Consider the following 72,089-nt stretch of genomic DNA (forward strand, 5'->3'; position numbering starts at 1 on the left):
TTCTGTCAATGATCATGGATGTATTTTATGGAATTGATTTTGATTAAGGCTACGAGAGTTAATTGAGGAATTTGAGTTTTAATTCGTGGTTTTTGGAAATGGAGTTTTTTTCTACCAAGATGTGATAAGAGTTTTTGGTCAATAGGAATGGAGCTACCTTGTACTCGATGGTGTTAGTTTCTTGAGGACATAAGTTTTATGCATGTTGCGAATATCAGAGTGCGCAGCAGGAGCGTGGTATTTTTGGTTGTAGTCAGGAGCTCAGATTGTGCTGATTTTGGGGAATTAGTGGTGACTTGAATTTTGACAAGATACTTGTAATTGGAGATTAATAATTTAGTTGTGCAATTTGTTATTGATGGTTAGCTTTGGAAGTGGCTATTAGGTTACCAAAAGTAGAATTCAATGGAGGTTTAGAAGTTGTAGCATAGGTGTTGATTTGGAGTTGGCGGCAATAGTTTTTGCTCTTAAGATTTGGCGGCATTATCTGTATGGTGAAGCCTGTGAAGTTTTTTCTGACCACAAGAGCTTGAAGCATCTGTTTACTCAGGAGAATCTCAATATGAGACAGAGGGTGGTTAGAGCTGATTAGCGACTATCAATGTGAGATTAAGTATCATCCAGGAAAGGCAAATCTAGTCGCTGATGCTTTGAGTAGAAAGTCTCAACAAGTGGATGAAGCAGAGTCATCAGATCTGGACTCTCTCCTTTGTGGAATGAGGAGGCTTCTTATCGAGAGTTCACAGCAAGAGGAATTCTTATCGTCAGTCTTGGATGTCCGAGTAGTGGATTTTGAAGAATTGAAGACTCTTCAAAGAAGAGATCCTGAATTGTTAGCTATCAGGAAAAGAGTCAGGAAGTCTAGAGGACCCTTGAATTACAGCTTGGATAAGGATGGTATTCTTCGGTTTCGGGATCGTAGAGTGATTCCCCGAGATTCTGAATTTAAAGAGCGGATTTTGGCAGAAGCCCATGCGGCTCCTTATTCAGTTCATCCAGGAAGCACGAAGATGTATCGAGATTTAAAGAGGAATTTCTGGTGGGGAGGAATGAAGTTGGACATCGCTTTGTTTATTGAGAAATATGACACGTGTCGTCGAGTAAAGGCTGAGCATCAAAGACCTGCTGGTAGACTTCAACCTCTCCCTATTCCTGAGTGGAAGTGGGATGATATTTCTATGGATTTTGTTGTGGGTTTGCCGAGGACTCCTAGTGGGAAGAACTCAATTTGGGTGATTGTTGATCGGTTGACCAAGAGTGCCCATTTCTTGCCTGTTAATAATACTGACTCTTTGGGTAAGTTGACTCGGTTATATGTCAAGGAGATAGTGCGTTTGCATGGAGTACCCAAGAGTATCGTGTCAGATCGGGACCCGCGGTTTACGTCCCATTTTTGGAAGAGCTTGCAGGCGGCTTTAGGCACTAAGTTGAAGTTTAGTAGTGCATATCACCCTCAAACAGACGGTCAATTAGAGCGTACTATTCAGACTTTAGAGGATATGTTGCGGTCTTGTGTCACAGAATTTCAAGGAAGTTGGGAGAATCATCTACCGCTTATTGAATTCTCTTATAATAACAGTTTCCATTCTTCCATCCAGATGGCCCCGTATGAAGCTTTGTATGGAAGGAAGTGTAGATCGCCCTTGTGTTGGGATGAAGTCGGCGAGAGTAAAGTAATTGGGCCTGAGATAATTCAAGAAATGAAGGATCAAGTTCAGTTCATAAGGACTAAAATGGCAGAAGCGCAAAGTCGCCAGAAGAGTTACGCAGATACAAGAAGAATAGACTTATCCTTTGAAGAAGGTGATTGGGTTTATCTTAAAGTCTCTCCTATGAAAGGCGTTAAGCGCTTTGGTAAGAAAGGAAAGCTTAGTCCAAGATATGTTGGCCCTTTTCAGATCGTAGAGAAAGTTGGGCTTGTTGCTTATAGAGTTGCCTTGCCGGATTATTTTGGGGATGTTCATGATGTGTTCCATGTGTCTTCATTGAAGAAGAGTTTTGGACAGCAAGAGCCACGTTTTGTTGACCCTGAACGCATTCAACTTCAGCCTAACCTTACTTATGAAGTTGCCCCGACGCAGATTGTAGATTGGAAAGAGCAAAGATTAAGGTTCAAGACAATACCTATGGTGAAAGTGTCATGGGGTGATCCGTTGGCTCAAGATTTCTCTTGGGAAAGAGAAGCCGACATGAGAGAGCATTATCCTTACTTGTTTGTTTGATTTTGACGGTATGTTCTAAGTATGCTCTCGGTTGAATCTTGTTCCTGTCTTAGTTTAATGTTTGACCTTGCTAATTTCGAGGACGAAATTTTTTTTAAGGGGGGGAGGATGTAACATCCCGTATTTTAGTGTATTTTTATTGAAGGATTATTTTTATGTTATTCAAAAAATTATTCTTTTGTTTTAAAATTACTGGATTTTAATTGGGTTATTTTTAGGATTTTTAATTTGATGAAAATTATTTTTATGTGCTTTTTAATATTTATTTATTGTTATGCATTTAAATTGCTTTTAATATTTAAATTAATTACTGGGTGATTTAATTATTTCAAATTGACTTTACCATTACGTTTAAATTATTTTATTTAATTTGTGGTTTTAAAATCGTTTCCGTTGGATCATTTTCGTGACCCAAGTTATGAGGATTGGACCTCATTTCTTTTCCCCTATTTTTCTTTTCCTCCTTTTCTTTTCTTTCTTTTCTTTTTCTTCTCCCAGTATTTTCCTTTCCCGCGCGCGAAGCCCAGCCCCCTCCCTCTCTCTTCCGTCCGTTTCTTTCTCTTCCACCCAGCGCCGCCGTGCGCCTCCCGTGACCAACACCGCCCCTTCCGTTCCCCTCCCCATCGGCCGGCGACCCTTCCCCGTGAATCTCAGCCCCTATCTCGCCGCCATTAGCCTCCACGCGCAACACCCTGCCGTGGCTTCATTTCCTTCGCGCGCCGCCGTCGCGCCACCATTGGCCACCATCTTCCTACCACTTCATCCCCGACCTCTTGGCAACCCAATGGACCCAACCCCGGCTCCGATCCATCACCGGTGAAGCACAACCAAGTCCATCTCCGATTTCGGCATTTTTGGCCTTAAACCACCATTTGCGCCGTCATCCACGGCAAACCACCACCACCATTGGCTTCACCGACCTCTCTAGGCCCTACCCTATCATTTTGGGGTCTTCGTTTGTCTCCGTTGAAAAGTGGGTATTTGTGACCCACGGCCACAGTGTATTTTACACTGTGGTGTTGCTCAGACGTCGCCTTTTTCAGCTTCGTGATCCTCCGGAAATTATCATATAGCGCTGTAAGTATTTCTCCAAAGTATTCTCATGAATTTTATGTATTTTTGCACTAACGCATTTCACTGTATTTTTTGGCATGCCGGACTGAGTCCGAGGAGTACGGGGGTCGGATGGATTTATGATTGGAGTTGTTTGGGTTGTTTGATTGGATTGGTTATTGGTTATTGAGGAATGTGGATTTGTGTTGGTACATGTGCATATCATTATTTCATGCATGATCATGTTTGTAAAGGAAAACTGGGTTTTCGTGTATTGCATTCATGTTCATGTGTTTATGAAAACTGGGTTTTCATGTGAGAATGGAATTTGGGTGCGTGCGTATCACGACCCCAAGCCGAGATGGGGCATTATCTCGGTGGAGCTCCTCTGGTTACTCGGGAGCGGAATAAACTGAGTAACGTCCCCTGGATTGTCGCTGGGCGACAATGGGATCGGACGAGAGATTCGTGCCGACTCCGTGGTCCTTCTGCTGGCGGGGACTAGAGGATGTCTGGCCATGTACGCGCTGGGCGCGGAACTGGGCATCGCTCGTTGCGTAGTGAGTGCTCGGCCATGTACGCGCTGGGCGCGGAACTGGGCATCGCTACGAAGCCAGGACGTGCGGATGGTCCCTAGGGGAGGCCATGGTGCATAGGGTATTGACGGATTAAATGGACTATTTTCTGGGAAAATAGTGTGAGTTGGATTTTGTGTAAATCATTTTCTGGGAAAATGTTTTACGGATTATTTTTGGGCCAAATGGGATTTTGGCGTGTGTTGGAAAATTATCATTTTCGGGGAAAATGATGTTTTGAGGAAAAATGCATATTTCATCATATGCATGCATGTTAGTTGTATTAAATGCATTTTATTCCTGAGATTATTTTTGGGTTATACTTACCTGCGGTACCATTTTGTGGTAACGCAGATTTTGTTGCAGATGAGGAGAAGGAGGGCGAGCCTGAGGAGACGGCTCCGCCCGAGGAGTGATCTAGGATCACTGTTTATTGTTATTTTATTTTACCCTTCTGTATTTTCGGGACATGTGTTAACTTATTTTGGATGACTGTATAACTACTTTTAAAACTTTACTGATGTTTACTTGTATTTAAATTCTGGTACTTAGTTGACTAATCCGCTGCGTTGTTGTTGTACATCGTTGCATGTACACACACTTGGCACGTTCGTTGGGATGTGTGACCGTGTTGTCATCATCCCGGCGTCTCGATTCTCGTGTTTTCCTTACATGGGGATCGGGGGCGCCACACTAATTAGGCCCCATTCGCAACCTGTTGACTGTACTTCGTCAACTCAGAAAATTTCACACCTATTTAGATACTTCAGCGTGAACAAAAGAGTTCCACTAGGATATTACCCTATCCTAGCGCTTAGGGTCGTGATTGACATGAATGACTTAACTGGCAAACATGACATTTCGTAACGTGACGTAACATAAACGTGACATAAAAGACAGAAATCTTGACGTAGCGTAACGTGAAATGAACGTAAGACTACAAATATGACATACTTTGAAACATAAATGTAACAAACAATATTTCATAACATGTCATACATGTAACAGGCAACATTTCGTAACATAGCATACCATGTAACAGACAACATTTCTTAACATGGCGTAACATGTGACAGTGAATATTACGTGACATGAAATACATGTAACAGATGGCATACTTAACTTAACATGACATACTTGCAATGTACAGCAATACGTGACAGAATATCTTGTGTAACAGATGAATAATTCATGACAGAATAAATTCTGTGTAACAGATAAATATGTAATGACTTGGCATGGCACATATGATAACATGCATATATACAATTTAGTTCCCTTACTTATCACTCATACACATTAAACTGATAGTAAGTTAAAAGCTAACTTTCCTCGATCTTCGCGCTTCGAGACAAAAATCAAGTGCGATTACGAGAAACTGAAAGTAGTGATTTATAAAAATTAAAACTTAATCACTAACAATTAGGAATATGGAAAAATATCAACTTAGAGTAAAATTATCATTTTACCCTCTACATGTGGGAAAATAACCATTTTACCCCTAATTTAAGGATTTTGCATCCTAACTCCAAAAATCACCAAAATTTACATACCTTATGTAAATTTTGTCCTAAGCTCAAATATCAATTCAAAAAAATCTAAAACTAAACACAACCATTAAAACTCTATAGGGCCGAAACTTACAAAGGCTATTTCCTTTTATTTTTGTTGTAATTCTTTCAAATCTCAAAACTCATGATTAAACTAAAATTTTTCTTCTACTATACTCATAACATATTCCTAAGAATAATCATGTTTTGAATCATGAACAAAAGTCATCAAAATCCCTAAAACCATACTTGAACTTTTTGGTTTTTCTTCTAAGTTCAAAACATAATTTTGTTTCTAACTTGTTTTGATCAACCTCTTGATCCATGACTTGTAAAGATGTGATCTTCAAACCCAAACATCACATGGTTTAAAAAATATGTTCTAACACAGATCCAAGCATCAAACTCAAGATCACATGGTTAAACATCAACCAAAACATAAATTTAGCCAAGAACATCATCACTTTGGCCTAACTGAATACCTCCTTGCATAAAATTTCATAACTTCGAAACTAACATCAAATATCGTCAAAATAACATTCTAACATGTATATAAGATGCTTAGGATCTTCCAATAAAAATATCAAAGCCAATCGAATAAGATTAAACCATAAAAGATTTAAACTTTCTCAAAACAGAAACTGTTTTTCCTCTTCCAGTTTCTAAGTTTCTAGAACTAAGAAAATATTTCACCAAAACTTTTAATCATGCAATAAATCCTCAACCAATAATCATATACACATGTTAACAGTACTCCAGAAAAATTTCGAACCAAGATCTATTCATTAGCTTGGTCAAAAACTCCAAAATATAACACACTCTCCAGTTTATCACCCAGAATGACCTTTCTGGGGTCTAAACAACTTTTTACTAATCAAATGATCTCTAAATGGAACGAATAAGATATCCCCATAAACTAGACTCCAACAGAAACAACTTTCATGAAGGAAACTTTTCGAGAAAAAACTTACAAAAGCTTCAAAACAGGCGTTCAAAAGAGGTACGAAAAACTGTCTGAGAGTGTCTTTTGTGTTCTATGAAGGAAAAGTGTAAAGGAGAGTTGCTTTTCGTGGGAAGTGGACTGGAGAGCCTCTTACACAAGTTATGGAAAGTGATAGGACTGAAAGGAAGGTTGAGTGTTGGCCTTTTCTTCTCATAAAAATCAGTCCAAGATCTTTTCTTAAGGTGGAGTGTAAGAGTTAATGAGTGAGGTGGCCCTTTAGCTATGTATTTCAAGATCCTTCTAGGCCCTTCTTATAAAGATCTGGCCAGCCAAGTGGGGGTACAAAACTTAGCCATGAAGCAATCATATGGTGACCAAATTCGTGGGCCTTAATGGGCCTAAACTGAATAGGTCTAAATTTTGAGGTTTAAAGAGGGTTTGGGTTGTTAACAAGCCCAAATCCAATATCACTTGGCCCAATCAATTTTTCAAGGTTAGCAAGGTTGGATAATGATCTTCTAACACATATTTGAAGGATTAATAGCATGTGGAAGTAATTTAATCAAGTGATTAAATACAATGCTAGAAATCGGATTAGAACAGGTTTAGAGGCCAACTTTAGGGTTTTGGGGAAACCGTTTAGGGTTCAGATTTCAACCATACTTTTGGGCTTTCGATTGGATTCCCACCATTTAGGATTTTACTAGGATTGAAAATCCTCTTTGATCTGGCACAATTTGGTTGAGCAGATGAAATAAAGTTTTGCTTAAGTGGTATGATCACACACCTTGATTCCTTCAAATCCAACAAACATTCCTCATGGTGCCAAGTGTCTAATATTATTCACTAAGTGTGGCTAAGATCTTGCCAAGTGTCCAAATAAAACTTTTCTAATCTAATTTGGACATTCCACACTGTGATTTTGAAACACTGCAATTGGTGCGCTTACCGAGATTACTATTCACTCCAAAAAAAAGAATCATAAACTTAGTACTAAAAATTCCTAAATATTCATATTAACCTATAGTGAAAATCTTTTAAGGAAATTCAACCTCGAAGTGCCCCTAAAAATAATTTCATAATTCTCAACAAACGTTTCATCCGGAATTATGAAAATAGGCTATTGCGCCATAAAATCCTAAATAATCCACTGAGTCTAATGGCGTAGACCATAACGCATTCTAACACTTCTAACCACCTCAAATAAATAAAACTCATATTTCTAGCATCATAGTGAGTGATAACATTGACTATGTTGACAGACTAAAACTTATGCGATTGATTGATTAATAAAAACTTATGGAGTTTTCACGAGATTCCTAAAGTCAATAAAAATACTACTCTATGGTGTCTGGAAAACAATTCCACGGACCGGTTCTTACGTCTAAAAAGAAAAGAAAAGAAGATAAAATAAAATAACATAACATAACATAAAGAAAAAAAAATAAAAAAATAAAATATATACTACCAAAAATATCTTAGGCCCAAACTCTCTTTTAAAAAATTTTTACTCATAATCCCAAATGATTTTAACTAAAACTCAAAAATTTTGTAAAGTGGCTTGGCTGGCCTGGGTGTTACATCCTCCCCCCCTTAAAAAAATTTTGTCCTCAAAATTTGATGCACTCAAAATCATGTCTAATACACCAATCCTTCATATTTTCAACAGTCCTAACTTTCTAACACTCCTCAACTCAGCAATCTCTAAAATCCAAGGGTCGATTTCAAACTCACTTTAGGTCCAAACCTAAAAGTATGAATCTTAACCATAGATTTGCAAGCCCCAAATTAATAACTAAACGAGGACTGAACCTCACTAATAATCAAACCTCACAACTAACTAAAAGGGGAACTCCCAAAATAATATTTAGAACCTCCGAAGATTAATACAATCAAAAGCTCCAAACTTAAGTCCTAAGTAGTTTTAGTTCACAAAATTTCTGGAATCCATAGAATTTTACTATCAACCATACTTTTCCTAAACTTCTCACTTCCAAAACAAAAACTAATCCATCAAATACCTAAAGCTTGAGGAGTCTCGTAGATATAAAATATTGTGTCTACAACCCCTTTGCAAACCTCTTCAACCAAAATTCAATATTCTAAACTATACTACTAGAAAAGTTTCAAGCAAGCATGATTAATCCTAACTCAGCTAAGACATAAAGCTTTCAAGGAGAAAAAGAGTGAGGTACCTGTGATTGCATGGTTGTCTTCCTCCGCACCTTCAGATGTCAAAGCAAACACTCGGGCTGGTCCCATTCTACGTTGATTATTTCCTTGACTTGTTTGTTGGGAAACTAGAGGTGGGTTAGGCTTCCTGTTATCCAACAGAAGCAAAGGACAATCCTTGATAAAATGTCCGGACTTTCCACATCGAAAACACGTCCTCATTTCTTTTCTGCACTCTCCCGTGTGTGCATTATTACAAAAATTGCAGAGGTTATTCGATTGAAATCCTTGCATTCGCTTTTGACCTGAGTTGCTCCCTTCATTTCTCTTCTTCCATGACCCTTGATCCATACCCGAGGATCCTTGTAGAGTAGTTCTCTTTCTTGTTTCTTGCAATTCCACACCCCTCTTAATATTTTGTTCTACTAGAATTGCCTTGTGCACTAACTCCGAAAAACTCTGAATATGCAAGACCATTACCCGTTCATATATTTGGTAATTCAGGCCTTCTTCAAACTTCCTGGCCTTCTTCTCTTCATCCGGGATCAAATATGGGGCGAAGCGTGATAACTCTGCAAATTTTGCAGCATACTGGTGTACCGTCATGGTCCCTTGCACCAAGTTAGCAAACTCTTGGGCTCTAGCTTCCCGGTCTGCCCTCTGAAAGAAACGGTCAAAGAAGTTTTGCTTAAAATGAGGCCAGCTCACAACTTCAGTTCCATCAGCTTCTCTGATGGCTTTCTCAGAGTTCCACCATCTCTTCGCTTCTCCGATTAATTTAAAACTGCAAATCGAACTTTTTGTTGATCGGTGCACTCCAAAACACTGAATATCTCTTCAATGTCCTGCATCCAATCTTCAGCTGCATTGGAATCGCTTCTTCCATCAAAAGTGGGGGGATGGGTAGTATTAAATTGTTTGAAAGTGCATCCTCCTTCACTATTGTTATGTTGACGACTCGAAGGATTCTGTGCGAGATCGTGGTTCTACAGTGGCTGGCTGTGGTCTGTACTGAGGTTGGGGGTGGAAGCTCAGATGAGTTTAAATGGCTGAAAGCATAAAGAGTGGGCCGCGGCGCTGAGGATGCTTAACACATATATATAAGATATATAAATAGTAATGAGATAAGAAACCTAGAGGGGAGGATGGGAACACTGCATGAAAAAGGAAAATGGACACAAACTGAGCGATGGTGTCTGGAAAACAATTCCACGGACCGGTTCTTACGTCTAAAAAGAAAAGAAAAGAAGATAAAATAAAATAACATAACATAACATAAAGAAAAAAAATAAAAAAATAAAATATATACTACCAAAAATATCTTAGGACCAAACTCTCTTCTAAAAAAATTTTACTCATAATCCCAAATGATTTTAACTAAAACTCAAAAATTTTGTAAAGTGGCTTGGCTGGCCTGTGTGTTACACATAGGTGCATTGCATCTTATCTGTAATGTACAAGAGGTATGTAACCTTGTGTTTCATGTGACGACGTTTCTATCACCATCATATCCCAAGCGAGAGCTGAGGATGCTACAATAATGAAATTGTTTGTTAATATAATGAAATAGTTTGAATTAATATATTTTATTAAATTTTGAAAAATGATGGAGAAAAAATGGATTAAAAATATTATAAAGTTAAAAAGTTGTTTGAATATATATTTTTAAAAAATTTTAAAAAGTTATTATTTTTGTATTTTATTTGAAAGTTTGAGAAAATTATAAATATTAGATAATGATTAGATGAAAAAGTAGAATATTTGAAATTAAAAAATATTTTATATTTGAATAATATTTAGGAAGAAAATATATGAGAATACATAATATATTCAGTGTCCTAAGCCATCCTCTTTGCTAAAATTATAACAATGATTCTACTTTTTTAGATGAAGAAACAATAAGGTCCCGTTTGAATATAGAATAATTTCGTTTTATTTCATTATATCTTGTTGTTATAATTTTTTTAAATTTTTATATAAAATATAATAAATAATTCAATCTTTTCAAATTTTAAAATAATAATAATAATAATATTAAAAATTAATATTTTAATAATATTTTATTTATTTTATATAAAATTATCTCTTCTTATCTTATTTCACTGTCGAAAATAACCCTAATTCTATTGAAAAAATTTTATACTACGCACCATCGGCATAGCAAAGGCTGGAAACCCTAGCTATATAAAAAGTGATAGCTCCGCCGTTGGGAATTAATGGGGTACTTTTTGCGAGACGTGCTAGGGAGAAGAGAGGATCCAACTCCAAGAACGAGAGATGAAAAATGCTTGAAGCGGCCAGCCGGAACATGTGGATACGAAAACCAACCTGAGGGGATCATGATTTATCTCACATTCATCCATAGTTTTCAATCTGAATCTCTATATAGCCTGCTGCTGCTGCTCGTATTTTCTTCTCTCTCTCGCTGTCTCTCTCTCTGCATCTCTCTCTTAAATCAACATCCCCCCCCCCCCCGGGCCTTGTGATGACTGATGAGATTGTCTCAGCTCTGAAGGTTCGATCTCTCCCTCTCGCTAATTCAGATTTTAATTTTTCATAATTTTTCTTGATAGAAAGATTGGATTCCGATATTCTGTTTTTTTATTTTTCCATAATTCTTGTGGCTTTAATCTGATTTTCTCTTGGGCTGGTTGAGTTTTGTTTTTGTTCCCTTTTGGTCGGTTTTGTTTTGTTTTGTTTTTTCCTCTATTTATATGAAAGGGAGCGAGTTCTTTTACCAAGCCCTAGAAGGTAGACCGTAGATATTTAACTTCGCTGATGTTAACGTGCCTTAATTCTTGTTTTAATTCACGAATCATCTCCGGGCCTGGTTTGTATTAACAAATTGATTTTATCTAATTATTATAATTTTTTTAAATTTAAAAAAATAATATTATAAAAGTATTTTATTTAACTCTCAACACTAATCTCATCTCAACTATTTAGTCTTATTTGATTACATAAATGAGATTAGATAAGATGAAAAATTTATGAATAGTAATGTGATAATTTGTAAATAGTAACAAAATTATTTGAGTTAAAATGTTTTATGAAATTTTAGAGTGATTAGAGAAAAAATTGAATAAAAAATTATAAAATATAAATAGAGTTAGAATATAAATTTTTAATATTATTTTTATTTTGAGATTTGAAAAAGTTGAATTATTTTTTATGTTTTATTTAAAAATTTGATAAAGTTGTAATGATTATTTGAAAATTTTGAAAATTTGAAAATGAAAAATAGTTGTATTTAAATGGTATTTAGATGTTGAGATGAGAATAGACAGTTTGAAAGGTTTATGAAATCAAATTTGGCCTTAATTAATTGTGACACTCTCAATTTCCCATTTGAGATGGAATGGAGTCTTGGAGCGTCGGGACAATCAAAACAAAGCTATATACTTTTGTTCATGATAATTAATAGGGCTGTAATTGAGCCGAGCCGAGCCGGTTTTGGCTTGCCGAGCTCGGTTCAACTCAAAATACTCAAACTCGAGCTCGAATTCCAGATTTTTTTTTATTCTTTGTTCGATGTCGACTCGATAAGCTAAACACTTAACTCGAGCTCGAGCTCGTCCTTCAAATGAGTTCAAGTCGAGTCAAACTCGGGCTCGAATTGTGGATTTTTTTATTTTTTGAATAAGATTTAATAATTAAAAAATAAATAAAAAATCTAATATTAAATATATATAACTAACAAGTAGAATCTTTATTGAATTATATATTATTATAAAATTTATAAATAATTAATATCTAACTAGTTGATATTTATCCAAAATAATAATATATTATATGCCTACATATATTATTAGTAAATACACTTAATATAATAACATATATCTATTTTATATATGGTTCTCACGTTATAGTATATTAAATTATTAAGTTTTATTAACTAATTATTATACAAATTATAAAATATACTTATGAAGTATATTTACCATATAGACATAAATAATTAGATTACATATTATATATTTAACTATAAAAGTGATTTTTTCTTATATTATTAGTTATTACATATATAAAAAGTGATTTTTTCTTATACTATAAAAGTGTATGTATATATTTATCAATATATGACTGAGTTTTAATCGAGTCGAGCTAACGAGTCAACTCGAGCATAAACGAGCGAGTCTTAACGAGTTTTAGCCGAGTCGAGTCGAGTTTTGTCGGGTATGTGTCATTTACAATTCGAGCGGGTATCTACTTTCACGAGCGAGCTTTTTTTTCCACGAGTCGAGTTTGATTTGAGTTTAACCGAGCGAGTACCGAGTGGGCTATCGAACAGACTAGTTTATTTACAGCCCTAACAATTAATATGAAATGCATCCTAGAATGTAACTAGTAGTATGCAATACGCAGTGGAATAATGGTGAATAATTATAATTGATGTTGAAATAAACTAAAATATTTCAATAGCATTAATATACATCATAAGTTCAAACAATAAGCTAGTATATCTTCAATACAAAATAATTAAATAATAAGTGTTTTAGATCAATTCTTTCATACGCTCTAAGTTACGAATGGTTAGAGTTATGAACATCAAATCTTCGATTAAGACCTAGCTTCTCTTCAATCAGTCGGATCCATTGGTTCATCATGTTCGCCCTCGTCTGGTCCTAATACAAATTCTATCATCCGAGTGGAATGATAATAGGTCCACAACGGGTGAGATTCATTTGAAATCTCAATAACATAAACTATTAACTTGCACAGAAATAAGAAATGTATGATTAATGATAAATATGAAATGCATGTTATGCAGAAAATTAATATTTGTCTCCCATCAAGATTCCTTAACTTTTTCAAAAAAAGTTTTAATGCACATTTTCTTACAGAGAATATTTTTCAATTCAAGTTAAAAAAAATAACATTTCATCATCGTTAAGCATCATTAACAATCATATTAACATTAACATCATTTCTTATGATATCATCACAGTTTCTCATATGCATTGTGAGTACTTGCTGGTGACCGTAATATAACTCATGTTGAAACTACATTGTCTACAAACCTGTTCTCAATGCATTCGTAATATAACATAATATTATCATAACATCATAATATATACACACACCAGCCTTAGTTGTCATAAAATTTTGACTTCGCTACGATATTCTTTAAAAAGAACTCATTTGAAATCCGTTGATTTTTTTCATCCACCCATGGGTTACCATTTCATTTTTACTCACTTTAGAGTAGAAAAATGAGTTCTACTAGGATAAATCTTCATCCTAGCCTTTGGGGTCGTGACAAAAATTAAGTTTATATGCTATACTTGAAAATGTTGTTCATGACATATGTTTATGAGTATGTTTCATGTGAAAATGACAATTTTATAAAAAATGGTTGGAATGATGAAAAGTTGCACCTCATGTAAGTAAGTAGTCATGTACTCAATGTATCATGTAATATGATGTTTCATACTCAAATGACATTTATATCATGAATATGTCATTTATTAATAAATCATAAATAAATTATCAAAGTATAAGCTAGAAGTCAACTTATAAATTGGCCAAATTCGAAAAATTGAAACGGCTGTAAACAAGGTTATACTAAGTTAGGATTTGAGCTTCTAATAGAGATATTCATAATCAAAAGGGTTCAAAAATTTGGTTTACAAAAATGCTCCTAAACTTTCTAAAATTTCAACCAAGGCTTTAAAGTTTTACTATTTGCAAATGAGCCCCAAAATTAACCAAACTTCATAAATCTCATATTTTTTATGTTCTAAAACTATTCCTTAGAATTTTAAGAATCAAAGTGCAATTATGCTAATTACATCCATCCCATGGCTTGCAATCCATGAATGCTAAGTGTAAGAGCATTGGCGGCCTAGTCTAAAGTTTGGCTAAAATCTTAATTTTTGATTATGATATTAACTTTTGGCTAGGTGAATCCACATTTGACTAGCTCATCTTAAAATCAAAATGATAATATAATATTATATATTTTAATAATATTGGACAAAATATTTTTTTATTCAACAATTATTGAAACCAACAAACTAATTTTGTAAGGGAAGTGGGGAAGGAAGCTTTGCTAATTCTCAAATAAACCAACCAAAAATTGAGACGAAAGCTGGGTTTGGATACACAAAACATCTCATCTCATCTCATCTCATTTTGTCATTACAACTTTCTCAAAATTTCATACAAAAGTATAATAAATAATTTAACTTTTTCAAATTTTAAAATAGAAATAATACTAAAAAATTATATTCCAACAATATTTTATTTAACTTTCAACAAAATATTTCATCTTATTTCATCTGTACCATCTATCAAAACCCACCCGAAGTCTTTATTTTAGGCTTGGAATTGTGAAGATATGAAAGGAAATTCTCTTCATAAAGTGGATAAACATAAAAGTAGTAATCCTCTCTGACATGAGTACAATCATGGATCTCCTGTCCATCAATTGTCCATTTCAATTCTTTGTTCAGCCTTTCACATTTTCTATGAGTTGATGCTTGCTTGAATTTCTTCTAGTGTTTTTCCTTTGGTTTATTGGACAAACTTCGCCACAAATAGAACAGTCATAACAGAAAATGCAGAGTAGATGAAAAAAATGCTTGCAAAAGAAGAAGAAGATGAAGAAGAAGAAGAAAAATCAAATAAAGGAGTGATAAAAGCCATTAGTTAAACAATAAGGCAAATTAAGAATGCCTTTTGTTTTGTTCCCTTAATGTTGGGGACTTTATTTTTGTACTTGAAGCATTCCAGCTCATTAGAAAGTTGAATGTATAGGAAATTGCCCAAGCACCCAACCAATTGACCAACACCACCAAGCTCCGAGCAACCCCTTCACATGAATTGGGAAAATTTGCAAGAGAACACGTTTCAGCCCCCTTTGGCCTTTACACATGTTCACTGTGAAGAGAAGTTTTTTCTTCCAACTGAATTGGCAGAAATTCCTCCAACCCAATCAATCAAATTGTCATGCATGATCTTAGCTTTTACATACCCTGTTTCAATTCAGTTTTATCATTTACGAAGACAAGGGAACAAGCCAATTTTTAATAGATATTGATGGATGTAGGAATTAATAATCAGGATGAGCTTTTTCTTTTCGTACATCCAAGAAAACCCTAAAGAAATCGTCGCCACCCACCCTTGCCGGCGAGTGACCCCTCACCGCTGTCACAGACAAAGCCGACAGGCCTCGGCGACTTCATTGATGGTCGTTCGACGTCGGTCCGTAGGAGAGAGAAATCCCCACAAAGTGAGAAAGCCCTAAGGAAACCAGATCTATCGCTACCCACCCTTGCCAGCGAGAGACACCGCACCGTTGTCACAGGTAAAGCCTATGGGACTCGGTGACTTCGTTGAGGGCTATCCGACTTTGGTCCACCCTCTGGCGACCTAGATTTCTCTGTGTCGTCCGTCAGAGTGAGTCCGTCAATCCTCTCAACAACTCCGTTGGTTGTGCTGTAGACACAGAACGAGTCAATGTATTTCGATGAGTCTTCTGGGAGTACTCCAGTGTCAAGCTATGATCTTTGACATCATTAGTCTTCAGCCGTGTCCCTGTCCCTATTGCAGATTTCTGATTTCTTTTTTATCTCTGAGATGATGAATGGTTGCTGATATGGTTTTTGATTTTTTCACGACTGGCTTTTGGGGCTGTCGTGCTCAGTATGGGTTCTTCTATGGAGTTGATCATAGAATTTAAATCCTTTACACTGGTGAAGGAGGGGAGCATGTTGGTCATTACTGAAAGGAGTTGAAAGGTGATATCTAAGTTGGTTCTGGGTTCAACAATAGTACAGTGGCTGGCTAAGGCCATGGATGCGTGCACAAAGGATGAGAAACAAGATTTTTTCTCCACTGTCCAGGAAGGTAGACGCAGTTTCACGAGGCATCGCTGCTTGAATGCTTGAGGACGTTATTTAGCGGTGGAGGAGTATGGTGGTGGTGGGAGGAGGAATTTTATTTTTATTCCTGAGGAGGGGGCAGTGGCTGGAGAAGGATGGGAGAGGTGCTATGTGATTTTTCCTTCGGCAAGAGAGGAAGTGACAACTTGGAAGGATAAGGTGCTGCAGGACATGGCTCTGTCAAGGAGTGGCATCCAACTCAGTGGCAGGGGGGTTGTAGCAGACATGTAGGTGGCGTGGCTTAGGGGAAGAACTTGGATCATAAAGACCCAAGTAGATCCTCAGTGGCGAGGCGATCCTATGCAACAGCTCTAAAGATGGGTTATGTTTCGGGGGTTCAAAGTGGGATCTGCAAATCACGTCTCAGGACCACCTTATTGAGATGCCCAATTCTTTAAAGGAGATGGAAACTCAACTTGTTAAGTTGAAGGCAGCGATAGCTTTCTTGTCTATAAAAATATACATCCTTTCAGTTGGAGGTAACAGGGTTGTAAGAAACAAGATAGGCCCAAATCCTTTAAACTTAGATAAAGGAAAATAAAAAATCGGATTCAGCCCTGTCCCTATAACCAGATCCAGGAGAGCATGGCGGGTCAAAAGGAAATCTGGGTTATTTGAAGCGAGGTCTGCATCGGATATCGGCGTAGAGACATCAGTAATGGAATATCATTTGCCTCATGTAACACATGATAGATCGATAGTCGATCTTACACATTTGGTCCCCGAAGAAACTATGGCTTCCTCGTCAGAGTTGAAGGAAAATGGTGTACTACCGAGGTCTGAAGGAGACATAGGTTCCGCTATCACCCCAGAGATGAAGGGACTTGCTGTCACCCCAGAATCTCCAATGGGAATCCTGATATCATTCGAGAGAACCAATGGAGTTGCTGGAGAACCAATAGGTTTGGCGTTAGTGCCTTGTGTAGAGGAATGTCTAGAGTCGAAAGTTCAATTAGGTATTGTGCCTGGGGATAACGTTGCTCCCCTGGTCTCTCTTCCTCCAATAACGGATTGGATTCTGTCTAAAGTTAACGTGATTCAATAGTTTGTGAGAATTTCACATTGAGAATGTGAAGACCAATTTAAAGAACTAATCACTACGATTAAGGTAAGCCACGTGCTTGAAACCAAATCAAGTTTCAAGAAAAACAGGAAGTTACAACGTCTTTCTTGGACAATAAACTATGATGCTAAGGGTGGTAGCTCAACTATGGGGAAGCCTAAAGGGAGAGCATTGTGAAGACACAAGGGGTTGAGGTTGGGTTTTCGGGTAGAGTTTTAGTTCTACGGCAAATAAGGGGTTGGGGTCGGGTTTGGTGTATTTTGGATTTTTTTTCATGGACTTTATGGGTCATTTTGGGCAAGGTGTTTTCTTGTATACATTCAGTGTACTTGATTTCTCCTTCTGATAAATATAATATTTTTACTTATCAAAAAGAAAAAGATTAATAAGCCAGCCAAAGGGGTCAATACTCATGAAAACTGAGGTTGTAATATCAATTAATTCCTAAATTGATAGTAAGGATCTCAAATTAAAGAACAAATAGTATTCACACAATCGAAACTAAATCAGAAAAATAGTTGTACACAAACAAGAACACACATACCGAGAACTATCGAATGAACCAAATCCTACAAATGCAATTTGAAATTCACACAACTTTGTCAAGTCCACAGTGAAATTAATCATTTTTAATTTTTTATCTATGAAGTGAAATTAAGCTTTTAAACCTAGAATTACCAATCCAGCTAATCATAAGCCAAGCAAATGCTACCTGTGATACATAATCCACTCTCCAATTATAAGCTTTGACATTATAAAATAATTGGAAAAACCAATACACTTCATATATTTTAATAATATTTGACAAAAAATCTACAACAATTTTTGAAACCAACAAACTTATTTTTGCCAACCCTTCTTCTTTTGCCAACTTTTTTAGTTACAATCCATGAAGGAAAAATTCATCCATACTTACACTATCACCTTCATTTCTTCCTCCTCATTTTTCTAAAATGGGTCATAGCGGTTGGTTATCTTCCACAATTTGTATTTAGGTAGGCAAATAAATTCACTCAACCAACATGTACAGCAAGTCAAAGAATGATCTAACAAAATAAAGTTCATTATTCCTTCTCTTTGATACGCAGCAAAATTGTGGTAGGGCATGGTAGCATTGAAAGATAATAGTGCAATTCCAGCTACTCAAATCACTAACATATGAAGTGTCACCATATTGAGAGACACTTGAAATCTTGTCTTCACAACCCAAAGAGAATTTATAGCAATGGTTATTGCAGCTCAAGCAACAGAAGCAGCTACCATATTTGCACCAATTGAAAGATGATGATTCTCATCTACAATGAAACAAAGCTGAAATATGAAGGTACAACACGGTAATAAGTTGAAGGACTAAACTAATATAAATATGCTCCCAAGGAAGAAATTTGAGCATGAATTAATCTTAATTTTATGTAGAGAAGAAATATGCCACAAAATAACCTTCAGAAGAAAGAAAGCTTTTCAGCTGCCCATATAGTGTACAATAAACCTACAAAAGGTACAATATTGGGTCATGCAAAAAATTACAGTTAAATGAACCAATATAATTCTACGAGTAAAGAAGCTGCCCAACACTAAAACAAGCTGCCCAACACTAAAACAAGCTGCCCATGTATGGGTCATCCCTTTTTTTCAAAATGTACAAATAATTTTCTATCCATTGTCTAATTCGGTTCTATCGTTGTATAGAAATTGGACTATAAGAAATTCAGTTCCATCGTCGTAGTAATAACCCCTGCCCCAAAAATCTCACCAACAAATACTTCAGTAACAAAAGAAAACATCAAGATTTTAGTGCTGATAATAATAAGGAAGGAAAGTAAAAACCCAAGCTCTCAGACATTCTGATGAAGCCAAAACAAGTATTTCTACTCTTTCTCTCTCTTTCATTGTTACTTTCATCAATTTTCTCGAGAAAAAAAACCAGAAATGAAAACATCAGAGAAATTGAAAAAAAAACCATCAATATAAACTAATTGAGAAATTTTGAAAGAAAAAAAAAAAAAAGAAATAGGGACCAAATGCTGAAAAGATTACCATCGCTAGAAGGAACGTAGCCTAATTCCCACATTTTCGTCGATTCACGTTCCATCGGAATCTAGAAACCCAAATCTGAGTTGCGAAGGAGGAGAGATTGAGAGAGGAGTCGAATCTGAGCTGCGAAGGTGAGGTTCTGATATGGTCAATGACTACTATTGTAAGCAACTCGTTTGGCCTAGAAGACGACGACAATGCAGACAACCACCTGAGAGAAAGGGATGCTTGCGGGTTAAAGAAGAGCGAGGCAGGTATGTCTGGGTGGCTTTCAGGTTGAAGAAAGAGAAAAGAACGAGGGAAAGATAGAGGGGGAGGTTGATGAAATAATAAAATACTTTGATGCAGTGTGAACAGTAGCTCGCCAACTTTGGAGAACACCCAATAATTATTGTAGCTTATATGTTGAGCTTTGGACCATTGGCTAGTCCAATGTTGAAGTTTTTTGACAAATATAGCCAAATTATAAACTTGCATTGGCATTTGGCTAGACTATTGACAATGCACTAAGTGTGATTTCAACTAATTAACCCCTATGGATGTTGGTGTACTCAAATTCATCAAGTACCATCAATAATTACAACCTTAATGACAAAGTAAAAACTTAAGTTCAGGTCATACAAGTTCATCCCCACACTTAACATGGCTCAAGACCTTAATCATCATTAAATCATTCGTTAAGCATGCATGATGTTTCTAGCTCTATTCACCAAGAGATGTTTTAAAAACTTAATCAAATCATGCATTTTCATTCTTATCCCAATCACAAGACTTTTCTAAATGCACATTATTAGAGCCTAGGTAAATTAATCAAAACTTCTATAAGTTAAGCATAAACTAGTCAAAACCGTGCATGCTTTAGATGATCAACACAAGATAGAATTAAAGCCTATTATGTCATGCTTCCAACTTCAAAATTAAACTTTCAAAATTCATTCTATGTAATTTCTAAATCATATAAAATCATATCAAGTCATGCCATGGCTAAAAATTCAACCCAAAATAATTTATTTCATCAAAACATCAAATTTGACCCTTTTCCCCCGATTTATCCTCATTAACTATATGCCACGATTCCTTTACTAGTTGCACACATGTTCTATTTCTCTTTCTCACACATCCATTTAACGCACGTCAGTGTGACTTTATCTCAAGAACACTAAACGCTTCGTTTCACCATCCTTCACGTAATCGTCTCTAGCCTCCACCAAAAAGAAGGCAGACCCTTTGACCCAAAACTATTACATCTCATCCAAGGTCATTGACAGCCCAACGTCAATCCAAGAGGACACCATTCCATTCTTAAAGAATCTGGAGTGGCTAGAAGAGTTCTACTTGGATAATTCTTCATCCGAGCCTTGGGGTCATGATTTGCTCACCAAAACCCTTTCAGAAAAAGAGTCAATCGTTTATGCACATTCCTATTATGGAAATACCTCGATAAGGAAAAAGTATGGAAATTTATACAAGATATAAAGGGCATAAAAATTTAATATTAATCATTGTAACAAACCAAACAATCCTATAAGTATAGGCAAGAGACAACTGCTGCCTCTTGCCTAGAAATGCTAAATCGAGCAAGGTGTCGTAAAGTTCTTTGTCGAGGATGAAATAGGGCTCAGTTAAACTATACTGTAAGGTGACAACTCAATTGAAGATTGAATCGAGTAAAACAAGAAATAGACCACGACTTTGACATTGCAACTAAACCCTCAAGGAAGGTAAATTCACATTGAGTTCTTGGTTTTGCTTAAATTTTAATTTTTTCCAATTCTTTGTAGACACTGCCTGGTGTCCTAAAACTTCAAGATAAATTCACCTTTGGACCTATTTCTATTTAACACTAGGAAAACCACTATCTTTCCCAATTGGCCAAGACACTCCTTAACCACCACTAGACTAACTTCTGCAAATCTTGAACCCTCCTTAAGAAGCCTTGCTTGCAAGGCATGTCCCATAATCGATCCATTTAATAACATAAATTCTCTCTTACAGGGACTTGCTCCAAACCCCTTACATCAAGGTTCAAAATGACTTCATTTCAAAATCTTAATTTTTGCTTTGTTAAATTAATCCCTTAAAGAAATTTGAAACATTCATTTCTTGTACTAAAAATCCAAAAATCAAGGATTCCAAACAGGATAACCTGATAGCCTCAAGGGCTATTCCATCCGAGTTTTGCAGTTAATGTTATACTAAATCTTAAACAAACGTCACCCTTAACTTATTGGAAGTTTTGTATGACTTGAATCAGACCTAGTCCACTGTGTGATAATCATCAGATGCAAAAGGAAAGGAAGGAAGAGAATGAAAAGATAAAAGCTCAAGGAGGTGAAAATTAATGGAAGTTAAGCCGGACACATAAAGGAGAAATGTGAAAGAGACATAAAGCTAACAAGAGATCAACTACTCCCAAGAGGCCTAGAGAAAAGTGGATTTCCCTATAAAAAAAAGACATCATTTTCTTCAGGCTCCAGAGACGTCTTCTCTCTGAGGAAGAAGAGGGTCTTATTCGACCTCCATTGTACTAAGAGACAGAAGAGTCACGAGAGACTATAAAAATCATCAAGTATAGTGGATTTGCCTCCAAACATCTCGTGGACGTAAACTTTTATGATGAATCACGTAAATATGCGTGTCTCCCTTTTATTCATATTTCTTACATTTTATTTGTTATTTATTTGCACAAATAAACCTTCGAGCATCATATTAGCACCTATGCCACCATCGTGAGTCATTCAATCGCATCGTTGGGCTTTGGCCACGTTGAAAAAATGCATCAACAGAAAACACCCTTAAGGACTCAATAGGACATAAACTGAAACTCATCTCAGTAGTTTTATGTCATTCAACCAATCGCACAAAGGTAATTTTGGATCATAAAGCAACCACGGCTCCACATAAATCAATACACCAATTTCATCCAACTTAATCATGATCCAACTCACATTTCATACATTTAAAAAATAAATAAAGAGCTTCCATCTTAGAATTCCCCTCAAAGGTCTCGGGTTTTCATGGCTTCATAATTAAACACCGAACCCCTTTCTTGGTTACTACATAGACCTCCTTTTTAGCATAAACACATTTTCATCATATTCCAAAATTCCAAAGATGGTCCAAACAAGACTTAGTTTACATACAAATAAACTTATGTGTATATATCTACATATTAAACCCAAGATTGTCATTATCATCATCTCACATCAGGCTCATGATTTTCCCAAAATATCAAAGACTTACTCATATGATGTGCTTAATTTCTATACAAGTTTTGTCATACTTTTACTCTTAATTTTATGCTAGTTTGTGTTTAATTTTCTTATTTATTAGAGTTTTTATTTATTCTATTTATTTATTCCTAAATAAAAATAAATTGAATAAGTCATAAAAATTGAAGGAGTCATTAAGAGAATAGGAAACGTTCCTTTCTCAAATTTCCTGAAATACCCTTCAGTATTTGGAGCATAAAGTTTGCTAGAGAACTCCAATAAGAAGAATCTCTATGTCGAAAGCAATCTAGGAGAAAATCCTACAACTTTCGTGTTGAAGAATTTCCCGAAAACAAACATCTTAAGAGAGAAAAGAGAGTGTCAAGTCAGAGATTGAAAATTTGCCGAATTGATAATCACGTTTTGGGAAACAGGGAAGAGAGGGTTTTGAGAAAGGAAGAAAATGAGAGAAATTTGGAGGACGATCAAAGCCTAGTGAAAAAGGAGCTTTTTTTACAATTGGAGAGGAATTTGAAGTTAGGAAAAAATAGATGATGGAGGCCGAAATGGAGTTTGTAGATGGTTGAAATTCTCAATCTACATACAATTTCCTTCTTAACTCTTTCATCTTCTCTTTGTACAATTTTTATTATGAATTCCAGAGTTATTATGGTTTGTTTTGATTCTATTATGAGCTAATTTATATTGCTAAGATTACGATGTAGCCTATCCATGATAATTCTGAATCTTATTTCTATGTGATTATAATTTCATCATTCCTTTTGAGTATACATCATTGAGTTTAATGTTTTCAATTATCTGGCCAATAGTTGAGTGATTTGTTATACATGTTAATTTGAGAGATGATGCATGTAGTTTAGCTTCGTACGTTGTATGCCATGAATTGAACAAAAGACAGGAATGTGCCAACGTGATTTATGCGGCTTTTATGTTAAATATTATTAGTCTTAATGTGTGCTCAAATGCTTTTAAATTTGCATAGACATATTGCAGGTTATTGTATGTTGGGTAATTCTAATTCTACTTGAGAGGGGTCTTAGATAACTTAGAATATTTACCTGTCAAATAGGAATGATAATTGATTGATTGTATGGTTAGTAGGATTTGGGATCAAATTGGTTAGATGAGTCGAATGCCGTAGCGTTTTCCTTTTGGGTGAAATCTTCTTATTTTTAAGTATTTGGTAAAGTCTTTATTTGTTGACTTAATTTCATTTGTTTTTAAAATTTAAAATCCACCAATTTTCGTAATTTTCAATTAAGTTAGAATTAGAACAATTTTAATAGTTAATAAGTAAATAGTCTTCATGGGTTTGACATCCTTCTTTATCACTATATTACTTGTTACGATTCCATGCACTTGCGAAATTCCACAACATCATACATATAGAAGCTGAAGCCTGACGCTATCAACCAACTAAGACCAACATTAATTTCACAAGTCTATATGCATCACCTTTGAATACAAATCATACATCCAACACAAGGACTCTTTCATTCAAGCCCTTAGTAACTCCAATACACATTCTTGCAATTACACTTATGCATATATATAAATAAACATAGAACCCAATACAATATTATCAACCCAAGAACCCAAGTTTTGATTTGCAAAGTCATAATCTACATAGGACATGATATATACACATAATCCAAATCATGATTTTTATCCATTATATTTCAACCCCTAGCTCATTATTCGAGCCATTATACTAAGCTCTAGAAACCTATACATCAACATAAAGAATTTGAGATTTCGTCTCAACCAAGCAACCATTAAAGCTTTCCCTTTTTAACATAAAAAATTATGAAACACTAAACACATTCCTCAAGAGGATTAGTCCTCATGCAACCCAAACCCGCACTTTGAATCCCAAAACCCCCATGCTCAACCAAAAAGATCTTATTGAAGGCACAACCATTACCAAAAGAAAGAGAGAGTGGCCAGACGAGCTAGAGATGGAGAGAAGGGTTTGAGTGATGTTTGCATCAGTTCTAATTGGGTCTAAAATAGGCACCAATCCAAGTGTACGGTGTGTCTGAGACAAAGATCAATAAACAATGGGGCTACAAATGGATCAGAGGGACATTCGGCTTAAGGAGCTTAGAGACCAAGTGAGATGGTTGGTGCTTAATGCCATGTGTCTCATGCCTGGAGGATTTGGCATGGGGCTAAGTGGTCAGACTTGGCCGACATGGGCATGATCTGCACTGTGTAGTTGTTGGGGACCGCACGACATTGCTGATGTCACAAGTTAGAATAGATAAAGTAGGTGTACAAAACGATCTTCCAGAGCGCAGTCCACAGTATTTTTCAGATGTTGAGTTAGATCGAAGAAATATAGGGTGAGGATGTGGAAGATCTTTTGCATCACAACGTCGAGTTAAATGAGGATATAGAGCTAGAAGAAAGTCTTACCCGAAAATGGTTGGGATAAGATGCCTCGAGAGCCTACTGAGCACATCCAGTTAGATGGATAGGTCAAGATTAGTTAATTCTTAGAAGACAACTTAATGACATAGAAGACAATTAGGCAAATACACATCCGTATAAGGGTGAAGTTCTTAATAGAGGGGAGAATGTAACACCCACTAAGCGTTAATTAGCTTGCTCAGCATTTGTCCACTTTCAACTTCTAATTAATTAATCCTTTTACATTAAATGTGTATGTTAAGGATATAAATGCATGTAATTTAACAACTGAGTATTTTAAGTTTTAATTTTATAAACTGAATTACTTGAATACTACATAGTTAGTAGAGATATAATTAAATTGTTATTATTTGATTTTCAATTAATTTTAAGAAGATTTCAGACTATAAAAAAAAAAAAATTGAATTAGTTCATAAGAAAAGTGTATAACTAATATCAGTAATATTTTCTAAGATAATCATAATCGAACTTTTTCCGACCTGAACATAACCGCAGAACGTGCAAGTGAATTCGTACTAAGCCAATTTGTTTAATATATACAAAATTGATACACAATACAACCGTGAGTCTGTAATAGACAGTTGAGTTTTACATAGATGCAGGTGTGGAGGAGCGATATTTAGATTGCTAGCCCGAAAGTTACTAATAACCTCCACTTTTGTAGTATTAGATATTTTGATAGAACTATAATTTATGCAGTTTATTCTCTTGGCATAGTGAATACAATGCCCATAATTTAGAAGTACGAAATTTCATAGACTAAAAACACCTTTTCTTCCGTCTAAAGCTTCGTTTGTTTTCACAACTCATCTCATCTTAATCATATCATTACAATTTTTCTAAATTTTCACACAATAAAATAAATAATTCAACTTTTTCAAATTCCAAAATAAAAATAATATTCTAATAATATTTTATCAACTTTTAACTTTAATCTCAACTCATCTCATCTGATCTGTAAAAACAAACGAGACATTACATTATTCTTAGATAACATTTAAATGTGAACCAAATCAATGATTTATATCTATAAAATATTCATAAGAATGTTACTCCTAAAGCCACGCGACCAAGTGTTTGATTTGTATCTTCTACAATTTAATTTAATTGCAAAATCTTGGCACCTTGATAGCTCTTCCACACCTCCACACAACGTTTTCTCCAAGAGCCAGAGCTTCCGTCTCTTCCAACATTGCCATCGAGTTCTCCATTTCCGGCCATTGCTATCTGAGACTCCATTATTTGGAAGTTTCTGACTTCTGTCCCACAATATTTTTTGGTTCTCTAATCAGTCACCAAAGTAGCTTTCATCACCTCCAGACCCACATATATAAATGGCAGGACAATCCATAGTCGCCTAAATTAGTATGGAGCTATTACTGGAGCTACCCTAGAAATCTCATCAATGTATTTTACCGTCACCTGTCTGACTCATTGTCAACTTAACTTTTATCAGCTTCTGTCCTTTAAACTTGCAAATTGTTGGCCAGGGGCATGCCCAACCATCTGCGCACCTACATGGTTGGTTTTTCACAACAGAATAACCTTGCCCCGTTTCCATCTATCTCCTAGTTTTTCAATCAACACAGCCTTTATCTGGGACTCCACAACAACATGACAATCCATTTGCTCCAGCCTCACCAACATGGTTTTCCAGGACACCACCATTGGCACAATTGTTATCAGCTCTAGTCCCCACCTCACTAACTGCAATCCCCAAATTTGAGGTGCAAGCCAATCCCTCTGCGCCTACATCGTTGTTCAGAGCACATCTTACTTTTCTTTGTTTCTGACTCCTAGATTTGCCATCAACACTGCTTTTATCCGGGACTCCATTAGATATTTCCAATTCAATTGCTCCAATCTCACGAACATGGTCATTTGGGACAACATTACCAACAGTGTTCTTATCTAGGATTACATCAGTACATGCCAATCTATGTGCTCCTGTCTCACCAACATGTGTATCTGGGACCACATTACAACCAGAAGTTTTATCAGCTTCAAACAAAGGGCAGGCCGATTTCTCTGCACTTACATTGTTATATGGAACAATCACAACCTTACCCTGTTTCTGTTTTCGTTTCCGCTTCCGTGATTTTCTGTCGACAGTGTTCTTATCTGGGATTACATCAGTACATGCCAGTGCATGTCCTCCTGTCTCACCAACATGTGTATCTGGGACTCCATTACAACCAGAAATGTTATCAGCTTCAATCCGCAGCATGCTAGCTGTCGGTTCCAAATTCAAAGGGCAGGCCAATTTCTCTGCACCTACACTGTTATATGGAACAATCACAACCTTACCCTGTTTCTGTTTTCGTTTCCGCTTCCGTGATTTTCTGTCGACAGTGTTCTTATCTGGGATTACATCAGTACATGCCAGTCCATGTCCTCCTGTCTCACCAACATGTGTATCTGGGACTCCATTACAACCAGAAATGTTATCAGCTTCAATCCGCAGCATGCTAGCTGTCGGTTCCAAATTCAAAGGGCAGGCCGATTTCTCTGCACCTACACTGTTATATGGAACAATCACAACCTTACCTTGTTTCTGTTTTCGTTTCCGCTTCCGTGATTTTCTGTCGACAGTGTTCTTATCTGGGATTACATCAGTACATGCCAGTCCATGTCCTCCTGTCTCACCAACATGTGTATCTTCTGGGACTCCATTACAACCAGAAATGTTATCAGCTTCAATCCGCAGCATGCTAGCTGTCGGTTCCAAATTCAAAGGGCAGGCCGATTTCTCTGCACCTACATCATTTTCCAAGGTGTTTCTCACTTTGCTCCGTTTTCGTCTACGTTTTCTAGATCTAGCATTAATGCAAATTTTATCACTTCCAGCCTCGCAAACAGTGACCGTTTCCTCTAAATTTGAACATGTCAATCCAGCATTACCTACACGGTTATCTGCCAGGCCAGGCATACTATCCAAGCAGTTTATATCACCTTCAGTCCTGTGCATACAAACCATTTCTTCCAAGTTCAAATGGCACGCCAATTCATCTCCACCTGAATGGTTTGTTGGGATGCCACCATCAATGCGGTTTTCACTGCCTCCAGTCTCTCCCACATGGAGAGTTTGTTCCAAATTCAAATCGGATGTCAATCCATGTGTATCTATGGGTTCACCCAGTTGCAAGGAGCCCCCAGACTTTTTGCTCTTTAGATGATAACATTTAGACAGGAGTTGATGAGATAATTCTGCTAGACGATGGCCTGAGATTGACTTGTGAATGGATCTGACAAAAGGTTGAACTTAGTTTTATACAACATATTCAAACCAACAAAGATATTTGTCTAACTAAATAGAAAGCATAACAAGCATAAGCAATGATCCTGACATCATTGTTCATCATAAGATAAGATTATGTAGGATTTGTGCAAAATATGAATCTGAATCGTGCTTATGTTTAGGACTTAAGAGTCGAGGTTACTTGGCCACAGATGATCATTTGTTTTAGTAACTTCTTTATTGTCCATGAAGCAGGTAATTGACAGGGTTCCCAATGCTGACACAGACAAATTATATAGTTTATTAAACTTGTGAAAACTGCATGTTCAAATCCATGCGAGCCGTAACTGATAAAAGCAAAGCCTGATTTAGTCAGGTAATGCTTGTTATTTGTGGATATGGGCTGTTACTTACCTTGTAAGGATCATTGTCATCGGGCAACGTTCAGGACAGGCATAGTAGAAAAGATTTAATTAGAGTTGCAATTTTCATAAACGGAAAAAGGGAACTGGTTGAAATACTCACCTTTCAGAAAATATTCGACCAAGGACAGCTGACTTCTCATGCCACAGAATGGGCGAAGGCAAAATGTCCTGCTTCCTGACAGACTGAAATGAAAAAGTACGGGAAATACATTACTAGGAAAAAGAAACCTCAATTTGGCATCTGGAACATCGACAGAGGAACATAATGTTTTGGCTTTTTCTTTTCAAATGGTCAAGTGGATACTCTTTAAATGCAGAAAATAAGTTGATGAAACAAATTTGTAAAACTACATGCATTACCAAAACACACGATAAAGAATTTTCTAAACTTCTAGGACATATTATTCATTAATATAAACAGCCTTCTTGAAAAAGCAATATGAGCAAATGATTTTCTGAACTTATTTTTGCTTAAACTCGATGCGAAGATCGTCTCCAAAAGAAATATATCAAACTAGGAGATAAATATCTATCAATAACCGATACCTTCTTGCACCTAAAATTCCTTCTATTTTTTCAAATCAAATTTGTTGAATGAAGACATCCCACATATGACCCGACCAATGGCATTTAAATAGATAAATAAACTATTCCAAGCATAAACATTAAGCTGCTAAGAAGCAAAGGTAAGGTCCTCTACAACAAAGACTCAGGCCTATTGGGGTTGGCATAAGAAAATGACTGATTAAAAAGTGTGCCGAAAATAAGCAAATCACTAAGTACCTTGAGAGGCAATTTTACTCCATTTAATAGCCTGGGTATGTGAGAATGGAAGGGTGGGCATCTGAACAAAACAGATCTGAAGAAGACAGAAAACCTTACAAGTAAATACGAAAAAAGTGGTACCATATCACTCAAATTATTCTACATATGAAACCAATCTATGAACATACAATACATCATTATTTGCAATCATCTCCATGCCCTCAATTGGTGAATGTATTTCCGCAGGTTGCACAGGTTGTTCAGAAATGTACATATACCCATTCATTCCACCACTGAAAATTACAGAAGATACCTTCTGATTAGCAATAAAACTACAGAAGGCATTAAGCTGGGAACTAAAGAGCAAATATATATTACCGAATGTAACAAGAAGAGAAATAAAAATATTTGGAGTCCATTCAGGATTATATAGGAACTTCTACATTATATTTTTAAAAATGAAAATATTCCCATATAGTACTCATTAATAGAACATATCAATCCATTATTTCTCATCATTATGGAGTCATTTAGCAGAATGATGCCTGCTGTGGTTGGTGGCAGCATTATGTCGGGTTTTTCAGTTGGTGACACTAATTAGGGAACCCATAACATTTCCCATTTGTTGTTTGCAGATGAAACTTCAATTTTTTGTGATGCAGACAAAGTCAGATTCGTTCACTGAGGGCACTCCTACTCTTCGAAGCTGTTTCTGGTTTAAAAGTGAACTTATCAAAGTTGGAATTGGTTCTGGTTGGAAATGTTCCTAAACTCTGGACATTGGCTAACACTTTTTTTTATCGGTGACATTGACTAACACTTTGGAATGCAAGGTATACTCCCTTCCCATGATATACCTTGGCCTTCCTTTGAGTGCCACTTTGTCAAGGCTAAGGGCTTGTTTGGACATACACAGAATTCTCAAAATTCTCAAAATTTCATTCCCAACCATCGCTCAACCATAAATTACTTTTCAATTTCAAATTTTCAACTTTTTCATCTAATCATGGCCTAATCATTATTCAAACAGAAGAATCAATACAGCTTTTACAAACTTCAAAACAAAACACAAAAATCAATACAACTTATACAAACTTCAAACAAAAATAATATTAAAAACTTATATTCAAACATTTTTTAACTCCATAATATTTTTATTCAACCTTTTCTCTCTCATTTACCAAAAACCAATAAAATATCTTCACTCGAAACATTTCACTACCATTCAAAAAATTCTGAGATACTCCAAGTGTCCAAACATGCCCTAAATCTATATAGAATGAAGTAATAGAGAACATAGAGCAGAGGTTGGCAAGGTGGAAGAGAATTTATTTGTCGAAAGGTGGCAGGACCACTTAGATCAAGAGCACTCTGTCCGATTTGCTGACTTATTTTGTCCCATTGTTCCCAATTCCAGATGTGGCAAATCGATTGAGAAATCATGTTTGTGCTTCCTTTAGAGCAGTTTAGATGATAAGAGTTTAAATTTCAATTAATTACGTTGGATAAGGTACTCTCCAATCTCTGCTGGTGGTTTGGGGATCAGAAACTCAAGGGTGTTCAATCCGGCTCTTCTTGCTATCCTACGGTTTTCAGGATAGCGCAAGACCAAGAGGCATCAGTGGCTGACCTAATGGAGATGTCAGATGGCTCACTTCAATGGAATTTGAACTTTAACAGGGCGGCCCAAGATTGGAAGTCAGTACTTCACGAGTTTAAGGCTCAAGGGGGACACAAGATGTGGTGGGATCCCCCTAGAAAAAGTAATATTTTCCGTTCATTCCTTCTATAAGACCCTTAACCAGGACAATGGTAATTTTCCATGGAAAAGCATTAGGAGAAATAAGGCACCTTTGAAGGCTGCATTCTTTGCATGAACAGCTTCAATGGGGAAGATTTTGACCATGCACAACCTCCAGAAACGCCGAATAATTGTTGTTAATTGGTGTTTTATGCAAAGGAAAAGTGGTGAAACTGTGTATCAGTGTTACTCCATTCTGAGGTTGCCAGGCTTTATGGGATGATTTCTTTGTTAGAATGCGTTGCCAAGTCAGCGAGAAGCATTTGTAGGATTCCACAAATTTCAAGTGTGTGGAAGATGGTTCCATTCTTTGGTGCATATGGAAGGAACGAAATGATTGGAATTTGGAAGATAGGGAATGCTCATTGGAGGAGATTATATTATTCTTTTAAAATACATTATTCCTATGGGCTAAAGCTATTGGGTTCAATGGGCTCATTTTCATAACTTCCTTGCATCTATTTCTTCCTCTTAATTAGGTGTCTCTTCTTGTATACTTCCTGTGCACTTGGGCTATGCCTACTTTTCCACTATGATTATAATATTTTACTTGCAAAATGTAAATATTAAGGTCATTTACACTAATGATAGTCATACAGCAACAAAACGAGAGAGAAAAACTTGTCTAGGCAATTAGTATATAAAATAATTTTAAAAGAAAAAAGTTATTTAGTCAACGTTTGTGAGGATTGGTTTACTTCCTCTTTGCTTTGCTCTTGAAAGCCTCCTGTCAAATAAACAAGACAACTAGAGCTCCATGCAGGTTCTATTATTTTTACAGAGAACGACGACAAAACCCAAAATGTATGTCCAGAAAAAAATGGCATGAAAGCTTTGACAAAGTCAAAATATTTCCATCAAAATGTTTTGCTTCTCTAGGAAGAACTCCAGAAACCTTAGCCCAAACATCTAGAAATTTCAATGAAATTTATAATCTAACAGTGTCATTCCCAAAAATGGTAATATTGCAAACATAGCTAATCTCAACTACACTTTGTGACGTTTCAATTACACACCTGAATTTCGGATTAATTTTCCGCTTGACCTTAGCATTAGGCAACTTTGGATGACCCACTTTTCTTTTGCAGAAGGCCAGTATCTCCACCGCCAAAGGATGTGATGTGTGGACAAATAGTGCATCCAGACTAAAACTATTTCTTTGTCTCTCTTCATCCTAAATAAATATACTATGTAAGAAACACTGGAGAAGAGGAAAATTGAAACAGTAATAAATATCTAAAGAAGTCATTGAAATGCATCTTTGATGTCAGAATGCAACAGTCCATAAGTTTCGACTAATCCCATGGGTGCACAAGCCCTTGGCAAGGAGTTTTCCGCAACTGCATTCAGATCATTCAAGAAGAATTCTCTCAATCTAATAGCCCCAAGGGTGAAAAAAATATATAATTATTTGCAACAACTTTAACAAACCACCCAAAAAACAATATCCATCCACCCGAACATATTTTCTACATGCCCAACCACTACTATAAAACCAAAAACCAAAATCATCTAAGAAAATCTTCATAGTGATTTTCTGATAACAAAACTTTCTTAGTGATTGCAGAAATTTTCAAAAAAAAAAAAGAAAATAACATCTTCAATCCACCACTCTGAACACTTACCACATCATCAATGTTGGGTTGTATCATGAATGATTTTCATAAATTAAAGCTGCTGATCCTTGCCAGAGGTTCTTCAATACACAACACTAAATTTAATGATCAAAATCTGAAATTTTGTACACACTTGTGGGCTCTCAAACAACAAAGACTAGGACTTCTACTTTGACTAGTAAACACATTTCCAAAAAAAAAAAAAAGAATTTATAAAAGGCTTCTAATAATGTAGAGATTCTAAAATAATCTAGGCCAAGCAATATAGATGCCAAAATAATTACACAATAAGCACATAAAAATACAGAGCAAAAACTATTGATCAATTAAATCAATACTCTAAAACACTTATAGTCTATGATTTGAAAGCGTATAGATCTTGCTTGAATCAAATGCTGCACCATGATCCCATACATAGAAAGCTCTCAAGTTACAAAAACTGAAAATCACTCTAACTAAATTCCAACTGCATCAGTACCACTCCAAACACTCCAATTAAATTCCATGTAACAAATATTTCAAGCATTACCGTCAATGTGTGCTCCACTTTTGCAATCTCCGAAAGAAGGCGTGACTCCTCAATAAACGGTAACTTGCAGATGGCCTGCCCAAACAGAGAAAGATGGACAAAACACAGAATTCAGAGGTTGTTATCCAAGATACAGAAAGACTGAAATCCAAAAATTTACAGGACACATCGAATTGTTGGGCAAGAGAAATTATGAAAATAATGGAATGTTATAACAATGCCAAAATTCATTCTCACACAAAGCACACTAACACAGGAAATCAAGAATTATAGCATACAAATAAATTATTTACAAAGCAATGGCAGTGAGACCAAGTCATACAAAGTAATGTGCAGTTCAGGACTGATTATGGAATATTGTTCTGCTCCTTTCAGGGTAGAGATCTATGGTTCAATAGAAATAAGATAATAGTTGTAAAGAAAAATGCTAGAAATATTTGTGGCGATCAACATAAGATTTCCTGAGAGATATAAAAACTAAAAGCACAAGGAGTGCAAGTCAAAGAACATTGATAGGACCATAATCTTCATTGATTATGATAAGTGATGGAACTTGCTACCATATCTGAAAGTCGCTGAAAGCACAAGACTCTTTTAACATTTCATTCGGTATCTACAGATTTTGCAGGTCCTCGGGCACTTTGGGGCTTTTTCCTTTTTCTTTTTCTTCTTTTTTTTTTCAAGCAAGGAGAAGTAGTTTCTTTTTCCAGGACGTTTCATATTTTCTTTTGCACAATTCATTTTTTCTTCCAATTCCTTATTAGTTGAAAATTCTATTAGTGAGAGACCAATCACTGAATGATATTATCGATAAACAACTTGTATTTATCTTGTTTAATTGGCAGCTTTCACAGTTTTAACTACTTTTGATAATTGAATTTTGAAACCATTTGACAGGAAAGGTATTCAGAAAGGTCATCATTTTAGGTCTTACATGGTTGATAGATATATTACTTCCAATTTCAAGACATGGCCCTAAGGTTGCTCGCTTTGTTAAATTCACAAAAGGTGTAAATGTAACTATGGAGTTTATCCTACTGTTTGCTTGACAGAAGTAACCAATTGATAAGTTAATGCCAAAAAACTTTTGTTACAAACTATTATGACTTAAGGTTTTCCATGAACAACATACACCAACTTGTTCTCAGGCTTTCATAATCACTAAGATTTAGCTTATACGTCCCTATTTCTTTCTCCTTTTTTTTGGGTTTTGGGAGCGGGGGGTGGGGTGGGAATGAGAGATGGTGGCAGGGGCATGAATTAGCAATATCATTCCAGAAGAAAACAGTGAATAAACACTTATCAAAAATAGAAAATAATGAACAAACGCTAAGGGCTTTGGCAACAAACAAGACAGGACTGGAGGCTGTATCAGTAAAACATCTAAAGCATAAAAAACATTGATTTTTTTTATAAGTAATAAAAACCAAGTGAATACTAATTTTTTTATGGCATAGAAACCATAAAGATATTGCAACAAAAAAAAAAGACAGGAGCATCCAAGACTGCTATTACAATATTTGAGTTAGCATGCAAGATTCTGTTGAATCATAGTGAATAAGTATGCAACTGCCTGTTATCTACACACATCTGATGCTAAATTTTAACTCTAATTTTAAAACAGATTCGTCACTATATGTGTATTACAATCTACATTAGCATTCTTCAAGTGCACCACCAACTTTCAGGATTTTTGCATTTCAAAGGATAGTCCAGTAAAAATCAGTGCCAACGGTCTTGCAGAACCTCACTGCAGCTGCCTGCCCTGGTGGAAAGTCTGCCCTTCACCGCCAACCAGGTCGTGAAACAGTGTTTCAGAATTGAATAAGAGAACTCATTAGTTCTGAATAAACCTCAATAAAGGAACACCCTTTCATGCCAGTTCAATGATTTCAATGATCAGATTTTCTTTCTTTTTCCTCCCTTAGGATGAAGGAAAATTTGGAAATATTTTAACATCTTAATTATATTATGAAATTTTTCACAACAAAACCAAAAACTACAAAAATCTCACCTTTAGATTACTTGCATCAGATTCTAAATCCTATTGACACAATATATCTTTTTCTGATAGGTATATTGACACAATATATATATATATACACTGTATATAAGCCTAACCCATTGTTTCACAGTATGGACCAGATGGCATAAGATGTTGTTCCCTTCCTCTTCATGAACTATTAACTTATTTAAAGCTAGAAAAACTAATCCATAACTTCTGCATGTGTGTGACGTGTACTACCATAAAAAGACAAACAGATATCAATCATTTTGCAAGCTCATACATAATTAACTTTATGGCCAGACTGTAAATACTAAAAATTAAAATGAAGTGTCAAAAATCACCTGCCAAGAGAAACGTTTTCCATTCATGTCAAGCTTGAAATCTGCCCCAAAAAAATATTATTAGATGCCACAAAGCAGTGACTTGGAATCAATAACTTCACAAAAGATAACTACTCAGCAGAAACCTACCAGTAGGGTAAAAATCGAGTAATGGAGATGACATATCTGTCATCAGTTCCCTGTAGAACAAAGGAAGAGCATGTGCACTGCATGTGCACCCCCCCATTGGGGTCACAACATTATTACAAAAACAAAACTAGAGAAAACAATTGAATAAATAAATGTTAAATTGAAAACCTCGCAGCAGGCAGCACACCCAACAACTGGTCAAAGGGCTTCAACGGTTTCCCCAGTGTGAATTCAATGTTTAACTTATCAATACCATGGAAGTCTGAAGCAAATGGAGCATAATGATAAGGATAAAACCTGCAAATTAAGAAATAAAAATCATCAAGCAATCATGACAACATATTTAGAAAGAAATAGGAAAAAAAAAAAAAAAAAAAGACAAACACCCAAGAACTGAAAATGTCTGGAAATATCTAAAATGACCATTGTTCATGATAAATTGAGCATTGGACAAATATATAGTATTTATGGATTGGGATTATCAAGGGCCAGTTTCCTCTGAAATACAAAGTCAGGTTAGTCAATAAAGGATATAAATGGGGAGAGAACACGTGATGTGTACAGAACATGTGGACAAGCAAAACACTACTACCATGTTCATTAAGTATTTATGGGAATGGATTTTGCTTTTTTTTATAAGTATGGGAATGAATTATAGTAATAATATTAAGTAAACTGCAGTAATTACAGCGATGAGAGGGAGGAGTTATCATCTTTTTCTCTCCTTTCTTGTGCAAACCATATTCTTCAAATAGCATCTAAACATGGTCTTGGGGTTTAAAAATGTTTTTCTTTTTCTCTTGCCCCGTCCTCAGCCCACCCACTCCAAGACCTCTCTAATTTTTTCAGCCTTCTATTTTGGACTCTCTGTTTGAATGTTTTCTCCCTAGCTGTGCACAGTGCCGGACTAGCAGGCCTTTGGTTTACCTATAGCCTGTGCTCGGACATGATGGCATAGTGACAGTTTAGAAATATTGTCTCATGGGTGAGGTGGACAACAAACTGGATCATGGCTGCTATGGTGATTATCCCTCCCTTAGAAGACAATTGACGAAAAGATGATGTGTGATATGTGCGATGCCTTCTTGTGGCCAGTAGTCATCAATTGTACTAGATGTGGTGATTGTCACCTCTATGATTGCAGCGGCTGTCGTCCTCGTGGTTGTTGGTGTCAATCTTATTTGTGCCCATTGGTGTTTGTAATGTTCCAATGGAAGGTCCAATCCAAATAGCCTATACATCAAAATGACTAGTCGATAATATAATTGGAGTCTCACTGGAACATTATAAAGAATAAGAACTTCTCCTTCTCAAATAATGTGGGATCTCATAGACCACCTACCCTTATCCTTATCATATGGGGGATCACTATTTCCCCCCAACCTTCTTAAATTCTCAACATTCTCATCGGGCCAATCCATCATAAGGGGCATGGCTCAAGTTCCACATTTCTAGTTAGGATAGGCTCTGATACCATTTGTAACGTCCTAATGGAAGGCTCAACACACATGGCCTATACTCGAAAAGAACTAGTCAATGATACAATTGGAGTCTCATTAAAATATTACAAAGAGCAAGAACTTCTCCTTCCAAAGCAGTGTGGGATCCCCCATATACCACCTACCCTTATCTTTATCATATGGGGTATTACAATGCTGTACAAAAAATGAAACCTTACCCAACCCGATTACCCGAACTGATAAGTTTGCGTCAGAATTTGGAATTTTCCAGAACCATTACGAAATTATCGGGTGGGGTACTCGAGCTTTTATCCGATTTCCATTTTCTATTGAATCGATTCAAAAAAGCTTAAAGTTATAAACTTAAAATGGCATCGTTTCACTTTTTATTACTTATCCATACACAATCTCAGGCCCTCTCCCTTGTGTGCTATTCTTCACAATTTCTCCATTATTGCTCCCAGTTTCTTAAAGAACATATGCTTCAAAAAATAGATGCATTCTATATTTTTTTTTTCTTTTTTTTTTTTTGCGGTTATAAACTATGAGATTTTTAACAGTTTCTTTTGTGGTTATAATTGATGCCAGAAACTTTTTGCTTTTGAATGATTTAGTTTGTGGTTTTTTACCCATACCCACACCATGCCTATCTACATCAAAGCAGATTAGGGGTTGATCATTATTCTTAATATTTTATTTATTATCATTATTACTTCGCCGTAGGACTTTCAGTATTCAATTGAGTGGATTTTATAGGTATAAGTTGCCCATCAAATCCATAGTAATTTGCTTATGGAAGGTTGGTTCTGTCATGACAAGGCATCTTGTGATTGGTTTGGGTCGAGTAATTTTTTCATTTGGTTTCTGATTGTATTTATGGAAATTTTTTCTTTTGATAAGTAAAAATATTATATATACCAAAAAGAGTAACCAAGTACACTAAATGTATACAAGAAAACACCTTGCCCATGTTAGATGCCCTTAATGACCCAAAAAGTCCATGAAAAAACAACCGAAAATACACCAACCTCGACCCCAACCCCTTGTTTCCCGTAGAACTAAAACTCTACCCGAAAACCCAACCCCAACCCCTTGTTTCCTGTCTTCACAATGCCCTCCCTTTGAACTTCTCTCTAGTTGAGCTACCACCCTTAGCGTCGTAGTTGATTGCCCAAGAAAGACGTAGTAACTCCCTACTTTTTTTTAAACTTGATTTGATTTCAAGTGCGGGGCTTGCCTCAATCGCAGTGATTAGTTCTTTAAATTGGTATTCACATCCTCCATGTGAAATTCCCAGGAAATGCTGAATCTCGTTAACTTTAGGTAGAATCCAATCCGCTATTGGAGGAAGAGAAACCAGGGGAGCAACATTATCCCCAGATACAGTATCCAACTGCACTCCCGACTGTAGACATTCCTCTACACAAGGCACCAACACCAAACCCATTGGTTCTCTAGCAGCTTCATTGGTTCTCTCCAATGGTATCAGGGTCCCCATTGGAGATTCTGGGGTAACAGCAAGTCCTTTCACCTCTGGGGTGATAGCAGATCCTACATCTCCTTCAGACCTCGATAGTACACTATTTACCTTCAACTCCAATGAGGGAGCCATAGTTTCTTCGGGGACCAAGGGTGTAATACTGACTATCGGTCTATCCTGTGTTACATGAGGCAAATGACATTCCATTACTAATGTCTCTACGCCGATACCCGATGTAGACCCTCCTTCAAATAACCCATATTTCTTTTTGACCCGCCATACTCTCATGGATCTGGTTATAGGGACAAGGCCAAATCCAATTTTCTGTTTTCCTTTATTTGAGTTTAAAGGATTTGGGCCTATCTTGTTTCTTACAACCCGATTGCCTCCAGCTGAAAGTAGATCTATTTTCGTAGACAAGAAAGCTATCGCTGCATTCAACTCAACAAGTTGGGTTTCCATCTCCTTTAAAGAATTGTACATCTCGACAAACTGGTTTTGAGGCGTGATTTGCAAACCCTCCACTCTGAACCCCCGAAGCATGGCCCGTCTTCAGAGCTGCCGCATAAGATCGCCTCGCCACCGAGGATGAACTTGGGTCTTTATGATTCACCTCCAAGTTCTCCCTCTCTGCCAAGCCACCTACATGTCTGCTACAAAACCCCTGCCACTGAATTGGACGCGACTCCCTGACAAAGCCATTAGCAGCACCGCTCTGTTCGCCCCAGCCCCGGCCCCGCCTGGCCGAGATGGGGGATCTACCCTCACAGGCAGGGGGCGGGACCCCCCACCTGTATGAAAGGGGCGATGCAGAGGCGGGGGACGGAGGGGGCTGTTTTCAGCTTTTGACTTTTACTTTTCCCGAATCTTCTTCAACAACTCAGTCCCTCTTCTCTCTCGATCTCTCTTTGTCTCTCGTCTTTGTTTCTCTTGATCAAAACCCTCTTCGCAGTTCACACATAATCTCTCTCGATCTCTCTTGTATTTGAGCCTTTGCCCCTCTTATGTAGACAAATCCACTGCTTCAACCCTCTTTGTCTTCTTCCTCAAAATCTCCTTCCTATGACCAATTTTGCGTGCACTGTGCAGGACTCTTTATTTTGTAGGTTCTTGAAGCTTTTGTTTTCCTAACACATCCGCGAGCTCCACAGACTTCAGAGGGCTGAGCCTGCTTCCAGATCTTCAAATGAGGTTGTTTCGCTCCCCTTCGAGTTCGCTCTGTGCTAAAACCCAGTCCCTCTTCTCTCTCAATCTTCAAACCAGATTTTCACGTTAATTTTCTTTTGGGGGGTTTGATTCCGTCGGCAAGTTGTTGGGTTTGGTTTCAATGGTTTGTCGTTGTGGTTGGAAAAATGGTGGACACTGGACACGATAGTAATCGATTGGGGAGGGGAGGGGAGGGGAGGGGCAGAGGGCTGACGAATAAAAGTCCACCCCCGCACCCCGTGCAGTGGACTGGGTACCCCGCACCCCGTGCAGTGGACTGGGTACCCCGCCCCCGCATGGACGGGGGCGGATTGTAGAAAATAAATCCCCACCCCTGCCCATGAGGGGGCGGGTAGGGGAAGGGGTGGCCCCGCCCCGTAGGGGGAGGGTAGCACCCCTAAAAGCCATGTCCCTCAACATCTCTTTGTCCTTCCAAGCCATCACTCCCAAAATGACACCCACGGGACTAATCCACCAACAACGCATCCCTGTGAGCTATTCTCTTGCCGAGGGAAAAATCACGCAGCACCTCCCCCATTCTTCTCCAGCCATTACCCCCTCCTCAGGAATGAAAATAAAATTCCTCCTCCCACCACTACCATCCTCCACCACTATATAACGTCCTCCAGCATTCGAGCAGCAATGCACCGTGAAACTGTGCCTCCCTTCCCGGACAATGGAAAAAAAATCATGTTTCTCATCCTTTGTGCATGCATCCATGGCCTTAACCAGCCACTATACTAACCAACTTAGATATCACCCTTCGACTCCTTTCAGTAATGACCAACATGCTCCCCTCCTTCACCAGTGTAAAAGATTTAGATTCTATGACCAACTCCATAGAAGAACCCATACTGAGCGCGGCAGCCCCAAAACACAATTGTCAAAAAATCAGAAACCAGTCGTCATCTCAGGGATATAAAAAAGATCAGAAACCAAAAACCCTAGTCGTCGGAGGGGGACCGACATCGGAGGGACCTCAAAGGAGTCGTCAGAGCCCGTCGACCTTGTCTGGGCCGGTGGTCTCCAAGAAATGACAGAGAGAAAACTTGCGAAAAAAACCAGGTCATCGGGGCCAGGACCTAAGTCGGAAGGCCCTCAGTGAGCCTATCGACCTTGTATGGGCTAGAGGTGAGGTGTCACTCGCCGGTGATCGACGTCGTCTTCGAGAAAGAGAAAGCTTGCAAAAAACCAGGTGGTCAGTGCCAAGACCTATGCCGAACGACCCTCAGACCTTGTCTATGTCGGTGATGAGGGATCACTCGCCAGTCAAAGGTGGTTGCATGGTGGCAACTGGTCTTCTCTCTCGTAGGGTTTTCTCTCCATATAGTTCAAAGGTGGTTGCACAGTGCCCCGTTAAAACGCAGCCTGTATTTATGGAAATTTATCCTATTGGAAATCATTTTCCAGTTGTACATAGAATGGGTATAGTTTGGGTGATGCCTAAGGAAGTGGTCATTCTTCTTGTATGTTGGAATGGTTATGAGGAGAGAACACGTGTGGCTGCCATATGGAAGATGATTCCATTATGCTTGATGTGGTGTCTTTGGCTAGAAAGGAATGGGAGATGCTTCAAAAACAAAGAATGCTCATTGAGAGACCTTAGGGATTTTTTCTTTTGTACTTTGTGTGCATGGGCTAAGGCTCTTGTAATGAATGCTGATAACTTTCAAGATTTGTTTTAGTCCTCATTTGTTTTCACAGATCAGATGAGATGAGATTAGTTGAAATAAAAGTTGAAAGTTAAATAAAATATTGTTAGAATATATTTTTTTAATATTATTTTTGTTTTGTGATTTGAAAAGGTTGAATTGTTTATTTTATTTTGTGTGAGAATTTGAAAAAATTGTAATAATTAGATGAGATGAGATGAGATGAGATGAAATGAAAAGTTTTGAAAAAGTGAACAAGGCCTTAGGCTCTTTTTTAATCTAGTGTGATGTAGGTATTTCCTTTGTATACGTCCTGTGTACTTGGGTTTTGCCTATTCATTGTAATTAAATTTTCTTATCAATTATAAAAAAAAAAAAATATTAGTTGGAGGGCCTATCTGATCCTACTGGAGTATCTAGGAAAGTACTTGAATTCTATGGGCCATATTGGATTTGTTTGACATGACTTTAATAAAGACGATTCAGAATTTGGAAAATAAATATGAGGCCTCTTGACTGGATATTATCTCAGAAATGCTAGTATGCTATATGAATATATTGTTTGAAGTGACTTTAATAAAGGGATTCAGATTTTGACAAAGAAATCAGAGGCCTCTTGATTTAATAGGTTTTGTCTGCTACAGTAATGGCCATATTTCAGGAATGCTAGTGATGCCAAATGAATTGAGTTTCACATGAGATATTTCAATGTTCTTGATGATTGTAAATAACCCTTCGTACTTAATTATGGTCAGGTGTTTAGATTGTAATATAATATATGCATATAAATCTTGTTCTTGGTTGTATTCCTTTATTACGTTTCTTTTTCTTTCTTTTTTTTTCTCTCACTCATTTCCTTTAGAGAAATGATATTTGCAGTCCTAAGGTGTGTAAGCCCTACGCACTCTCTTTGAAAAAATCATTTTTTAATTGTAGACCTCACTTTTTCTCAAAGGGAATGCGCGGGATTTGCACAACCTAGGACTGTATCTAGTATTAATCTTTCCTTTATGGATTGATAAAGAGGTGTGGCGCATTACCATAATGGTGATGGGTATGTTTTTTCAATATGTATTACCATATATGTTTTTATTTGTGTTTCTTAACTTATAACTGATTAAAGATGGTTGCTTTATCCCATAATTACAGCTGAGCCTCATGGAATCCGGCAGTAATGTTGGATACGGTGGTACTACACTTTCATCGGGGATCCGAATCAAACAAAGATGCAATGCATTTGGATAGCGTTGCGCCTCCAAATGTAGAAGATGTATGTCTCCATGAAAAGCCCTAGAGGTAGTTCTCATAGCCGCCCACCTATCCCACAAAGAAACATTTGGGATAGATCAACAATTTGGCAAACATTTTACGAGGGTAGAAGATGGTGATCACAATGAGCCCAAAGCCGCATGCAATTATTGTGCTAATTGCATGCTTTAAGTACCATAAAAAAGGTAAAGCCTTTCTTGCTAGTGGAATTGGAAAGGATAAAGCCCAATAAAAAAATGAGAGCTAGGAAGTAGGATGAGGGATGGCACAAGTAATAATCCTAGTGTTGGACTTGCGATACAATGACAAGGTTGGCAATAGTTAAGATGATAATTGTTGATGAACAACCATTTAGATTTGTGGAAGGTCATGGGTTTAAAAATTTTATGGCCACAATTGAGCCTAGATTTTCAATCCACCACCCACAATGCTGTTATGCGAGATTGTTTGAAGATATACTTGTCAAAATAGGACAAGTCAAGGAACATGTTTGTGGCACCTCAATGCAAAATCTTAGCTATATGTGCATAACAGCTTGTTTTATTGATGATGTTCAAAACTTGCCAAAAGGAATAATCATTCAAGTTTCTAATCATAAAGGGATGACAACAAGAAGAGAAAGAGTCAACTATTACTTGGATGGGGTATTAAGAATATATTTATCATCACATACAACAATGCATTCACCAATACCACATCCATTAATTAGGGAAAGGGTCAAAGTTAGGGATTATATGGTATTAGACAATGAGTTTATGCATGTGTAAGGTATTGTGCACATATTTCAAATCTCATTATCAATGATGGCTTGAAAGAAATTGATGAATGGGTTGTGAATAGTGCAGTGAAATATGTGAAGTCTTCCCCTACAAGGCCCGATAAGTTCAAGTCATGCAGAGAGAAAATATCTCGGGTGATGGGCTTCTTTCTCTTGATGTTCCAACCCAATGGAACTCAACAAATCTGATGTTAAGTGCGGCCTTGAAGTATCATATTGCTTTTGACGGGATACAAGATGAAGAAGATCAATTTGTGCCAAATTTATGGGAGGTTGGACAAGGGCCTCCAACTTCTAATGATTGGGAAACTACTAAGGTGTTTTTGTACAATTTTTTGAAGATTTTCTTTGATGTCACCTTGCAGATTTTAGGCTCAACTTATGCAACTTCTAATTTTCTGATTAAACAAATTGCTACAGTTTATATCTAATGATTGGAAAACCACTGAGGTACTTTTGTACAATTTTTAAAGTTTTTCTACGATGTCACCTTGCAGATTTTAGGCTCAACTTATGCGACTTCAAATTTACTGATTAAAAACATTGCTACAGTTTATAGCCATTTGAACAAATTTCTAGGAGTGTGATTATATGCTGAGAAGCATGTTGGAGATGATGATGTTGAAATATGAAAGGTATTTGGGGGGGGAGGGGGGTGGATTTTGAGAAAGTGAACAAAATATATATTTATTTTTTATGGGCATCAGGTGTCCGGAGTAAGGTCTCAACTAATTCCAATGGTGTACAGGCCCTCATCGACAAGGCGTTTTCAGCAAGTGCACCTCGGGTAATTCAAGGAAAAATTCTCCGAGTTCTATGGCCCCTAGAAACGTTTGCACCCAAGGGTTCAAACCTTAGACCTGGAGGGAGCATACCACCAAGACTAAGGCCCTTACCACTTGAGCCAACCCTTGGGTTTTAGAAAGTGAACAAGATATGGGAGCAGGTCAATCAAATTGCCACCATTGGCTGTTCTTCTAGATCATTTTCTTGTCCTTATTCTTCACTGTACGGAGCCTAATCTCAGCAAAAATGCAGATGTTCAAACTTATTCGTTTAATCACTTTGAAACTTTCTTTCCATTCCTATCGTAACCTCATAAATAAGGAGAGGTTCAATAATGTTAGTTTTGTTGCTGGTCCTTCTCAATTTTCTACCAAGAAGACCTCCCTTCAGCGATTCTCTGACAAGTCGGGTATGCTTAATTTGTATGCTCCAGCTTGAGGGAGAGTGTTAGAGTTGTTTTATATTTGCTTCTTGCTCTCATATTAAGGGTATCATCATAAACAGGTTATATAGTTAACCTGACACAAATATGTGGGGAAAGAACCTGCATACACAGTCCAAAACCTTTCAAACAGATTCTCTTTGTTTCCTCTCATTCTTCCCACTCTTCTTAGCCTTGAGGCTTGTCTGGGAACACAAACCATCTCATCTCACTTCATCTCAAAATTTCTCTTAATTTCTTTCTCAAACATCACTCAAATACAAACACTGTTCAATTTCAAATTTCCAACTTTTTCATCTAATCATATTTTACCTAATCATTACAATTTTTCCAAAATTCCAAACAAATCACAAAAAACAATTCTACTTTTTTAAATTTCAAAACAAAAACAATATTAAAAAATTATATTCTAACAATATTTCAACTGAGATTTTATGTTTCTTTAGACAATAATAATTGGGTCCAAAAGTGTAAAACTCAAGCCTTAACTGAAAGTAACTAGAGTCTTAAAAGCATAAAGGTGCAAAGCACATGGCAACTATGGTACAAAATAATACCATGCATAGAAAGCACCAATCTTAATTGAGCTACAGGATGAAGTATAAAATAAAATACACATAAAATAACTGAAAGTAAAGAGGGGGAGACTGCACCACTTACCATTGCCAGGAGCATACACCTTCATAGTAATAATGCATAACCCAACACATCCCTTCAATATATTTAGAAACCTGCATCAATTGCAATACATTATGAATACTGCTACTAAGCCATCTGAAACTTACTGCTCAGATGCCCTCTTGACGTGGCACCACCATGTAGTGACACGTGTTTTATTAAAAACAAAAAAACAAAAAATTTATATTCAAACCAAAGGACTTCTGAAAATACAGAAAGAGGAAGACCGAAACTCTAGGTTCCCTTTACTCCTTTCGTGTTTGTGTTTTTAATTTTTTTATCAAACCATGCGGCATCACATGGTGTTGCCACGTCAAAAGAAGCATCTGAGCGGTAAGTTTCAGATGGGCAACTATCATTTTAAACCAAGATTCAAAAAAATCGAAATTGGGTTCAGAATCGGTAAAGGACTAATTCATTGAATTGGGCGATTCTACAAAATGAACCAAGCGATTCATGACAATTTTGAATCAATTATTTCAATGTCAAGAACAAATATTGAAAATATATATATAATGCACTTTAAGCATTTAAAGTCGTACAAAAAGAATATAAAAAATTAATTCATTGATTAGTTTTAATAAGAATACGATAGAAATCTGAATAGTTTCAATGGTAGTGTTTTGTGCATAGCCACAAAATTAATACAAAATACTCGTTTATCTTTCCTTAGAACTCCATGTTTTATCTTTCAATTGTTTTACCCTTCTTATTAAATATAATGATAAAAAAGTGTATATACGTTAAGTTTTATCATACTTTAATACAAGAAAAATCAAAACCTATTTTCCAAACACAATTTTGAACCGGTTGGAATAAGCTCAAATCAGTCTGAAAACAACTTGAATTAGTCCGAATCTCAGCCGATTAAAGCGGCTTAGTGAACAATTAAAAAGTTACACTAAAATCGGTTCAATTCAAGTTTTAGTTGGCTGACTTGGTCTAAACAGAACCATTTTTTCAAGCCCTTTTTTGGTTGAGAAAAACAGGATAACGACCATAAAGAATCCTATCTTACTGAACCCATGTAGATTAAAGCTACAGTTGGGAGAAAAAGTAAAAAGGAATGTGACTAACATGTAGAATTGAGAAAATACATACAAACTAAAAAATAAGGTTAAAAACTACGTGAAAGGGCACAATTCAAGATAGCCACTCAATCTACAAATAAATTCAAATTAAAAAAACACACAAATAAGCCCAAGATACTACACTTCCTCAAGACCCACATTTTCGAATTGCAGTAGAAATAAACTTAATAGTTAATACCTATAAGAGTCTATACAGTAAAATAAATTTTCACCTTACACTGAAACGATAATTAATAATGAACATGTATCACATGTGCCACAAGGTCAGCCCAGATAAAGCAAATATATTTTTCTTTTCAGAATGACCATTTTAATGAGCATTCAGCTCAAAATTTTTAAACACATAAAAAGAAATACAGGAGCAGAACATAAGGTCCACACCACTGATATTGTAAAAGATAAGTTTCAAAGTAGATTTTCTAACCGCATTTCTCAGTATCCTCTCGCACTCATCTTCAGTTTGAGCCTCAAACTTTTCAGCATAAAACCTTTCCTTCCAACCCTTTTCTCCAAGCTTAATCTGTCAAAGCAACAAGAGCTTATAGAGCCCATAGGAATAACCATTCTCACTACAATTCAATGATAACTTTATAAAATAAAACCACAAACCTTGTCCACATTAGCATTTGTGCCAGTGTCTATACAGTGCATTTGTGTTTGAATGTCCACAGCACTGGACTGGTTCAATGACTATCAAAATGTCATTATTTTTCTAGTTTACACAAATTTGAACTAAATTTATGGCTTTAGATTAAAAATAATGAACAGAATGACTCACATTTGGTGGATTTTGACTCATGGGCTTACTTGAGTAACTGATAAGCTTATTTCTTGAAAATCGTCGAAAGCGCAGTTCTCTTTCCTTTTCCATCTGAATAATGGACATTGTTGAGAGGTTCTGTCAGTCAATACAACTACACACCTACAAATTCTTTGATATACAGATGCCTTGGCAGTATAACACAGGTGCGGCAAAATCTTGTCAGAGACTATTGAAAATATCTCTACCATATAAATAAACAATAATCTGTGGATTTTCCCCTCAAAGTACTGAAATATTAGGCAAAGCTGGATCAGGATGCCAAAATATGAACAATAGGACCTGGTTTGGTTTCACAAATCATCTCATCTCATCTTAACATCCAAACACCATTCAAACATAAATATTTTTCATTTTCAAATTTTCAACTTTTTCATTACGTAATTAATCATTACAACTTTCCCAGACTTCCAAACAAAACACAAAAAACAATTTAACTTTTTCAAATCTCAAAACAAAAATTATATTAAAAAATTATATTCTAACCCTCTTTTAACTTTATAAATCCTTTACTCAACTTTTTCTTTCATTTCCCAAAATCCCATAAAAATCTTAACTCAAACTATTTCACTACTATTCATAAATATCTCATCACATCTCATATGTGTACTCAAACGAGGCCTAAAATGAGGGTTATGAGCAGCTCAAGATTAGTTAGAGCATGCATAGACCCATAAAGTGATGCCAAACCATTTCAGGGCCTATTTCAGTTTATCCAGAAGCCCAGAAGCTCAGAGGCACCAACCAGCTTGAATTGAATGAATTGAATTCTCCAAGAATAACTACACCCGGTCAAAAGCTTAAAAGAAGAATAAAAAACCTACAGCCAGACAGCACAAGTTTTAATTCTTCAATAGAATTTAAGTAGCGAGCTGTAATTCTTTTTTCTCCAGTAATCAAAGGTTTTATGCCAATGCGCAGGAATAAAAATAGAATTTAATGAAGTATTTAGATCATATAAGTCATTTAATGTTCATGAGTTCTCAGATCATGTATGCCATTGGAATGTTTATGTTCAGATCACATTATGCCATGTCATGTTATGTTATGCTAATGTACAAGTATATGTCATGCTAGAAAAGTTCATGAAGTCCAACAAACTTCTCATGCATTAAGAAAGATAAGATGTAAAGGGTGACATAGACCTAAGCGTGTTCACCACAAGTTATGATAAGCGGTGTCACGGACCTAAGCGTGATTCACCATATGTTAAGTAAAACACGAACCTAAGCATGTTTCACTCTATGATATGTTGAAGGGTGACACAGACATAAGTGTGTTCACCACAAGTTATGATAAGTGATGCCACGGACCTAAGCGTGGTTCGCCATATAATAAGTGAAACACATGGTGAACCACGGATCTAAGCGTGTTTCACTCCATGATATGTTAAGGAGTGACACAAACCTAAGCATGTTCACCACAAGTAATAATAAGCGGCACCACGAACCTAAGCGTGTTCACCACAAGTTATGATAAGCGGTGCCCTGGACAAAAGCGTGGTTCACCATATGTTAAGTGAAACACGGACCTAAGTGTGTTTCACTCCATGAAATGTTAAAAGGTGACACGGACCTAAGCGTGTTCACCACAAGTTATGATAAGTGGTGCCACGGACCTAAGCGTGGTTCAGCATATGTTAGGTAAAACACGGACTCAAGAGTGTTTCACTCCATGTTATGAAAAGTTATGCGGTGGCACGGACTCAAGCGTGGGTCACCATATGATAAGTGAAAGACAAGATAAACATGACATTTATGATTGTTAAAAAATGCATGAAGTCAGTCATTTATGCATTCACGTTACATGTTTGCCATGATTATGTATGATTCTGCTCATGCTAATAATGAATAGATATGCTATGTGAATCTGTGACGATATATGTATGTATGTAAAGTTTTTCAGAAATTAAGCCTATGTTAAATTAAGTTATGTTTACGGTATGATTGTGAACCTGTGATGATGTATGTATGTTACGAGAGTTTTTAAAAAAATTAAGGTTGCGTTTGGATGTTGAGTTGAGTTGAACTGAGTTGAGTTCTTTATGAATAGTAATGAATTGAGATGGTAGAGTGAGTTTTGTAGGGTCCACATAAGATGAAATTAAATGTGTTTGGATGTTAAGATGAGTTTAGATGTATTTATGGGAAGTTGAAAAAAGTTGTGGGTCCCGCGTGTAGGTAAGTGTTGAATTGAAAAAAATTGTGGATCCCATGTGTAAAGAGGTTTTGAGTTGAGATGAATTTAGTAATTTAAGAGTTGGTGTTTGGATGTTAGACTCAGTTTAAAATTAGACTAAATTTAATTGATCTTAATTGAGTCTAACAATCAAACAGGACCTAAGTCTATGCTAAGCTAAGTCATGTTTACGGTATGATGTCTAATTTACCGAGTATTCGACTCATTTTTGTTGTTTCTCTGGTTTCTTCTATGTTTATTTGTCATAGATTGAGATTGTGATGACGTAGAGCTGGATGGTCAGGATGTAGATCTAATACAAAGGCCTAGAAAGGAATAAGTGTTATCACATAAGGATTAGTTTCCTTTTAAAACGTTTTCAGTTTCATGTTTCAAAAAAAAATTATGTTCAATTTAGTTGATGTTTCAACAAATGAGATATTTCAGGATATGAATCTCTTTACCAAGCACTATGCTATGAATGTTAGTAATATCTCCATCCTACAAGAAGGGGGTGTTACACATATAGAGATTGATTGTCATTTCATTTGAGATAAGATAGTGGTGATAACTGCACGCCATTTGTAAAGTCTATAAAACAACTTGCAGGTGTATTCACTAACTCCTTCTGTCATAGTCAATTGAAATCTATTTGTTTCAAGCTGGATTTATATTACATAAATGCCCCAGCCTGAGCGGTAGTGTTAGAGAACATGATACCCAATAAAGAGTATAAATGTAAAATGTAACTAAGGTATATATGTAGTGCAAATGGAAGAAAATAAATGAATACAAGTTCTTCAGGATTCACGAGCAAGTCATTGCAATGAAGAATCTTATATATCATAAATAGGTGTGTGTCCCAATATTTAAAAGCATCCTGAAATACCTGGGTGCGTCTTCTAAAAATTGCACATTCATGAGATCCCACGGCTTGCACAAAGTGTTCCACACGTTCCAAATTTACCTATTAACGAAAGATGGGATGAAAATATAAATGAGCTAGAGTGTAGAGACAGTACACTAATTATATGAGAGTTTTCACAAAGAGAAGAGGCATGCAGACAGAAGCAGGGGCAGATTGTATTAGTACACACTTATAACATTCTTTCTGCAAATTTGAACAGCTATAACGTTTTTATGGTAGGTAATAAATCTGTAGTAATAAGCATGAAAAGTGCAACTCAAGCACACAATGAATATACAATAGATACACCTATTTGAAAGTGAATAGTATAAATGCATGGAATATTTGTCCATTAAAGTCCATTGATACAATCTAAAGGAAAAGAATGTGGATAAAGAAGTTATTGAGCTCCTCCATAGTCTCCTAATGGTCCTCAATGGTTCTATTATTTCACTATTCCAAATACACCAAATGAGGCAAATATGGACCACTTCCATTTTGCTTCAATTTGTGGGCTGCAACCTAGTCTTCTCCAAGAATAAAAAATCTCCACAATTATTCTGGGATTTACCCAAGCCAGTCCCACTCGCCTGAAGAAATCACTCTACCATGTGCTTACAAAAGCATAACGAAGAAGAAGATGATCGACAGACTCCACTTCTCTTACACATGCAACACCAGCTGATCACAACTACATGTCTCTCTTCCTTATATTATCAATTGTGAAAATTTTCCAAAGGTGGCTGTCCAAGCAAGAAACAGCTCCTCTAGATGGGATCTTGGTCCACCAAATGCTCTTACACAAAAATGGATTGTAAACGCAAGAACTTATAATGTTATAGAAAGAATGAATGTTAAACTACCCTCTTGGATGGAGCCCAACAATTTTGTCTTCACCACCTCTTCCCACTCCAATGGAATACAAGAGTAGTGCAAGAGCAAAAAAAAAATAAAAATTGGTTGGGCACACAAGCCAACTAGAAGTTTAGGATATGGTCATTTTTAACATGGAGTTCACTTCTAATTGTTAAGTTCATGATCCCCCTCTGCATTCTTTTATTTTCCTTGTTCAAGCTTGTTTAGCAATGATCTTTTTAGAACGTATATGCTCAAAAGTCTTTTGAAAAGAAAAGAGAAAATAATCACTCTAATGAAGGGCTAAGATTAAAAATATGCATAACAAAATGGATAGGTTAGTAGCATGGTTGTAATCGTTAAAGAATATTGGAAGAAGTTTGTTTTCTAAGTTAAGAATTGAAGAATTAGCATCTTTATTGCTTCATTTGAATTGGATCCCCATTTTTTTTCCTTTGATGAGTTCAAACTGAGATTTGAGTTTAATCAAAATTCTCTCTCCATCTTCAAACTCCAAAATGCTGATCTCCCTTCTCTTCTTCTCCTATTTTCCTTTTATACCATTTTTCTTTTCTTTTCCTTTATCTCTTTCACCAATTTTATAACCACGGCTTAAACATCATAAGGTTACATTCCCCTTCACAGAGGTTTCTTATATGGTTTTCAGGTGGGCAATGGCTTTGGTGACCCTATTATCATCTCACACCTTCCTTTTGCAGATGATACTTTAGTATTTTGTGGAGCGGATAATAGCCAGATCCAAACTCTACGAGCACTATTACTTTGCTTTGAAGTAGTGTCGGGGCTTAAGGTGAATCTTGGTAAGTCCGAGATGGTACCGGTGGGTGCGGTCTCAAATATCCTCAGTTTAGCAAGCATCTTGGATTGTAAGGTGTCCTCTTTACCAATGAAATATTTGGGTCTTCCGTTGAGAGCAACCTTCAAGGCTAGAGCTATATGGGATGGGGTGGTGGAAAAGATATAGAAAAGGTTGGTTGGTTGGAAACAGGTGTATTTATCGAAAGGGAGACGCCTCACTCTTACCAAGAGTACTCTCACTAACCTCTCCACTTATTTTTTATCTATGTTTCCTATGCCTGTAGGGGTGGTGAATAAGATTGAGAAACTCTTTAGGACGTTCTTATGAGGGGGGTTTGGGGGAGGAGAAGACAGTATGTGCCCCAGTTGTGTAACTGGGGGGGGGTGGAGGGGGGTTGGGAGTGTGTAACTTGAGAACTTTTAATAAAGCTTTATTGGGGACATGGCTATGGAGATATCTCTCGGAGGGGGGATCATTGTGGAAGGAAATTATCGACGCTAGATATGGTGCTACTTGGGGTAGTTTGTGCTCCAACGAAAGGGTGGTCATGCTTTGAAAAATAGATTCGCTTTGTTGTCGGATAGGGCAATCGAATCAGTTTTTGACGGGACGTTTGGTGTGGTGATCACGCATTGGAAAGGACTTTTCCGGCTCTTTATCGTATTGAAGTTAATAGGGAGACTTCAGTGGCGGATATGCGGTTATTTTCTCATGGTTCTCATCAGTGGAATATTCTTTTTAATAGGGATATTCATGACTGAGAGCTATCTATTGTTTCAAACTTTTTCAACCTACTATATTCCACGGGGACTCTTATGGCACAGCATGATAGATTGAAGTGGAGGTCTAATAAACACAAGAAATGTACAGTTAAGGCGTATTATAACATTTTGACAATACAGGATCATACTCTGTTCCCTGAAAAAATATTTGAAGGTCTCTTGTGCCTTCTAAAGTAGCCTTTTTTTGTATGGAATGCCGTTCTTGAGAAGATTTTGACCACGGATAATATGAAGAAAAGAGGATGTACAGTGATGGATTGATGTTTTATGTGTAAAAAGAATGAAAAATCTGTGGATCATCTCTTACTACATTGTGAGGTAACAAGGATGTCGTGGGATGAGATCTTTCAAAGGGTTGATGCTGTTTTGGTTATGCCTTTAAGGGTTGTGGATTTGTTGGGTTGTTGGAGGAAGATGCAAGGCTGTCATCAAGTGGCAGCAGTATGGAAGATGATTCCGTTGTGAATGTGGTGTATTTGGACAAAAAGGAATGCACATTGTTTTGAAGATAAGGAACGCACAATAGCTGAGCTGAAGAACTTTTTTCTTCACACTTTAATGCTTTGGTTTTCCGCTATTGTATTAAACGGGGACAATGTTCATGATTTATTGTCTTTAATTTATCGCTCTTAGAATGTATTTAGGTATTCTTCTGTATACTTCATGTGTACATGGACTATGTCTATTTCATTCATATCTATAATATTTATCTCTTACTTGTAATAATAATAAAAAATAAGAATAAAAGAAAGCATTCCCCCTCACATTCTCTCTATCTTTTTTTTTTTTTTTGTGGTAAGATAAGCAAATCAATTTTATTAAAATTGCAAAGCAGCATAACCTAAGTACACAGGTCATATGCAAGAGAATGTACCAAACTAAGAAGAAGAGGGTAAACAAGATGACAAAATATCAATATAACTAGAAAAGCACAAGTAACCTCATTCCACACGACATTAGGCATAAAGGAACTATTTTATTTTAGTTTAAGGTGTCTTAGCTTTTTAAGCATTTTTTCAAATATAGATGATTTTTCTCAATTATAGTTAAATTCATTTATTTAATGTTCTTTTTCTATTCTTATCAATTTGTTCTAACACGGCATGCTTACAGTGAATGTCACATCTTTCTAAACACTTAGCGTACTTTTTGGCATGTCATCGAGGAATTGGTTCTAACATGACAAGTGAGAGTCAAATTATTTTTTTTTATCAGTAAACAAATTTTTATTTGATCAAATGATTAGGCAATAGCCCAAGTATATAGGACATATACAAGAGCAATGCCTAGGCATGCTAGTTTAGTGATACAAGGAAATCATGGAAGGTCATGCCACGAAAATCAATTACAATCAACCAATGGAGTAAAGTATTGAAAAACAAAGTTCTAAGCTCATCATTGACAACTCTTGGTCTTCAAAGCTTCTACAATTTCTCTTTCTCCAATTGCACCACCACAAGCATATTGATACCATCTTCCATATGGATGCAATTTGAGAGTTGCCCCAAATGCCTCTACAAGAAGCTACGAGGTCACTTACTCTTCGACATCACCCAAGCTAATCCCAAACAAGCAAAACTCCATTCCACAAAGTTATGGCAATCTCACAATGTAGTAGAAGGTCAACAGACTCTCCGCTCTTCTTGCACATACAATACCAATCCACGACTATGATTCTACGTTTCCGAAAATTGTCTAGAATGAGAATCTTTCCCAATGAAGTCGTCCATACAAAAAAATGCTTCATTTAGAGGTGTCTTTGTCTTCCAAATGCTCTTCCATAGAAATGAATTTGTGTTGCGCGTGGTCATGGTGTGATCGGACTGTGAAAGTCCCTTTCTTAGAAGGGCACCAAAATATCTTGTATTCACCTCCCCCCAACATTCGGATGGAGTATACATGGTCAAAGAACACCGAAAAAACTTCAATTTCCCAATCTAGTGCATCTCCAAGGAATGTAACATTCCATTGAGGAAGACTGTTGGAGATGATTCAGTCCTAGTTTGGTTACACAAACCATCTCATCATCTCATCATTACAACTTTCTCAAACCCTCATACAAAATACAATAAACAATTCAACTTTCTCAAATCCCATAAACAAAAAAAATATTAAAAAAATTATATTATAACAATATTTTATTCAACTTTCATCTCATCTCATCTGTATAACCAAACGAGGCCTAATAGATCCACAATCGAGGCTTCTTTGATTCTTGTTAAGCCATAAACTTGAGGATAAACTTCCTTGGGTGCTTTATCGCCGCACTATACATCATGCCAAAAATTGACCTTCAATTCATTGCCCACAGTAAAGCGAGTATTTGTTGCAAATGTGTCCCAACCTCTTCTTATATGCTTCCATAGCCCCACTCCATAAGGCCCACTCACTTCATTAGAACACCACCCTCCCCATGATTCCCCATGCTTCAATGAGATGACGATTCTCCACAAGGCCATTCATAATAATATCTCTATAACCATTTGCCAAGCAAAACTTTGTTGAAAGAGTTCAAGTTCCGGATTCCCAAACCACTTTCTTCAATGGGAGATCAAATTGTGGCCCATTTCATCAAGTAGAATTTGAACTCGTCATTTATCCCCCCATAAGAAATCACGTTGTAGTTTCTTCATGCGATGGACCACCTTGGCGAGAAGGGGAAATAATGACAATAAATAAGTTGGCAAATTGGAAAGAGAGTTTTTTATTAGTCACCCTACCCCCTTTGGATAGATACGTCTTCTACCAACTAGCTAATTTCACATCAATTTTTTCTAGAACATCATCCCAAATAGCTTTCGATTTGAAAGTAGCGCCCAATGGGAGGCCAAGATATTTCATGGGCAGCTAAGATATCTTACAACCCAAGATGGACACCATACTCTCCACATTAGAATCATTCCTCACTGATACTACTTCCGACTTGGCCAAGTTCACCTTAACATTTTCCCTCATAGAGTTAACAGGCATTGGACATAGACCACTTTGAATTGCAATGTATACCACAAATAGTTTTCTCAAAAAACATACCCTACAGACAAGTTTGAAATATGGTAAAACCCCAAGAACCAATGCATGAATTTACCCTTAATTAAACATTCAAGGAGATAAATAAAAAAGAGGTAATCAATGCTTACTCTTGAACATGTTTGGAGTTTTTTTTTTTTTTTTAAATAACGTTTGGAGTTATTGAATACAATAAGTAACACAAAGGAGACAATAAAAAGAATATAAATATGATGGTGATGATGATTACGATGATCACAAACTCAAGTTATTCACCTTAGAAGAATTAGTTAGGTAGCCGCCCATTTTAACAAATTCCTTTCTGTAAACCATCATGAGCAAATCAATAGCCCCCTGTGAAAAAAATAAGCACCAGGTAACCATCAACAACTATAACTACACTTGCTAGGTTCTATTTAAAAACAAAAGTAAGAGTATGAAGTAGCACAAGAAGTATAATTTATTTTTTTACAAGTATGAGAAGTAAAATTTATTGCAATCAAAAACCTACAAAGGTGAATTTCAAATGTCATAATATTGAAAATTATTCTTAAAATTACCCCAATAAATTTTAAATATACATGTGTTTCACTTTGGCCGTTACTGTCAAACAGACTTATCAAAAGAAGACCGAAAAAGTTGAAGAAACAAAAAACAGGTGCAAAGCACAATGATCAATTAAAGCAACCCCTCATGAATTCATGTAATACCCTGCTTTAATCCTTATGGAATTATTGTGAATGAGAGAACTCTAGGCAACGAGCAGGAAAAACAAAATAAACAAAATAACTTCCAATTGCATCCAACAATAGTAAATCCTTGAAAGAAAATAAAAAAGACGACTTATAATGCGACATGCATTCATTAAAAAAATCTATCAATAAGAACCATAAAAAGTCGATTCCTGACCAGGACAAAAATGCCTAGCATAAAAGGAAATAACTAAAGAAACAAACCAGTACATCCAACAATTAATTAACGAGAGAGAATTGCAACTGTTCAACCTCTGATATTTCCAGCGAAGGAATGTGGGGTAGAAAGTCATTTCCAATGAAAAGGCACATGAAGACAAAATCATCAACCAGGCACTCTAGTTTTGCCTTCTTTTTGAAGCCTTTGACTTTCATGTCAATTGCCAAATACTCCCTAAGAACCCAGATGTTGAGAAACTGTAACAGAAATCAACAATAGGAAAAAAAAATGTTTAACTATAACATGTCACAAACTCAGCACTAAAGCGAAACAAAAGTAACTATCCACCGCCAAAACCAACCGATCATCTTCCAGTCATGTATTAGGGCATCATAAAGAAATTTCTCAACAACAATTTAAACGAGGTCATCTTGCATCCCTTTTGTATTTCCAAATGTAAAGAAAATTGGTTTCCTCCTGTAACCCAAGTGTCAAACTTTGGAAACACCCGAATTTTCCACCCAATTGGCACCATGTTGCTCAAATTTTCATCGTGACGTATTTCTTTATCAAAAAAATGTCAAGCTAAAGTAGGGAAGATTGATGATCATTCAATCAACAAACAAGTATAAGACGTTGGTACAAGGGAAACGACAGAAGAACAAAATGGAGTAACAAAAATAAATATAAGCATAAAATTTAAAAACCTGAAATTTCTGCCTTGAGACATAATCTTCTACATTCTCGTCAACCACTTCCATTTGCTTAGGATATTCCCTTTCTCCTTGCTGACTCACCAGTAAAGAATCCTTTGCACACTTCACAGTTTTCTCGTTTGGGCCTGCTCCACGGACATCCTACATAATGAAAGTGAAAGACATGGCATAGACCATGGTGCTCGTATTTATGAATATTCAGTTAACTGCAAATGGTGAGTAGAGTCTGAACAAAAATGTCAAATACATGTCCCTGAATAAACAAACCTCTCTCAAAATGGAGAAATGGATTTCGTGGGTGGCCAGTGCGAGCATGATAAGATCAGCATCCTAAGAAAACACACAAGGTCAGTTGCATACTACAACACTGCTCACTATCTGCATTAAAACTCGCATATCAACATTTACAATATGGCATTTACCAATCCGTAAAGACAATGCCGAGTGTTTGGATCATATCCTGGAAGATTTCTTTGTAAGCGAATGTAAGACATTATCTTATGCTCTCCCTCACCAGGTACATTGGCATCAGAAAGAATGACCTAAAATACTCGTGAACTCAGATGTTAGGTCAGATAGAGAGGACAGAAAAAGGCCATGCTTAAACACTTCCCCATTACCTTGATTCCTTGCCACCCAGCATCACTGTTCATCCTCAGCCGTATATAATAATGGAGAGATGATGACAACAATGCCATGAATCCAGTTCCGGGGGTGATTACATTTGAGTCCAGCTTCTTAGACTGCTCTAAAGAAGCTGACTTTTCTTCTTCTGATTCGATTTTGCTCTCTCTCCAAGAGGCCTGAGAGCGGGTACGGCAAACAAAACCAATAGTAAGTATTATACTAATATGCATAAAGTTTTTAAATCTCACCAGACTCACTTCATCTGCTGCATCCTTGGCAGCACGAAATCGCCTTGACCGTTGTTGATTCATTTTAGCTCGTGGTGCAACACCATCTGCATAACAATGAATGTATGTCTATAAGCATTACAATACCAAATGCAGTTTTGAAAACGAATGGAAAAAATAACAGAAAAAACTACTCTTCGTCGTCAAAATCTATGGAGAAGACAACCTACTCAATCACTTTCAACTCCCGGTTCCCTCGTAAAATGATGTGGACGCGATTACAATAGGTTTTGAAAGGAGAAGATAACAGCCTAAAACTAACAACGTCGAATGTCATACAAAAGCTTGTGCTTCGGGGCAATTAATTTTTGTATGTTTTCCAAGGAAAGAAACTCGGCTCTAATCTATAGAAAATGATAATACCCAAAAATATTCATAGACGGATAAGAACCCACGCCGCACAATGGAGAAGATACGTAGCTGCCATGTCAATCCAGGAAAAAACACGAAAAAAGTGGCACTGACTGACCGATTGCGAGGAAGAGAAGTTTGCGGGGCCGCACAATGGAGAAGATGCGGTCAATGTAGTTGAAGACGGCACGGAAGACGTCGTCGTAGCTCTTGGGAGGAGGCAGGCCCTCGGGGTGAAAGCAGGGATGGACGATGCCGTTCATGTCGAGGTAGAGGTTGTCGAATTCATAGCCGTTAGGGTTAGGGCCGGTTGTATCCAAAAGGGGCGGTTCGTCTTCGATGACGCTCACCGCCGCGCGAGGGTACCTTTCCACCAGCCATCTGTAGAATGCCGGTATTCCCATTGCGTTTCACTGTTTTCTCTCGCTCACAGTGTGTTTGCTTTCGTCTCCTTATTCTTCTGCTGTGGATAAAGTGTGTTTGCTTTCCTCTCCTTATTCTTCTACTGTGGATGTGGTTGTGGTTAATGGCATTTGGAACGGAAAGAGAGGAGAGATTGAGGAGGTTGTGGTTGATTCAGGGCTGTGTAGACGAGGGTTTTTTCCATTTACTAGGGTTTAGAACTTTTAAGTCCAGGCCTGCGACGCGGTCTCGGGTTTGCGTCCGACCCGACCCGGAATCAATGCTAGTTAAGGAGCCAAATCGATTCGGCCGGACCCGATCAAAATAAAATCACGTCAAACCCATATACCTTATCACTTTTCAAAAACTCCACTAATATTTATTATTTTATTATTATTTTTCATTTTTATTCATTATTATTTAATATTCTATCATTATTTTTTAATTATTATTCATAGAATATCTGACATCACCTTAAAGCATCCCATCCGATTCTCTATCTCTCCTCCATCCCCATAATTTAGGGATTATTTTAAAGTTTTAGAGAAAAATCCTCTCCATCTCAATCCTCATTTTTCAGCTTGTTTATACGGCGTATCTACAATCGTTCCTCATATATGGGAACTGCTGTACATCCACATCACCATTCAGCATCTTTTCGTCCCTCGAAAACCTTATCTATCGGTTAGCCCTCCCTCGCAATACCAACGAATGCAACCTCTCTCCATCGGTAATTTTTGTAAGTTTTACTTCGGTTTATTCAAAATCAAAATTGTTTCTCTCTTTCCTCATTTTTCCTCATTTTCTTGTAATATCTCTCTCCTTCTATGTTTCTCTTTTCTCATTTTTCTTCCTCCCAACGCCATGATCAAGGTAAGCATACAAGGTCTTCAACTCTATCTTTGACTTGGTAATGTCTTCGTTATTTGGCTGTCGAGAAAGTTATGGCTCATTTTCACTGATTTGCATTTTGTTTTGATTTTTCATATGAGGGATTCAGCTTATGATTTTGGACTTTGTTAGAGGAAATCGCTTCTCATTTTTATTCTTGCGTTACTATTGATTTCTCTGTATTATTTTGACTCTCTTCGCTGTTTGGCTGCCGAGAAACACTATGGAATCGTCTATTGTTTGATTTGCAATTTTTTTTTCACTCTCGGTTTATTTGTGATTTTGGGCTTTGTTGAGGAAACCGATTCTCATTTTTATGACATGCATTGCCATTGATTTTTCTATATTATTTTGGCTCTCTAGAGTTGTTTGGCTGTCGAGAAAGTTATGGAAAATTATTTCTGTTTTTTTTTAATTACTCTGTTTCTCTTATTGTTGTGTTGACTGTTTAAGGCAGGAGTTCAAAATGTTACCGTTAGAAAATGCACATATTAAAAAAAATTACTATTTTTATAATACGGATTTTAGTTTGAAAAATAATACTGTATTCAGTAGTCAAAATTGTATATGTATTTAGTAGAATGTGATATTTAAAAAGAAGGAAGATAATAAGATAAAATAGTTAGTAGTTAAGATTGTAAATAGAAGTGAGAAAAAAATAATAAAGAAATAATAGATAAACATTATTTAACATGATAGAGATGAGGATGGGAAATGAGATGTAGAAGATTTTTGAAATATGAGGAAAATTTAAGAAAAAATTTTAGAAAATGTATTTTTTTACTTTTTAGTTAAATTATAGGAAATTTTATGAAAAACGCAATATAAATGCTCTTACTACCCAACCACAACTTAAGAGAACTAGATCTGGATTAGCAAGGCTCCGCATAGAAAATAATACATCAAATGATGAACGGTTTCCAACTCTTGCACAAGGATTCACATGTTTAATATATGCTACGACTTTAATTTGTTTTAAAAGCGTATCTACATAACCGATTAATGATCAAATGTTCAAGTAATTTCCCAATAATCAATCCCTCGATTCACTTTCTTGATCATTTCCTACTACAGAGACAATGCTCCACAACAAGAACTCATTTCATTTTCTTAACTTAATGTCAGAATTCATTTTTTCCTTCGTTTTCATATGAGCCAAACAATCAAAACCACAACAAACACCATGCTCCACAACAGGAACCCATTTCTTTCTCTTTACTCAACATTAGAATTTATTTTTTCCTTCGTTTTCTCATGAGCCAAACAACTAAAGCCACAACAAAGACCATGCACCACAACAAAAATGCTCCACAATAAGAACCCATTTCATTTTTTCTTACTCAACGTCAGGATTCATTCTTTCCTTCGTTTTCTCATAAGCTAAACAATTAAAATCACAATAGATTCTATTCAAATACGGAGAAAGAAACCCATCAAATTCAGAAATTTGAAGACTAATTGAATAAAAAATACTCATAGAACTCCAAATCTTTAATGGGAATAAAAAAAAAAAAGGAAAAAAACTTTCCCCATGTCATTCAATACAAGAAAGGCCCACGAAAGTCATATCACTTATCATATCCACATAGAAATTTCTTGGAAAAATCAAAATTCAAAGGAATACTGATTCTAGGAAAGTAACAATAGAGAGAGCCCTTCTGTGTGCCAGAAAAATAATGGGTGTTACCAAAATAATTAGAGCAACCATGAAAATAAAAAAGAAGAATCGACGTGGGTGTCGGTGCGCGTGGGCAGCTTCATTTTTTAAGAGTTGGCGAGCTAGCCGTTCTTCATGCACTGCCGAAACTAGAGGAACTGGTCGAGGCTGCCCATGGAGTCCCACAACGACAAATCTAAAGTGTACCTGTGACTGATATCGATAATTTGGCCTCTGTGCTAATAGGATGATTAGGTCTCTGTGCTATTAGTAAAGCTTAATTGCGACAGTGAACCCATTAGACAACAAACCGATAAAGTCGGTTCAGGTCGAGTCATTTTAGAGTCCTGCTACAGGCAGGCACAACGCATGCCTGCGCGCGGACGATTCTGACGTGGCATTTTGCCACGTCAGCAATTTAATATTAGATTAAAAAAAAAAAAAAAAAGAATCAAAACTGAGAACGTAAATGAACGAGCGGGAGAAAGTGAGAAAGATTTTGGGGAAAAAAATTCGGGAACCAAACAACAAACCAAAACTCACCAGTATTTTCGTTCCATCTGCCGTCTGTGGAAGGGGATCTGCTGTGCGTGACCATCGGCCGTGAGTCTCCGCCGTGAGGGAGCATTTACGTTCCATCTGCCATCTGTGGAAGAAACGGCCAGTTCTGGAAATTTACCAGTACATTTGAAACTGGTAATTCTGGAAATGTACATCTTGCAATCCATTTCCATCAAGTTATTTGTTGTTTGGAAAAAATGGAAAAAAGAAACTGATTTTATTAAGAATATTCTAGTTTTGTAGTCTATTTTTTCTGCTGCCTTAAGTTTTAATAGCAAAGTTAGCATACGTCCTGCATCTTGCATCCGAAAGGTACACAGTTTGTTCTAGATGAGCATTTGCATCAATTTATTTGTTGTTTGGAAAAAATAGAAAAAAGAAACTGATTTTATTAAGAATATTCTAGTTTTTTAGTCTATTTTTTCTGCTGCCTTAAGTTTTAATAGCAAAGTTAGCATACGTCCTGCATCTTGCATCCGAAAGGTACACAGTTTGTTCTAGATGAGCATTTGCATCAATTTATTTGTTGTTTGGAAAAAATAGAAAAAAGAAACTGATTTTATTAAGAATATTCTAGTTTTTTAGTCTATTTTTTCTGCTGCCTTAAGTTTTAATAGCAAAGTTAGCATACGTCCTGCATCTTGCATCCGAAAGGTACACAGTTTGTTCTAGATGAGCATTTGCATCAATTTATTTGTTGTTTGGAAAAAATAGAAAAAAGAAACTGATTTTATTAAGAATATTCTAGTTTTTTAGTCTATTTTTTTCTTATTGTTAAGTTTTAATAGGAAAGTTAGCATACGTCCTGCATCTTGCATTTGAAAGGGAGATTTTTGTTCGTGATTAGTATTTGCATCAATTTACTTGTTGTTTGGAAAAAATGAAAAGAAGAAACTGATTTTATTAAGAATATTCTGGTTTTTAGTCTATTTTTTCTTCTTGTTAATTTTTAATAGGAAAGTTAGCGTTGTCCTGCATCTTGCATCTGAGAGGGAGATTTTTGTTCGAGATTAACATTTACATTCAGTTTGAAAAAGGGCCTATTTTTATTGTAAAGATTTGCATTCAGTTTGTGTCAAAATATGTTGAGTCCAAAATATAGTAAAAAGTACCGTGAATATATATAAATGCCCAACTAAAAGATTTCAATATAATATTGTAGGTGCGTGGCATCTTGATTTCATCGTTGAGATAGATGGAGAAAGAGAAAGAAGATGCATCCCGCATAACAGTTCCTATCACCAATCCATCAATCCAGGTATTGTAAACATCTTTCAACAGTTAGTGTGTGTTTATTTTATGTGTAGTCTTTGTCCACTTGGGTTGATTAACATTATGTTGCTATATATTAGGACAACATATCAAGACCACTGTATCCAAATTTTTCAAATTACATGCCAAGTTACTACGGTCCAATGTCTCATGCGTGGTTACCACCTTTTGTGCCTCCTCCAAATGCCAACCCATATTTATGGAGCAACCAGGTAATCATTTTTTAGAATATGCCTTTGTAGTTAATGTTATACTTGAATATTTGGTCTAACTATTTATGTTTAATTTTTGTTGGAGAACTGCAGCAACACCCATGGAGCTCTACTGCCGCTGCAACGTCAAGTACTACTGCCCTAAGTAGTTCTGCTGCCTTGTATAGTTCTGCCATGCCAATGATGGGACCTCCTCCAAATGCGTACCCATATCCATGGAACAACCAGGTAATCATTTTTTAGAGTATGCATTTGTAGTTAATGTTGTACTTGAATATTTGGTATAACTATTTATGTTTACATTTTATTTGGAAAACTGCAGCAACACCCATGGATCTCTACTTCTACTCCCATGTCTAGTTCTGCAAGTAGTGTCAGCTCTAGTGTAGCTGCGAGTTCTAGTGTACAGAGCAGCGCTAGCGTCGCTTCTAGCTCTTGTTCAGCTTTACCAGCATTTGTTCCTCCAACTTCTACCAACCCATATCCATGTGACAGTGAGGTGATGTTTTTGATTCTCCACATGCAGTTTCTTTTACATTATCTAGAACATACTTTTTTCATGCCATACTTTTTTCTCTTAATTTACAGGAAAATAAAGTGCAGCAAAGTAACTCTATTGAAGAAAATAGTGAGGCCACATCAGACTCAATAGAAGTTGAAGCGCAATCTACTGCCTCTTTGGGTAATACGGCTGATACCAAAGAGGCTAGCACTGATGGGGGTGATACCACTGAGGAGCCAAAGCCAGGGATGACTTTTGAGTCGGAGAATGAGTTGATGAATTACTATAAACATTACGGAAAACGATGTGGTTTTGGCGTAATGACACAAAGGAGTAAAAGGGAGAGAGATGGGACTGTGAAATATGTCACTGTGGGATGTGCTCGGGGTGGCAAGGCACGAAATAGGGCGTCAAACGTCTCCAAGCCTCGGCCAACAAGCAAGACAGACTGCAAGGCAAGGATAAATGTCATGTTAAAGGATGGGAAGTTGTGTGTCACATCCGTATTTAACACACACAATCATGGGCTTAGTCCAAGAAAATCCAGATTTTTCAGATGCAACAGAGAAGTTAATGAGTCTGTTAAGAGGGTGTTGGATACTAATGATGAGGCTGGTATACGGATGAATAAAAGTTTCCATGCTCTTGTGACTGAGGCGGGTGGGTTTGAGAACGTACCATTTGGAGAAAAAGATTGTCGTAATTATATTGACAAGGCACGACACTTACGCCTTGGTAAAGGTGGTGCTCAAGCGCTGTTTGAGTATTTTAGAAGGATGCAATTCAAGAATGATGGTTTTTTCAGCCTCATGGAATTGGATGATGATGATAGACTGAAAAGTGTATTTTGGGCGGACGCCCGTAGTAGAGGGGCCTACAACTACTTTGGAGATGTAGTAACTTTCGATACCACATACCTGACAAATAGGTATGGAATGCCATTTGCACCTTTTGTGGGTGTAAACCATCATGGACAGTCAATCCTTTTGGGTGCAGGCCTTATTTCAAGTGAGGATACGGAATCGTTTGTTTGGTTATTTAAAACTTGGCTCGATTGCATGGATGGAAAAGCGCCGAATACTATCATAACAGATCAAGATCGCGCAATGAAAAATGCGATAGCTATTGTCTTTCCCAACACGCGGCATAGATATTGCTTGTGGCACATATTGCGAAAGGTGCCTGAGAAGCTTGGTTCACATGCTCAATACAAATGTGGCCTGAAAAGTAAGTTACTATCTTGTGTCTATGACTCTCTTACAATCGAGGAGTTTGAGAATTCTTGGAACAGCCTGAAGGATACTTTCAATTTACATGAAAATGCATGGTTGCAAAGCTTATATGCGGAAAGAGAGTTTTGGGTGCCGATATATTTAAAGAATTCGTTTTGGGTTGGAATGAGTACAACTCAACGCAGTGAGAGTATGAATGCTTTCTTTGATGGTTACGTGCATGCCAGGACAAACCTTAAAGAGTTTGTTGATCAGTTCGACAATGCATTGAAGAAAAAAATTGAGAACGAAAACCAAGCTGACTTCAATTCATTTAATTTCACGGTTCCTTGCATATCACACTTGGCTTTTGAGAAGAAGTTTCAAGATGTATACACAAATTCAAAATTTAGGGAGGTTCAACAAGAGATAATGGGAATGATATATTGTCATTGTCGTTTCGAGAAAATGGATGGAGTAATCGCAACTTACTCGGTCGATGATCAAGTTAAGGCTGAAGATTTCATCAAGGAGGTTACGTACACTCTTTACTTTAATGAGACCGAATGTGAGGCGAAGTGTGTTTGTGGGTTGTTTGAGATGCGAGGGATCATTTGTAGACATATTCTTGCCATCTTTTCAGCTAAGAAAGTTCGTGAGTTGCCGGAAAAATATATATTGGACCGGTGGAGAAAAGACATAAAACGTAAGTATACGTTTATTTCGAGAAGTTATGACATTGCTGATCAGAGACCCGAAACTGTTAGGTATAAACGTATATTGAAAACTTTCAATGAGGTAGTAACAAATGCAGTATCGTGCGATGGGCATACTGAGGAAATGATTTCGAAGTTATATGCGATGAATGAGGTATGGCGCACTTCAAACCCCAAGGACATTGCTAATGTTGGAGGAAATACCGTGAATGCAGCGACAGAAGGAAGTTCCAAAAAGGTGCTAAGTCCCCATGTTGTCAGAGGCAAGGGAAGACCCCCGTGTAAGAGGAGGATGTCAACGATGGAGGAACAATTGAAGAAAATAAAACTAAGGCTGTGAATAAGAAAAAAGATAAGGGAAAGAATAGACCGGTGAGAGCATAGTATCCTGATGATCATCTTTAAGTATTTGCGATATGCTATTATTTTCACTTGTGAACTCTAATTATTTTTTATGTTGTCAGAGGCATAGATTGGATACTGAACTATTGGAAAGCAGTGGAAACCAACTCGGGATATCAGAAATGAGGGTGCAAGAAAATGTACAAACTTCCATAATGGTGGATCAAGAAAGTGGACAACAAACTTCAGTGATAGGGACACAAGAAAGCGTACAATTACCACTTGAATTCACTTTATTGGTTAAACTCGTTTAATTTTATATGGGTCTTATGGGTCTTACTTTGGCTGTTATTATGTTCACAGATGCAATTAGAAATGGATGGAACGCAGCCGGACGCAGCCGAAGACTGCAGATGGAATGCAGCCAAGCAGCTTCTTGTAGCAAGACTTCATAGATCCATTATGCCTACTTATGTTGTGTGTTAATTGTGGTGATTTGTTGGAATTAGTGTTAGATGTGGTTTGTATGCATTTGTGTGTTAGGGGTAATTTGCGTGTTGGTGTTGGTATGTTGGAGTAAGTATGTTATGTATTAGTGGTGCAAGTATACGTTTTGTATCGTATCTTAGTATTTGAACCCACGTTTTGCACATTTTGTATCCAAATATACTATTTATGCCCTCGTGAGTTTGTATCCAAGTATTCAATTTATGTGGCATTAGTTTATGAGTTGAGATTATACTGTATTTGATATTGCTTCTTATGTCCAAGTTCCAAAAAGGTAATTAATAAACCTGTAATTTAGTCTTGTCAAATATTCTGACAAAATGATATCAGGCTGGTAAGTTATTTTCATGCCATATATATACTCTTTTAATAAGCATTGTCACGTTAAAACATACTAAAGTCTCGAGTTGAAGATCAGATACAAATCAAATTAAAGTCTCAAATATATATATTTTTAAGTCTCGACTTACAAACGCTAAGTTTTCTTCAAATACAGATACAAAGTCGTCAACCCAGTGAGAGTATCAAATACAAGTAAATAATTATGGTTATTAGCCAAAATACACGAAATAATTTGCGTGCATGCCGCATGTCGGCTTCTTGAATGCGAAACTCGGCTTGATGATTATGAAGTGCCAACTCCCTCTTCTCAATCTCTTCTTCTCTCTTTTTAAGCTCTTCATGTTTTCTTAAGACTTCTGCTTCTCTCTTTTTAAGTTCTTCATCTTTCCTTAATTCTGCTTCTCTATTTTTAAGTTCTTCCTCTTTCCTTAATATTTCTGCTTCTCTCTTTACAAAGTCTTGCTCTTTGTATTCACTACTATCTGACCACTTGAAAAACTTGCAGTGCGATAACCCCTGATTATACATAAATAAATGTAGACGTATGTCTGAAGTCAAAATTTTGAATAAAACATTAATATGAAAACAAAAACACAGAACTACTATTAACTGCGTCTACCTCTTTGTTGTAGAGTGGACACCCAAAGAATGCTCGCCCCGGATTTCTTCGAGTATTTGATATTCTAAGTACAGCTTGTTTCCCACAGCTGCACATTGGGACGTCACTCAATGTATGATTAAGCAACGATGTTGACGCAACTGATGACGACATTTTAAACCTGTCAACGAAATACAACAACACCTCCAACAATATATTCAGTGAGTTTGTATAAGGTTGTACATAGCACATCCAACAATATAATCTAAGTACAACAGTACCTCCAACACATCCATAAAATCCTCTCCAACATAGCACATCCAACAATATAATCTAAGTACAACAGTAACTCCAACACATCCATAAAATCCTCTCCAACATAGCAAGATACATAAAAGGCACTTTGTTTTCTAAGAAAGATACATATAAGGCTGTTACATGGCATATCCAAGTATTCTAAGTACAACAGCACATCCAAGAATACATTTGCCTCTGTATATAGCAGATTTTTTTCCAAGTACACTTTTCAGGTCAAAACTTCACTTACAACATATCCATCATCAGCAGAAATCGAGTCAGAACCGTTAGGAGTTGTGTTGGTCATCTTGACATGGAACTTCCCTTTCTGTAAGTAAAAGATCAGAATCTGGTTTCATGCAATCTGACATTGGTTCACAACATAATGTTCACACTTCAGAGTTATCATCCCAACAAATCCCATTTTTTTCTAATGTGCCTTTAGTAGCTATACATAATAACTTTCTATTAGAGCTATAGCATCAGTACTGTTCTTCTTGCTTTTTGTCACTTCATTCTTACTTTCTTTTCTTGGCTTATCTACTCGCTTCCATGTCATAATTATATATGTAAACAATATATAATTGTTTGTTTTATATCTTTAACAATATATAGCTTTAAAATGAATGGAAGCATGCATATCTATATCACATTCTACAGAATGCAACACCTACAATGTAATCTTGTTCTCCGCTGTTATTTTCTCATGTATGTTGTCTTTGACTGTAAGTACTGTACTCTCAAATTTACAGTATCGCTAACTTGAGTCCTAATATTTTGTAGCTCCCCTGAATAGGGACGACAAAAGTTGTTCCTTCATGCATCTTTCAAAAGTTCCCACTTATTCATTGTGCAGACATTGACTTCAAAATTAAACTTCAGTCTTTTTAGTACTGCTGAGCAATGATGTTCCTCTGACTTTTTATGCATATCCCATATCTAAAGCATAAAGAACATTTGTCGGAAACCCAAAGTTGTGAGAAAGAAGGCAAGCATCCCTTATCACACAGCCAATGAGAATGCTTTCAATAAAATTGAGGAAGAAAAAAAACAAAGAAAACCATGTTTTCCTTTGAAATGAGATTTTGCTGAACAGGGAAAACAAACATCTGTAGTACAAAGGTAAGATAGTTCAAAAAAGACTGGCTTCTCTGCCATGATCGATTGACTTGTATATATTGAGTAAAAATACATAGCAATCAATCTCAATATGACATTAGGCAAGCATTACATGTTATCAACAACTCTTCAAGGAACATCTCTAGATTCATAAAAATTGAGGAATTACATTAACATATACCGGATAAATAATCTAAAAAAAAATATCGATGCCTTCAACTTTTGGAAACATATCCAATACCATTCAATTTCCAACCCATTTCCTAGATTCATAAAAATTAAGGAATTACAATAATATATACCGAATAAATATTTCCAACCCAATATATCCAATACCATTCGATGCCTATGATTTAACATAAAATCATATATCCAATGCCAAGAGATTCGCAACCCAATTTCTACATTCTTAAAAATTAAGGAATGTCTATTGGGTTATAGGGTTGGGAAATTTACCTAGGATTTCACCGTCTGTGGAAGGTGAATAACTGGAGTGCGAATCTCTCTTCCTCGGCGTCGCACAGCTGCATTAGGGTTAGATTTAGGTTTGGGAGAGAGATCGGGCAGGGGAGAGATACCTGGAAGGAGAAACGAAGAGAAACAAAGAAGGATAAATGAGAAGAAAGATCAAGAAACCAAGAGAAATCAAGAGAGAGGAAGAGAAACGAACCTGCGATGGCTTCAATCCGGGGAGAAACGAAGGAGAACAGAGAACAGAGCTCTCTGGGGAAGGAGAACCAAAAACCAAAACTGAGAAAAAGCCCAAAACGGTGTGCTTTGGGGTCGAAGGCATGCATATAAGTGGACTGAAAACGCACCGTTTTATTTACTCTAAAACGGTGCGTCTTGAGTCCACGTAGGAAGTCGTCCGCGCGCAGGCCCGAGCCATGCCTTCCTCTAGCATTTTTCGTCATTTTAATCAGGCCAGCGGGTTTTCAGGTCATATACATAGCCCTATTTTAAGATTTGTTTGGATAGTGGATTCTATTATTATTTATTTTTTAATATTTTTTAATTTTATTATTTTTTATTTTTTATTACTATTTACAAATTATTTAAAATTACCTCAATAACTAAACGCACCTTAGAAAGACTAGTTTTAGATCCTTTGCCACATTAATGCCGTTGCGTCTGTCCTTTCTTAGTTGTAGTCAATGTTTTCTTATTAAAAAAAATCTATTTAAAAGTCTTTAGACACATTATCCATGTGCCTAATTTAATTTAAAAGATAAATATTAAAATATGAATATTTCAAATCAAATTATATCACGTAAATGATCTGTGGTGTGAAGAATTTCAAATAACATTACTAAAAAAAATAGCTATAAGTTATAAGTACATACATAAATTTGATAAACAATTACTTAGATTTCACCTCTTAAAATCTTAATTCATTTACGTATCAACTTCTAAAAAATTTAAATTTATCAATGTATCTTATTAATTCATGTATCACCCTTTTATATTCTTTATTCTCTAATGACCTTAAAATGGAATCTTGAAAATTATTTGTAACACAAGAAATTTGAAATGAATAATATTGAGCTCCTTCAAAAGCTAATTTTATATAGATTAGTACTATATACATTAGAGTGTGCAAATCCTGCTCACTTCTTTTGATAAAAAAATAGAGTCCATGGTTAAAAAATAAAATTTTCATTTGTCCCATATTTGTCCATTTTTTTCAAAATAAGTGCATGCGGGCTTACACACTCTAAGACTGCAAATACCATTTCTCTTTTATATATTGCAGTGTCTCAATTCTCATGTTAGCAGCATGAAACTTTAACTAATTGTCGGGTTTTTATTAGAAGTTAAAAAACATCTATGTAATATTTCTCGATCACGGTAAGTTTTCTCCTATGAATATTAACATCTATTCAGTGCATTATAACTCATTTTATAGTATTTTGACATGGTCTATGTGATATTATATGGAGTAGAATATTAGTAGATGAATTCGATATATACTCTTGTCTGATATCTTAGTTTGATATTGAATACTACTTACTTAGTTGATTCTTAGAGCGTATGGATATGCAACACATGGTTACATACTCTCGTTCATGACAGTTAAGATACAATTCATTCTAGTATGCAACTAGCAGTAAGCAATAATCACAGCGGAAATAAAAATGATAAAAACAATTGATGCTAGAATGATCTAAACATTCCAATGATTTATAAATCATAAATAGGTACTTCCTCACTTAAGAGGTCCACTTGAATTCAACATAATGTGGGAGATAGAATCTACATAATCATACTAACTCTCGCATCCATTCTATAATATATAGAGCCATTGCTACGAAAGTTAAAATCAAGTCTAGCCTCCTTTCCA

At 36.4% G+C, this 72,089-nt stretch overlaps 3 protein-coding genes across 5 annotated transcripts; 1 reads left to right on the forward strand and 2 right to left on the reverse strand.

The window, feature by feature from the left end:
- Positions 1-8,494: 8,494 nt before the first annotated feature.
- Positions 8,495-9,121, reverse strand: LOC108983633. The gene has a single exon (XM_018955337.1). It carries the CDS (start codon positions 9,119-9,121, stop codon positions 8,495-8,497), a length of 627 nt encoding a protein of 208 aa, XP_018810882.1.
- Positions 9,122-26,086: 16,965 nt separating this feature from the next.
- Positions 26,087-59,710, reverse strand: LOC108982599 (5'-3' exoribonuclease 4-like). Of its 3 annotated transcripts, XM_035691596.1 has the most exons (23): positions 59,238-59,710; positions 58,739-58,815; positions 58,475-58,657; positions 58,277-58,396; positions 58,122-58,184; positions 57,846-57,995; positions 57,231-57,395; positions 56,503-56,580; positions 50,746-50,823; positions 47,637-47,729; positions 47,468-47,548; positions 47,283-47,378; positions 45,750-45,820; positions 36,185-36,313; positions 36,017-36,093; positions 35,888-35,928; positions 33,539-33,613; positions 32,410-32,567; positions 29,781-29,885; positions 29,611-29,686; positions 28,928-29,010; positions 27,922-28,409; positions 26,087-27,678 (listed from the first exon to the last, which is right to left on the reverse strand). In XM_035691596.1, the coding sequence occupies exons 1-23, from the start codon at positions 59,521-59,523 to the stop codon at positions 26,741-26,743; spliced, it is 3,711 nt and encodes a 1,236-aa protein (XP_035547489.1). In that variant the 5' UTR covers positions 59,524-59,710; the 3' UTR covers positions 26,087-26,740. The 3 variants fall into 3 exon arrangements, with proteins under 3 accessions (XP_035547489.1, XP_035547487.1, XP_035547486.1); XM_035691594.1 differs by having other exon boundaries at positions 26,087-28,409; positions 47,468-47,536; XM_035691593.1 differs by having other exon boundaries at positions 26,087-28,409.
- Positions 59,711-63,825: 4,115 nt separating this feature from the next.
- Positions 63,826-67,371, forward strand: LOC118348599 (protein FAR1-RELATED SEQUENCE 5-like). The gene is made up of 7 exons (XM_035690636.1): positions 63,826-63,888; positions 63,983-64,114; positions 64,208-64,342; positions 64,437-64,613; positions 64,703-66,781; positions 67,008-67,154; positions 67,249-67,371. Exons 1-7 carry the CDS (start codon positions 63,826-63,828, stop codon positions 67,369-67,371), a joined length of 2,856 nt encoding a protein of 951 aa, XP_035546529.1.
- The last annotated feature ends 4,718 nt before the right edge of the window (positions 67,372-72,089 follow it).

The sequence above is a fragment of the Juglans regia genome, chromosome 1 (assembly GCF_001411555.2).
Source record: "Juglans regia cultivar Chandler chromosome 1, Walnut 2.0, whole genome shotgun sequence".
NCBI classification, from domain to species: domain Eukaryota; kingdom Viridiplantae; phylum Streptophyta; class Magnoliopsida; order Fagales; family Juglandaceae; genus Juglans; species Juglans regia.

Bases quoted from the DNA above. Each gene is read 5' to 3' on its own strand.
- LOC108983633 (XM_018955337.1), bottom strand. From the start codon at position 9,121: ATGACGGTACACCAGTATGCTGCAAAATTTGCAGAGTTATCACGCTTC.
- LOC108982599 (XM_035691593.1), bottom strand. From the start codon at position 59,523: ATGGGAATACCGGCATTCTACAGATGGCTGGTGGAAAGGTACCCTCGC. The intron at 58,816-59,237 runs GTCAGTCAGTGC...ATTGTTATGCAG, and splicing joins ACTTCTCTTCCTCGCAATCG to ATGGTGTTGCACCACGAGCT. The intron at 47,549-47,636 runs GTGAGTCATTCT...ACATTTTGATAG, and splicing joins TGAGTCAAAATCCACCAAAT to TCATTGAACCAGTCCAGTGC.
- LOC118348599 (XM_035690636.1), top strand. From the start codon at position 63,826: ATGGAGAAAGAGAAAGAAGATGCATCCCGCATAACAGTTCCTATCACC. The intron at 64,343-64,436 runs GTAATCATTTTT...GGAAAACTGCAG, and splicing joins CATATCCATGGAACAACCAG to CAACACCCATGGATCTCTAC. The intron at 66,782-67,007 runs GTGCTAAGTCCC...TTATGTTGTCAG, and splicing joins CAGAAGGAAGTTCCAAAAAG to AGGCATAGATTGGATACTGA.